Source organism: Falco rusticolus, chromosome 13, assembly GCF_015220075.1.
Source record: "Falco rusticolus isolate bFalRus1 chromosome 13, bFalRus1.pri, whole genome shotgun sequence".
In the NCBI taxonomy this organism is placed as follows: Eukaryota; Metazoa; Chordata; class Aves; order Falconiformes; family Falconidae; genus Falco; species Falco rusticolus.
In genome coordinates this window covers 25,675,255-25,732,359 of record NC_051199.1, presented here as the reverse complement: position 1 = coordinate 25,732,359, position 57,105 = coordinate 25,675,255, and the positions used below count along the sequence as shown (strand labels likewise).

The following is a 57,105-nucleotide window of genomic DNA, read 5'->3' as shown; positions in this document are numbered from 1 at the left end:
AAACGTGAGCAATATCCAATCAAGAGACAGATTCCATAAATGAACAGAGAGAAAACAAGATTTTTCATTTGATCTATTTATTATGATCCTAGGAATTCCAGAGCAGGGTTTAAAAAATCTGTATTATAGTACCTGGATGATGGAAGCAAAGAAAGTTGTAACAGAAGAGAAAACTACTGATGAGCATTTCAAAGACCATTTGCTCATATACACACTAACCTTGTAGAACATGAAGCACAAACACCCTATGTTCATAGTGGTCCAAATTATTTAAAGCACTCTGGAAATAAGGACTTTGAGCCAATATCCTTCTCTAGGACCATACATTGCAGCAGCACCAGTATTAGCTGTGAATACAGTGAAGAAGCAAGCAGTGGCTTTCATTGCAACAATGTCTTCTTTCAGTTCCTTACGCTGAGCTTGAGAGGCTGAGAGAGCACGTCAGAGGCAAACACAGAGTTAAGACTGTAAATGCAAATGCTCACATCCCAAGTTATACACCTATAGGGAATAAATAAGTTGTCAGTGATTCCCTAGAGTTTAGCCTGGCAGTGCTGGAGCACAGAACGGTTACAAGGACATCACAAGTGACGTCCTGAGGTCCTTGTCAAGTCCCATGTCACTGTGTCTGTAAAAAATTTGCCTGGCACGTACTTTGAAATATGCTGTGGGAAAGGATGTGGGTGCCGTGGTAGGTCATGGTGCTCGCTGTGTCATCGTAAAGCAGGAAAGAGCTGGCACAGAGCGCTGTGCTCTGGCAGGTTGCTGATGTCTCACTGCACGGCCAGGCTGCTTTGGCTGCTGCTGAAGGCGGTCTGGCTCTTCCTCCATGGACCAGCGTGCATGTGTGTGTGGCTGGGAAGGGGGTTAGTTTTCTTTCGTCTGCCCTGGCTTCTGTTCATGGTATTTGTGTATTAGTGATGCCAGGACCACGGTGCTTTCAGTGCTTGCTTATTCCCACACCGAACACAAGTGACTGTTGAAGTCCATCCCACGTTAAGTTCAACAGCAAAACTTCCAGTGACTTCAAAGCTGCAGAAGCACAACTTTATTCTTCTGTGTGGAAGGAGGGAAGGAAACTACTCACAAATCGGGGATCGGGTTACCAAAAAGGGCACGATGAGGCTGTTAACCTTTAAGAGGCAGAACACTCTCCCCTTTCCCTGGAGAACCTCTTTTTGAAGATCAGAGTTTACCATTTCCTTCCTGACTGATTAAAATCAAATACCTTCTGGTCTATGCGAGGCAGCTTTCAATCACTGCCGCTTAAGTTTTGCCATTCAATAAAGAAGCTTCAGCATCTTTGATGATTCCCCTGCTATCAGCACTGAAAGAAAAAATTAATTTAGTGAATATACTGACTGATGTTGTGATCTATTTGGATACATGTATGAGACATGCAGAGGCACATTGGTGGGAAACATGTGTGGAAATAAGCTATTAAGATGTCCCAGAGCATTCAGTTTTCATTTGTAATCTATCAGCCAAGATACATGTACTTTGGAACTGTCAGGTACCGTGTTACGTTAGGTAACTGAAAGCACTGAAGATAAGGAAAGAAGGCCATTGACAACATATGCTTTGGATAAAAGCAGCTAGAAAAATCAACGGAATGACCATAACAGGGACAAGAGAAGCATGGGCAGTAACAAATTGGGAATGACCAGAAAGTTCATGAATAGTCAAGGTACAGGAAACAGCGCAGTCAGCCCTGGGGAGTGAAATCCAAGCCAATTTTTTTTTTCCCCCTGTTTCATACTGATCGTTTTATTTTTACTATGTGTTAACATATTTCCCATTCCTACTCTACATACAGTCTGTTTTCTTTCTCATAGATTGTTATAATTACTCTTTATGACCTGAGCACTGAACCGGTTTAAGGATGCTCCTATTAAGAGGCATGGATGATGAAGTCAGCTGTTTCTTTGATGCAGTTTTAATTTTCTGTGTAAAATGTACAAAGTTCCATTTTTCTGAACTCAAGGAATATCAAACGAGAGACAGTATGTGTGCTCAGGGCTCCAAGCCCTTTTTCAGCAGTACTTAGCTTTCACCTTTTCTTAGCATTGCATATCTTTGAGCTTTACTCACCTAGGTTTTATCTTGCTTCTGGTTTTTTTGTTAGCTCCATCACACTCTCGTGACCACAAAGACCTTCACCACGTTGGGCTAATGCTTCCTGTGAGCCTGAGATGCTCACCCAGGGTGTCTCCATTTGCTTGGGCTGCTGCAAGCCTTTCATTGCTTCCCAGACCTAGCTGTTCTCTCCTTGCTCGTGCCTCTGGTCCTGCCCTGCAGCTTCACCCAGTTCCACCTTCAGGTCCACCACTGCAGTTGATATGTTTCGTATCGTGTAGGCAAAACAAAATTGTTGGTGGAGCAAGAAGTGCTGTGGGTGTAAATAAGTCAGTCAAACGACATCCATTCTGTACAAGATATCCCTATTTATCTTTAAAAGGCAGAATCCTTCATGAGGACAGATGTCTAAACCAGGGTACACTATAGAGAAATGTGTTCAGCTTGGGGGACATTTGAAATCAGCAGTGTCAAAAAGACAAAGAATAAGGAGTTTAGACCTGCTGCATTTCTTCACTTAGCTTAATGTTTTACCACTGGATCTAACTTGAAGTATTGGCCATCTGTTTTCTTCTGCCTTTTTTTTTTTTTTTTTATTGTCTTCCTTTAAACATTACAACAAATACAACTATAAAATCACAGCTTAAGCTCAAAAGGGTAGATGTCTGCCTGGAGAGAAAATGGAACATAGTGTTAATTCTATAGAGGGAAGTGCTTAAAGTGCTTATCATGGCCCATGCCACGAAGATTAGGTAAAAACATCCCAAGTTTTTTACTGTGACACCATGACAGTCAAGTACTCTGAGCCAAAAACCTCACAGTAACAGAGTGCCTATTATTGTATTCAGCCCCTAATATTTGCCAGCTTGAAGTGCTAGAATAAGTTCAGGACAAATTTCTCGGCAGATATAATCCCATTTATTCTAGTTGAGTTTATTTACATCACAGACGTCTGCCAGTTATTGAAAAGGCCATAATTAAATGTACCCTGAATGTGCCTTTAAGTTCTGGACCTTCACATCCCGTTCAGTGCGGTATCTGGGTGCCTGCAGTCATTTGGGTGCTGGATGCAGAATACTGTTAGCACTGCACACCCGAGCACGGGCAGGGCTGCAAGGCAGCAGTTTATATGATGAAAGGTGTCCAAGTTTGAGCATAATTGTGTGGCACTGCAAGGTCCTGCACAGCGTTCTCTGGGGGCTATAACAGCATGTACAGGTCTCTATATCCTTGCCGTAATGAGTATTTCAAGAGAAGAAAAAGGAGCTTTTTAAGCCAGCTCTGCTGGAGACTTGATATAAATTACTACAGCTCCAAACCTGCGCTGCTGTGAAGCAGTGCTAGTCCTCCAAGAGCAGATATTTGGGAACTGCAGTCTCAAGAGGGGAGACAGGCCAGTGCCGTGGCAGGTTTTGTGCCTGGGGAGCCTGGTCGGGAAAGGGCTGGTGGGGAGATTTGTGCTGGAGAGAAACCAGCTGGGCTGTGGGGATGCACTGGGGGGCAGATGGCCGAGGACTGCATAGGTTGGGAAGGGAGGACCGAGCCTGGGCAAGGGCTGGAAATGCAATGTTGAACCAAAGCTAAAGAGGCACATTTCAGCAGGGGCTTGACAGAATAATGCCTCGGTGGTCTAGAAGATGTATTGTGGTGCATTCGTTGTGACTGATGCACTCACTGCAGTTATCTTCACGTTTAGAACTATAAACATGACTGGAAAGGCAATGTCTTCTGGTGTATTTACCAGAGGAAAAAGTCCAGATGAGTAATAAAAGCCCCAGATATCTAAAACATCTACATTCACAGCAAAATATAACGCGACATAATAAATGTATGTGTGCATTTAATGCCAAGAGCCTTCAAAGCAGGTGCAAGCTAGACGGGGCAGTTCATAGTGCACAAGAAGGACCAGGGTTTGGGGATGGTGGGGTTGTTTGCTTTGTAAATGTATGTGAATAGTCACCTCTGGAAGAAGCTAGGTATTTTTAAAATAACTAAAGCGAAAGGTATTACATACGGTATTAGAAGAAAACCAAAATATCTATTTCTGTTTCTAATTACAAACATCTGTGTATAAATGAAAGCCAGTTCTCCCTCTATAGGCATATCTCCTCCATGTGCCTGATTCCTGTGAAGGACGTGAATCCAGTATGGATGCTGTAAGGCCCATCGTTAACTGAGCTGGACTCCTGATGTGCTCATATTCCAGTTGCTACTGGTCTTCCTGTTCCTCCCTCTCCTCCTTCCCCTGCCTGTAAATTAAAAAATACGCTGCCTTCCAGGCCTGGGGCCCATGCAGCTATCTCCAGATATAAGGCAGCCCTCCTACCATGGGACGGGTGTCTGCCAGGCTCTCTGGGAAGCTGAAGACAGAGATCCACAGTCTCATACAAGCAGAACGGATGAAACGTGTATAAATTAAGCCCTGATAAGAAGCATCACCAGCTACAGCCAGAGGACCCAGACATCTGCGAGCTCTGCCTAACAAGGTAAAACTTGGTGAACTGAACTTTGGAGTCTCCAAAGAAAGAAAAGATGAAGGGCTACGGTGTGCGTGGGGTGGCTGGGAAGGGGGATCACTGAGGCTGAATTTGCTTTGTGTAAGTGCTTGCCCCACAGGACTTGCTGTGATTTGCTCCTCCAGCCTCAGCAGATTTGCTGCAGCCTCAGTTCCAACAGCCTGAGGACAACTAACAGCCTGTGAGTGGAAACAAATAAGGAGGCAACATGGGGCTAAACAAGGTAAGCTAATTATTGCACACTTTTTCGTAGGCCGTAAAGCTTGGGTTATTAATTACTGAATGTGACTTTGCTGGAGAAAAGCAGCTGGTAAACAAGTTTCTTGAAAGATGTATATATTGCTGAAGTTAATACTCTCCTTGCATTTATCTACTTGCTAAGAGTACTGTTGGCTTTACAACATGGGACAGCATGCTGGAACACCCTCTGACTGCTGCGCCGTAACTTACAGCTGCATTTCATGCTATGCAGGTGGCACGTCTTTTGTTCTGTCTGCTGTGACTTTAAATCTTTCAGAAGCAGACTGCTGCTGTGTTCCCATTCAATCTCCATGCTTTTTTGTTTCCAAATAGGAAATTACTTTGGAGTGAGTGATTTCTGTGCTTGGGAGGTATGCTGTGGTAAAGAGGTGTGTTTGTGAAGCCATCTACCTGAGGAGACTTGTGCCTCCTGGGAATAACTAATGGAAATCCTTAATGTATGGTACCCAAATGTCTTCTTTCAAAGTGCTGTGAGGACTGGAGTTCCCTTAGGACTGGTCTGAATTCATCCTTCCTTTGCCAGCCTCCTTACGTCATTTTAATTAAGTTGTAATTCATCTCTTCCTTTAAAACAAACTGTTTTGCTAATTCACTTGGAGACGCATCCTTTAATTTGAGATAAGGCAATATGGATGGCGTGCTAATTTCTGTAGAGCCAAGGTGAAGGCTTTCAAAGAAAACGAATAGGGTTTCTCAGATACTTTTAGCTCTTGTCCTTTTCTAGACATAGGTGAAGGGCAAATCTGGCTGTCGCCATCCGGCATGTGGTTCATTCCTGAAGCATGGGGCTTTGTGACTCCCTTAGTACTAATTTTAGCTACTCGCTATAGAATCTCTTTTTATTCATTTCAGTGTATAATCTTGTTTCAACAGAGCCCATTGACTGGGAGAGAAGGTATTCACAGAATTAGGGGCTTATCTGTTAGATAGAAATCTGTATGAGCACTGAGAATTGTCACAGCAATTAATATTGTCTTGGGTGAAATAATATGACCTGAACTATCCAACAATAAGTACTGTAGAGAGCAGAGCAGCCACCAAACCCTGGCCAATAAACTGCAGTGCAACTGCCAAGAAGTAAAATGAATTAGAAATTTATTTTTTTTCCAGTGGCATGAACTACAGCCAAAAGAGACACAGATTTCACAGGGAAACACTGAACTTTTTGACAATAATAATCAGCTGCGTTCTGCTGCTCTCTCTTCTTTAAGCCATTCTGGGTCTCTTGGTTGCTGAGCTTTTGCTAAAAGTGTAGTCTCTTGTGTCCAGCATGCCTGAAAGAGCCTACCTGAGGTAGCTGGCTTTAGGCCTTAGGCTTAAAGTGCTTTTTTTCCCTCTTTGTGCTAACTTTTTGGGTTGTGCAAATTATTCTTCAAGGCTTCCTGCAGGCCTCAAAGAATCCTGTTTCATAGGATTCTCAAAAGAATAAAATCCCTTTATGACAGTGATAGTGCTTCTTAAAATTAACTAAATGTTAATTTTAAAGAGCTCTCTTTAGACTCACTAGATGCCGTTTCTGTGCAGAAATATTCAGCTCCCAACAAATACTGTAGAGCTGAGCACATTCAGCTCCTCAAAACACCCCGTGTATCTATTACAAACTGTTTCTGTTGTGCATTGTTTAACCATTTCTTCCTACAAAATTTAAGTTTTCTACCCTAATTTCCACTTCAAATGAAGTCATATCAATATTTCCATTCCTCAGGTTGGGTGTGTGTTAGCAAACAACCCCTGTTGCTGCATGTTTGCACTCATCCTGTAACCAAGCATCTATTTCCCTTGCCAAAGGCAGCTGGATTTGATTGTCTGCTCACAGGTGTATCTTGTTGCTGAAACACATTGTAGTGGTCAGAACAAGGCAACTCGGCGTTCATGCTTGGGATAGAAAGTCTGGGAGGAACATCACATCCCAGGAGAGTTCAGGTTGGAATGGAATCTTCTGGAGGTTGTCTGGTCCAGCCTCACCCAGGTAAGGGAAGATCCTGTACCCAAAAGGCTTCTTGGCCCATATTGGTAGCACAGGCTGCTGGGTCTTACAAATAAATGTTAGAGATTCGGTGCCGGTTACATCAGGGATTTCTGTTTTCATATAATCTCGGTTTTGATGAGTGCATCGGAAATAAACTGTACAGAGTGCAGCAGTAAGCTGTGATTGGAGAGCAGTATTTAAGTGGTAATGTCAAAGTAATGATATACTCTATTTTGCTTGGCTGTCAGTTGGCAAGCTGAAGGGGACTGTAGACAACAGGCATTTACCTAGTGTTTTTCCTAGATGTAATAATGTCCAGTATAGCTTTTTCATCTACTCGGCTACCAGTGGGGATCACAATGTGATATGCAGGGAAAAATAGCGCTTGTAATCTGTTTTTGAGGGCTTTTGTCATTAAGTTTTTATTGTATAATGGAGAGTCCAGGCTGCTTTGATATTATGCAATGTCTTAGCTAATTCAGCTATCCATATTTCCTAATCCTTTCACAATGAAGCAAATATTTTTACCTTTCTTTAAAGTAGGATTTCTGATATCTTTCAACACAAAGCAAAGCTAAACCAAAAATATTTCTTGTAAAATTAAATTGAATGAGGTAATACTGAGAAGGCATTTCAAAGACAGTGAAGCCTATACAGAAAGGTAACTCTAGCCAGCAACTGCTGCCTGCAAGAATGGTTTTAAAGTATTTCCACGTTTTTCATGCTCTTCTCTTTGACCTTTAGTTCAAGGCCATCTGTACTGAGCAGCTGACTTTTCTCAGTCCCATGAGTAGCTATTGAAGATAGGCTTCAGGATACATAATGAGGAATAAAACCTATTGGAAGGTGTTTTTTTGTTTTTTAAACTTTCCTCCTTCCAAGTAAAGTTTGATAAAGCTAATTTAGCCCTTGAAGGAATGAGTCTATTAGCCCTTTGATAGCTAATTTAATTCCTGATAATTTATTGTGCTGTATGATTTGGGGAAAACAGATTCAGAATGCCTTTTGGAGGGTAACAAGAAATCATTATCAGGAGAAAAAAAACAACTGTGGAAAAGGAAAATAGTTGAACGATTAGGCAGAGAGAGATGGAAGTGCTAGCCTGACAGGGGTTGTGTAAGGCGGTTAGCAGCTTGGAGGGGGGAGCTGAAGGCAAGTGCAGTATCTGGGGAGAGAATAAGGTGAAGAACTTGGCTTGAGGGGAAAACACATTCTGGTTTTAGGCTGGTTTCTCATCTCAAGGTTTCAGGAATTCATGCTTTTCACTTTCAGATAAAAAAACCCCAAATGTTATAATGACCTTATGTGAATAAGTAAGGGGCAATGGTTAAATCTGTTTGTTGTTTTGGGTTTTTTTTTTTTCAGAACCTCAGGGATTTCTGTAATATTTTTGATTTTGTCTATTGTTTCCATAGACCTTTACCTCTAGAAATGGCCGCGAAGTGCTGATTTGTGTAGATCCCCTGTTGGCTTTTATTGTTGAATCTGGAGCGTGGCACCGTGCTCCCTAAGTGAACAGCCAGCAACAAAACAAGTTATTTCTATGGTAATCCAAAAAGAGATAATTTATTGGCACATGTTAGGTTTCTGGCATACAAGGCTAGGTAAACATTCTGCCAGCAAGCTAAGGGAGCAGCAAAGCCACTCGTGTTTGCAGGACATCTTGCGTATTAACGTGCATTTTCCCCAAATTCATCCATCCTACCAGTTCAGTGAGCACAGCGCAGTCACCAAGGTCCGTGTCTCTGAAATATGCATCTTTCCCTCTTGTAATGTATTTTGTTGCACCACAGTTGCTGCCAATCCTGTTGTTTGACTGCCATGTGTTAACAATTTTCCTAACACAAAACCAGCTAGCTAACACTGCATCTTTCTGCTTTGGTTAGGCCCTGGACTAGGACACAAATTTTGAGGCACAGGGGAGCCCTGCTCCCATTTCAGTTTGTAGCCTTGTTGTAGATTTTTCTGTTTGTTTTCAGGCAGGCTGCTATCTCTCTCAGTGCCTCCTTCTTTAAACTGGAGCGATAACATTATTAGTGACTAACTTGTTTGTTTGAAGCATAAGGTCTCTTTGGCAGAGAGCAGAACACGTAAAAATAGACCCCACAGTTTGAAGAGGTGTTTGCGCAGCTCGACTGGCTGGTGCTGCGTTCACTGCAGTGTCTTCCTCGCTGCAGCATTCGGTGGGCTCAGCCCTGGGAGGCTTGGGAGGCTCTCTGCCATCTCACGGTATTTAGGGGACCCGGCACCATATGGGCAGACGCTGCCTCTGGAACGCTCCAGCCCGTGGTTCCCTGTGGAGGGACGGGGCTGGCCCTGCACGGGGCAGCTGTGCCGGGAGACGAGCCGCTGCCCGCAGGCGCTGGGCCAGGGGCTGGAGGCGGCAGCACCCGAGAAGCCAGTTCTTTCCAGAGGCAGAGCTGTCAGGACTGACAGGTTGTTAAAGATTCACTTTCGCTTATGAGCCATGAAATAAAGCTCATCTCCCAGCAATTTACTACTATGCAGCCCCATTTTTATAGGACTTGCCCAGTGTTTCATAGCAGAATGTAATTCTGTTTTGTTCTTGGACACTTCTGATTTGCCTATCATTCACTTAATGGTTCAGTCAAGAGCCCACTGAGCTTTTTATAGTATTTAAATGGGAGACATTAGCATAGCATGGATGCTTTAATGCACTTACGTGTGAATCTTTAATACACTCTTATTGATCAGCTCCTTGTGTGATAACAAAGTCCTGTCCTCCCCATTTACGCAGAGGAGAAACTACTTGCAAACATCACATGCAGGCTTTAGCGGCAAAGACTCAATCCCACCAAAGTCCAAAATCTAGTGTCCTAACTCCTTAATCATCCAAATTCCTTTGAGGAAGGCTTTTTGCTGCTGTTTGTAGGTGCTGGAGCTGGTCACGCACAGGAGTCCTGTCTCTGTCTCTCAGCTGTTTGTTATGCACTGCTGTGTTTGGTTTGGTGAGGCTTAATCCTGCTCTGCGCCGAGTCTTGATTTATGATTGAGAGAATTGTTGCAAAGGAGCTAAAGCAGGTTCTAGGGTTTAAAAGGCCCTAAAGACAATTATTAATTGATGAGGGTAAATTGTTGGTAAGATTACGTGAGCCTGTGGGAACAACTCTTGGGGTCATTAAAAAACAAGAACAGATACATTGACTGATCAGATGTCAATAAGCTTCCCTTACAAGCGTGGACATTGCATCCTGTGAGGGAGTTAGAATACACAGGCAAGGTATCTGCTATTGCTAATACAATATTAAATAGAAATCCTCTCTACTTAATCCTCTTATTAGGTTTTGTATTCCTTTGGCTGTTAGTGTGCTTGCTACCTGTTGGGAAGAGCAAGCAATGAAGTGAGCGTTTTTTTTGAGAATACTATAAATGATTTGTGGGGAGAAAAAAAAAAAAAAAAAAGGATGATGCATCGGTGCTGTGCAAGAGATGGTACCCACGTGGCCCCAAATCTTGTGAGGGATGGGGAATGTTTACTAAAAGCTTACCGCTTTCTGTCTCTGACAGTTAGATGTACAACCTGTCTTGCAGAGGATGAAAGCCGTTTGCTCGCTGGTGGCTGAGTTCCTGAATGCGGGCCCGGTAATACAAAATGTGGAGGGTGTTTATCTCCCTAAGAAATCAGAAGGAACTGAACCAACGAAGCCCCTCCGGAGAGGGTTGAAGCCTTTTCTTTGTCCCTCTGTTTTCTTTGTGTGTGTGTGTTCATTGCGGTGAGGTCTGGGTTGCGGAGGCAGAGAGGCGGGGCTGGACTCTGTCGTGTCCAGGTCCCAGGGCTCGTGCCCGGCTTGCGGTGGTGAGGCACTGTGGCGTTGGGGGGCTGGTAACTGGTGGCTGAGTCATCAGTAAACAGGGGCAGAGAGTGAGCAGGGTCCCCTGAAAATCGAACCTGGCAGCTACTCTGGCTTCAGGGCACAACCGTCCCAGGAAAGCAGCATCAGAAGGAAAAATACCATTTCATGCAGGCAAGGAAACAAAACCTTCTGAAAACTGGAACCTGACTCTCTGCTTTTACTCCAGACCGATAATGCTTTCTACAGGAGCGATGTAGAGGCAATGTGAATGGAGCAAGAGATGGTGCAGGATGAGAAAATTGCGCAGACCAGGTTCTGTGTAAATGTGTATTTGGCTATAGAAAATGTTAATCACAAAAAGAATTAGAAATTTGTGTAATTGCAATTGATCTGTGTTCACATGAACCAACTGCACAAAGCATGGGATTGCTCTGTAGAAAGAACAACACTGATTGTATTTTTTAAATTTTTTTCCCCCTTTCCCCTGATGCTCAAAGATACAGTCAGCCCACACGGGATCTTAATCCGTGCATCTGTGATGCTGTGCCTGGTCTGAAAAAAATCCACATCTGTAATACACCAAAGAGAACCAAGGAACTTTGCTAGAAAGGCAGGGCTTTTTGAAATACTCATGAAACTTTAGCAGTTTCCTAAGATAGAGAGAAATTTCAAATAATTTCCTCTTCTTTTTTTGTACTCTAACATTTAATAGTTTGCGAGATGTGAAACTTTTGCTAGCCACCAAGATGAAAACACCCACTTCTTTCCTTCACTCCTTACAACATGGATTGTCATGTCTATAATGCAGATGGTCCACTTACAGCATGGATTAGACGTAGAGTTTGGGTTAATTTCATGGTGACATTATCTGCAAAGGGCTTAAATCCCTGAGGCTCTATAAATCAGTTTAGTGCGTAAGGGGGAGCCCTGGGGTAGCAGTGTCATTCACGCGGACTTATGGGAAGAAATGGAAGCCCAGTCCCCTGAAGAACAAGCATTAAAAGCAGGAAACCTAAACAGTATAAAGGAAAACTGGGTAAGAAAGGGTAGGAAAGTGGTGCTGTGTCACAGCCAGGTAGCGGCAGCCCAGCAGTCTCTCACGTTAACTGAAGCAATATGGCACGAAGGCTTGTCTGGGTGGGGAGTGTAGCAGGTTAAGGTAAATTGTGAATGTAATGATGTTCGCCGCGAGGATGGCCCCTAAGGGGAATGGCTGACTGTGGAACCACTGTACAGAATAACCTGGCGAACTACTAATTATATTACAGTCAAAATCAATATGGAAAATTGAAGCAGAACTAGAAGCTTTGACATTGTCTTTCTTCGTACTTGTGCTGAGTCACCTTGCTTTGTAACAGAGCCACCAAATACCCCACCTGATCTTTCAGGTTTTTGGGTTTTGGGCTAGCAGAGCTGGGTATGTTTCCTGGTAGGGATTACGTACCTATGTACACAAACACCAATGTGAAATTCCTTTCTAAATAATTTTTCTACCATTTTTAAACCGCAGAAGGGTACCAGGTTGTCCAATATTCTAATTATTAAAGAAACTTTCTCCAGGATAAATCTCAATGCCTTTTCAGGAATAACGTGGTTTGTGGCTTTGCACGTTTATCGCTGTGAATTATAACACTTCTACAAAGACTTTCTTCAATTACAGCATTACTTTCAATAAATTTAAAACCTATCAAAATATTGATCTTGAGATTGTAAACATCTCGGCATTTTTCATTATTGCACCGCATCCCCTAATTTTACAAGCAAATCGATCTGATAACATGGCCATCTGGCATAACTAAAACAAGAAGTGGAACCATTTCCATGTCTCCCACAGCATTTGGAAGCCCGGGGAGTGTAAAGGAGTGCCAGTTGTCTCTTCTGTGCCACATGATGTTGCTACTCCTCAGTGGAGGAGGCTGCTAGGATGTAGCTATTTGGAAAGGTCTGACTCTGATTGCAGGAGAAAGTAGCTGGAAACTCAGAACTGAGCTCATCTATAAAAGTCTTCTACCCCAGGTTCAGGTAGATACAATTTAGGACAAACTATTTCTTAATGTAATATATATTTCTGTACATTCTTTATACATGCCTATATAATTTCAAGGTAACACGAATTGCTCCATGGACACTAGAGCCAATGGAATCTGGTGTCATGTGGTTTGATGTCCCTCATCCCTGCGCCTTTTTCCGGCACAGTAACCCCAGCTATTCCCCCTCTGCCCACCTCCTCTGGTCCCTTCCCTGCCCCCTGTTCCCAGCCGTGCTCCAGCACCACAGCTGCTGCTGAATTAAGCTTGTCCTTTGTGGCTGATAAAACAACTGCGGTGCCCGATACTTGCCAGGAGGTCACACGAAAGCTTTCAAAGGTGTAGCTGCCGCGACAGGCATTTGCATAAGTCCATTTCTAAAACCTGTTGATTATTCCTGTGGTGAAATAGAGAACTCCTTTAATCTTCCTTTCATATCAGTCTGCTGGCACAGGCCCTGGTTAGCTGTGACTTAATTACAGCAGTTTTCATTGGCACTGCTGTTGCTTTTAATAGATCACTCTGAGGTGCGCCGAGGTGCCTGGCAGCGCTCCACCTCCCATTTGTGCCTTGCCCCAGCTCTTCGGCGAGGACTCTGTGTCTTCCCAGGTACTGATTTTATTCTTTGGCATTACAGTCTAGAACTACTAGTGAGGCTAAATGCAGGTGGGATTTGTTTGGGTGTGAGGACACTGTTTAGTCCAAACCATCTCAGCTTAATATATAGAAGCCATCGCATTTCTCACCTGTCACTATAAATGATCAGAAAATCGGCTCCCGGTAGCGCGGGAGGGCTGTTCACGTTCAGCTTGCGGTGTCTCCTGTACACAAGCAGCTCCTGCGATCAGGAGTATCTTGCACAGGGCTGACCTGGGTTGTTCGCCACAATTACTGCTTTCAGAAGGTACTTTGCAGCTCCTGCCAGGAAAGGCTGAGCTTGTCTTTTCCACAGGCCAGGGAGAAACTGCGGGTCTTGCCATTCTCTTTGACAGCAGTGGAATAATGTATCCCAAATAGTCTGTGAATTGATTTCATAATCTCATTTCTACACACTTTAGCTATTTTGTTCTGACGAACAGCTAACAATACCATTTGCTCATTAATTAAGGACGCTGTCTTTTCCAAAATGCCATCTAGGACTTTTTTGTTGTTGTTGTTCCCTTGGTATAAGGCAGTGTATAAAGTTCCCTGTGAAGTTTAACCTTTCATTAAAGATCACCTTTTTAATCTACTTCAATTCATAGTTAAGGTCTTAATTGCACCTTGTGGACAAATGTAAAATTGTTGCTTTGACGTGAATATAAGCTCTTTCAGGAGTGAAACTGTGCTAACTTCTTTGTGATGTAAACCACAGTCCTTGCCAAGGAGAGGGACATTGCCTTTGGATGCTCTGTAAATTCATGGTAAAAACTGGTGGCCTTTAGAGAGATACTGATGGGAACACAGACCCTCCATTTGTTTGACCTCTGATGCATGAGAGCCCCCAGTCCTGCCTTGGTGGCAGCGGGTTAGATGGTAGATATTTTTACTTGTTTGAGAAAAGAGAGGTGGCAGAGCCAGGGGTGGCTGTGGAGCCCCAGCAGGAGGTACTGCTGGGCTGGCCCTGGCCATCTGCTGCCGGTTCTTGACTCCATCCTCTGTGTGAGGATGCATGATGAGTTCCGTGAGCCTCCTGCATAATGCTGAAGATTTGAGGAGCCCCTATGAATGTTTAGGAATTGTTAATCAATTTATCACAGTGCTTGTGGTTTGCTTGACAGCTAGGCTCGGACCTGTGGCACACCAAGAGCTCAGCCCTGATCCTTCCCCATGAAATTTTTCTTTACACGGAAGGGTTTTTTTTTTTTTCAGTAAGCACATCCCTACAGTTGCCTTCTCCCTCATGGAAAAGGACAAACATCAAGAAATCCTGGAACAGCTTGTTGCGTACCTCTGATCAGAGAGAGTCAACATTTTGGGGATTCTCTAGTATCAGATGCAGGGAGATGTTCACCTCTTCCTGCAACCTGGAGCAGGAGAGCACCGTTCCTAAAACGCCCCGTTCCAGCACATCCTAACTAACTGTGACCGGGGAGCCGCAAAGGCTGTGACCAGACAGGGACACAGCGCTGCCTGTGCTTGGCGCAGCCCGTGATGAACGAGTGCCTTGCCTGCAGAACTGCAAAATGAGCGTGCTCATTGCTCAGGGTGACTGATGGCTGTTCTGGAGGCCCTTCTCAAACAGCAACGAATGAACCGAGAGGTTAGGTGGCAGGGGAGAAATCTCCCGTAGGCGCTAAGGGCTGAGCCGTTCCTGCTGTAGTCAGTCTGGGTTTTACCCCCAGAGCTCTACCGGTGCCTGCGACTCATGTGTTTGTAGAAATCAAAGTTGCTTCGGTTCACTCAAGCGCCAGCCGGGGTGTGTCAATGGGCAGCAGGAATGGAACTGGCTGAGTTATTCTGCAGGAAGCAATAGTGTGGTTTATGAAATAAGGATGGGGAGAAAGGACGGTGTTTCCCGGCTGCTGCGTGTGAAGCGGCACCCAGATGCGGAGCGGCTCGTGCCGGCGGACGCAGAAGGCAGCGTTCCTGTGTCGGCATGGCTGGCTGGGAAGGGGACTCCTACTCAACCGCAGGCAGCAAAGCTGTTTGAGGGCATCCTGTGAAAGTCTGTAGGGCTGTGAAAATACTGCAATTAATCACTGAAGGCAAGTCTATGAAATGAGGGCTTTCCTAGCCAGTTAGCTCTGTGATGGGCGTTCGCTGGGGGCTCCGCTCCTGTGGCTTCGAGGGCACCAGGAGTGTTTCCAAGGCACCGCGTGATGCTGTGATCACGTACGTGGCTGACATACACAGCCCTTACGACGAAAAATGTCCTGATAGTTTTGCCACCTCTGAAACTTTCACGGAGCATTAATTCATGCAGCTCAAATGTCGGAATGGAACTTAGGGAAAGCATAGCCCCTAGCTGGCATCGGGGTGATGCAAGGGGGGGCAGCAACTCGTACAAGTGAGGGCTGTGAGACTAGAATAGTGAGAGATCAGCCAGAGGTCAAAAGCCTGTTGCAAAACATTTTTTTGAACTGGTAAGACCGTTTTGCTCTGTGGTTGAGACACACGGAAGATGCAGTATAATATTGATTATTGTGGTCAGAGGGTATGGCAGGACCCTGGGGCCGAACTGGGGCCGAACTGGGGCCCAGCCTGATCTGTCTTCTCAGGGTTCTTCTTGACAATCTTTCCCAAATCACTTGTGTGGCCTTGCCTCTCTGCCTCTCCCTAAGATACAGTTTAGCAGGTTTTTTTTTCATAATGATTTGAGGTTTGCAGGCAGAAGAAGCTTTGAGAACAAAATATACATTGCAGTGCAGTGCTTGTGTTTCAAGGCATCGTAGGTTATTGCTCTCAACATGCCTGTGAATTTTCTGTTGTGTATGTCAGCATGTCGGAACAAGTAAAGGCATTGCTAATTTTGTCAGTTGAATCCCTGACTATAATAGAGCTGATAAATACCTTTAATATGCTGAACTTCTAACAAAATTTTAAAAATCCTTCGTTAATAGATATGGCAAAGTTGTTTGGGTTTTTTCTATCCCCTTTTAAAAGCGATGAGGAGAAAATAACGAATAATTTTGCATTTGAACCAGCAAGAACTATTAAAGCAAGAACTGTGGAAGTGAAAGGAAATGTGTTTGAAAGCTGGTGATGTCAGGTGCACTGAAGGCAACTTTTTATCTTGCTCTGGATACACAGCTTTGGGTTTCTTATTCCCTTCACCCTGAAAATATTTTGGCTGGAAGAGTACAAATTTTTCCTGCGTGTAGCAGAGTAAGAAGTTCTGTGCACGCAGCAAACACGCTGTACGTGCTCAGACTTGAGCAGCTGAGTGAAGGCTGGTTTTAGCAATAACCGCTCTACGGCTCCTTTGTCATGAAAACCTGTAGCAAAAGTGGATTAAACTTGTCAGAAACTAGCTTGTGCTTCGATGGCAAGTGCATCTGTGTTTCATTCCTCACCACAGTGACTTTATATATATTTCCCCCCCTAATGTGTGCTTTAAAGGAGAGCTACCTAACTCACTTTTCAGCTGGGGTTAGATCAAGCCTTAGGTTAGCGTGGTGGCATTTAATAGACGTGGACAAAACCCAGACTGGGTGCTGCTTGCCTGCTGGTGCCGAGAGGCTCCCTGACGGCGCGTGGTGGCTTTCTGCCTGCAAGTGGTTCCCAGCTCCCCAACACACTGAGCTGTGACAGGCCGTGTGGCAAGGAGCAGTTGTTTTACTGAGATGAGTTGTGGAGCCATAATATTGTATCTGATCCACTGGAGGATTTCCTGACCTACAGAATGAATTCCCCTGGGTTTGATTTTTTGCAGTGAGTGTTATTGTTTCATGTATTTTATGGCTAGAGCATGCTGTTGTGATCCTCTTGACTGACCTTTCAATTTATCGTAGGCAGTAGGGCTTATCTTGTGATGCCCCAGCTGGGGCTGAACGAGAAAGACTTTGCAAAGATGTCTAGTGATCAAGAATTCATCACAGCCTCTAAAAAAATTGCTGCCATGACTAACTAACTCCACTGCTAAACATTTACTCTGTATTTCTGGCCTAAATTTTATTGTGGGATTTACTTTTGGGTTATACTGGGAGGCTGAGGACTCCCGTCTCACCGGCTGGCTGCCCCTGTGAGTTCTCCTAGCCCACAAATCAAGTCACCCTGACATTTCTTTCCTGAGCTGACTGTAGCACAAACTTTCTTTCTATACGCCAAGTTTTCCTGTCACTCTCACCCTGTTCCCTGAACAGTCTCCAGTATTTTGATATGAGCGGAGGCTAGACCTGGTCACAGCACGCCAATAGCAGTTGTCTTGCTGCCAAAGCCAGAAGTGATGTAACTTTTCCTTTTGAGTTTGTACTTTCACACCGTTGGCACAGGACTCTCGTTAGTCCTCTTTGCCACAACATTATGCTGGGAGTCGCGCTCTGTGAGCAGTAAAACTGGGAAAGAGCATTTCCCTCTGCCGTCTGCCCAGTATGCCCACAGCGCCAGAGCTGTGCGCTGTCTCCGGTTTATTTTTTAGGTCACAAACATCACTTTCTTGATTTAGCAGAGCATTCAGCACTCCCTGTGCCCCAGAAGACATCCTAGGGCAATGAGGACCTGCCATGTGGGTCCCCCTTCCCACCACCAGCTCATCTACCGGGTGGGACCGCGGGGCCTGGCACTAAGTGACGTGTGTCAGGTAAAGAGGTCGGGATCATTTTAGGGCGAGCAGCAACTGAGCAGGCAGCAGTGCAAGGTCTCGTGCGGTTTGCCTTGGCTTTTGCCAAATTACTGGAACCAAGGAATTGTGTTTTGAGTTGGAGCCGCTGGCAGGGAGCGGCGCTGGCCAGGGAGTCGTGGGAAAGCAGCGGCAGCCGCTGCCGGAGCAGTGGCCGAGGCGCTGCAGAGGTTACACAGCGCTACCGTCAGCCAGGCCTCGAGTCTTTCCCGGAAAGTTGGTCTTCAGTCAAGTAACTCTTGCCCGAAGTGAATAGGCCCTTGATTAAGGACAGAAGAGGCTTTCATTAAGACCTTTCTTGGCCTGTCTGTGTTAGCTGTGAGTTCGTTATGCTTACTGAAGTAAACACTGCACCCGCTGCCAGTGCTGCCTTGCTCCCGCACAATAGGAGCCCTTGTTCTGCAGCTTCTCATTCTGGGCAGAGTTCTGTTGTCTCCCTGGGCTCTGGCCGGAGCCACAAGTCACCCGAGTGAAACCCTGCAGCCTGAGAGTAGACAAAAGGACATCGCCAAAGCGGCGTTAACAGAGGGGCTGCATGCCAGCGCGACGAGCGTCGGCTGTAGGCAGCAAACTGCACTGCGGAGGCGATGGGGGAGGGGGGAGCAGCAGCTTATTTTGGTGCAGAGGTGCTGTGCCAGCAGGTAGTTTGTACCCACAGGTGACTTTGGAAGTGGCTTTTTCTGCACTGTGGCAGAAAGGGGCCCGTGTTCCCTGCAGGCCATGCTGTAGCCATTAACACGCGTACCTAAAGCGTCCGGCTTGTTGTAAGTGCTAGGTACGGTGAGAAGATGGAGCCCTTTGCATTGGGAGCCCTCCCTGCCCCCCGTGAGCCGTCCCCTCTGTGGGAAGGGCTCTGCTGGCCTGAGCGGCCCCACACAGACAGCGGGGGTGGCCCCTGCCCCGCGGGGTGGGCAGGAGCGAGGGCAGGCGGCCCGTCTGTGTGCCCCTGTCAGGGGGGCCAGAAGGCTGAGGTGCTCTGGTGCTCCAGCTGGAGAAGGGCCTCGGTCGCGGTAATGGTTTAGAGAGTGCACCTCCAGCCCGCCAGAAGCTGCCCCCGGTGCTGGTGCTGCCCCCGGTGCTGGTGCTGCCCCCGGTGCTGGTGCTGCCCCCGGTGCCCCTCACCGACACGCCACGGCGCTGCCAGCTCCCTCCCTCTGCCGCTCTCCGCTGCGCTCCGTTAACGCGGCATGAACGAAAACACCGGCACACTGGTGAAAGATCAGTAACGATACTCTAGTTTATTGACTGCAGTCAAGTTTTATTATGCCTCAAATAATTAAATACTGCAACCATGACATTAAAAATACAGGCCAATTTACCAAAATAATTGTATTCTGAAGATTATGTACATATTATACATTTTACAGTATCATGTAAACTTTTTTTTTTTATACATAAGGTAAATCTGATCTATGGTAACTAGAAAACCCAAAATACCTGCTGACAAAAATCTTCCTATGAAACATAAGCACTGTGTCTGGGACATTTAGGAAAATTGCAAAGAATGGAAACCAGCTATAAAACATAATATAATTGAGTTAGTAGAAAAATGAATTAAATTACATTCATATAAAAAGTTAAACTAAAAACATTGCTATGCATCATTATTAAAAAAGGGAAAAATCCCAAACCCTCTCCTTTTATATATTAACACACACTTTCATGGGGAGCTACTGTGCACCTCATTTCCAGCAATGGGGCGTAGCCTAGGAAATCCAGATTCCCGTTCTCCTTTTAACATATATTAAATAACTAGGGTCTGTACCAATACAAATATTGTATATATTCATGCACCGTGATTATGTTCATAGTAGCCTACACCAAGGCACAATTTTTTTTGTCATTCCCCCCCCCCCCGCCCCTTACATTTCAGCATGCAGTGCTAGAGATGTTGGCTGTTCAAAAAAACTTCTGTGGGACTTCTCCCTAGTCTGATTTTTCACACTAGGGGACACAGAAATCCTTCCAGCATAGACTTAAATATAAATAAGTAAAAGAAGGTAAAGGCCTTAGTTCAACATCTTGCACCAAGCGTATCAACGCAGTTAATACGCCTTAACCCTCTCTACGGACTCCAGAAAGCATGTCACTGAGGCAATGTCATTTTATTTCTCCGGTCAAATATTTTAATATATATTAACTAGGAGAAAAAAAGTGTTCCTTCTATAAATCTTCATTCACATGACAGCTGTAGTGTTTTGGTTTGGCATAATGGATCTTCAAGTCTAAATTGGTTCGTAGCTCACATCTCATCTCAGCATACCACTATTTGCATTATCTGCTATGTAGTGCATGTAATTGAAGTACCTAGGCATGCTCATTAAAATAAATGCATAATTTAACTGTATATAAACAGCTGCCAAAATTAACAGCTGTTAACCTGGCTGTATTTTGAAGGCTTGTAAAACTTGCATATTTTATATGTTAGTTCTGCACCTATAAAAGGCCTGGTCCTGCAAATAGCTAGGCATGTGCTTGTCCGCAAGGATTTGAAGAATCTCAAGAGATTATAAGGAATGAAACTACCCCTGGGCCTCTCCGAGCAGCGCAGATCCTGCCCGGGGCAGGCAGCGGCCAGCCGTTAGTCAGCAAAGCTGCCAGGGAAGACCACGAGAGCTGGGGTGACTAACGTCGACGGCCTTTAGGCACTAGGTATGTTCCCTCAGATGGTGAACGTGTCCAAATTCAGACCAAACATCTGTCGGACCTGGACAAGGTAAGAGTGTATTCCAAAATGGCCTTTATAAAACATGCCCAGAATTACAAAAAATTAAACCTATAGGATGTCTGTTTATGTACAGCTGTAATAGAAAAGAAATCCTAATCTAGAGTATCAAAATACCGTATTCATATAAACATAGGAGACCATCTAATAGAAAAGTAAAAAGTCTAAAACACAAACTTTTTTGGGAAATTAAATATCCTAAAAAAGTTGTTGGGCTTTTTGGAAAAAAAAAAAAAAAAAAAGAACAAACACACACAGGAATCTTTGTGCTGGAAAAAAAAAAAAGAGGACTACATCTCCCCTCGTCTACGAGTTTTTGCTGCAACAGCTCTGCCTTCCTCCTCCTCGTCCTCCTCCTCGTAATTTTCTTCATGAACTTCTTTTTGGTTGTTCTCTTCTTGCATTTCTTGCTCTTGATCTGCTCCTCTGTTATTCTTTTCATCTGCCTGATTGGGGGGGAGGGAAACCCAACAAACAAACCCAGAACAGCAGAGTCAGTGCATCTGCCAGTTTCCTTACAGTTTATTTTTGATGAGATGAAGCTAAGGGAAAGGAAGAATGACTGTCAGCTGGAGTTGTTAAAGCCGATGGACAGAAACAGGAAAGATTTTCAAAGGCCTCCAGGCAGCAGGAACTGATGTGGGGGTGGAAGGATGAGCAAAAGCATGTTGGGACAGCATGAAATTTTAAGGTCTGTGCTCTAAAGCAAGCTACAACAATTATTATATAATGGCACTGTGACATGATCGCAGTTATGTTAAGTGTTTAATCATGTCACCGAGTTTGTGGGTTTATACACTACTTACATTTTCATCATTTTCACCATATGGCTCTTCAGCATTGCGTTCCAGTTCTCGTTTCTTCTCTTCAGTCAAATCTTCCTGGATCTACAAAGTACAGAAACATTCTGTATATTTCAATTTCCTTTAAAAAAGTAGCCTGTGGCATAAATGTATGCATTTTCACAGCGACACTTTTACAGCACGAAGATTGAAAGAGAGGGAGAAGAGGGCACGGAGAGGTTAGAGGGGGGGTGGAAACCAACCGCCCAACAATGGGGAAGCTCACTTCCTCTGAGAGCATGTTTCACTTTTAAGTACCATTTTCACAGACCTTCCCATCATCAGCTAACACTTCCAGATTTCCATTCCATGTTTTAACTTCAGATATATATTATTTTCTCCTTGTTCTTCAGAGTAAGAGTCATGATGCAGCAAAGAGACAATACCGATCCTTCCACCCCACCCTGGGCTCCTACAACTGTTTCAGCTCCGATGTGCAGTGCACGTATTTAATGGTAACTTTGTCCACGTTTTCCCAGCAGTTGAGTGCTCCTTCTGCCAACTGCTCTTGGAAAGCCACAAAAGAGCAAGGGAGGACTGGGAGCGAAGAAGAATCTCTCCCAACTCTACCCTTGGAAAGAGCAGGCCATGCTGAATCTGTGTTCCAGATGTTCAGGTCCTGAGCTATCGCTTCGACATGGTTTAGTGGTGGACTTGGCAGTCCTGGGTTAACGGTTCGACTTGATGATCTCAAAGGTCTTTTTTAACCTCAATGATTTTCTGGTTCAGCCCTCTCCCTCGCTTCCACGTCCCTTCAGGTGCAGCTTTGAAAGAGCTATGCTTTTCAAAGTAAACTTGTCTTTCGGAGAATGCTGTTCTGCGTTCTGCTCCAAAGGGTGTCCTGCGAGCCGTGTCATATGCTCCTCCTGTAAGGCTGTACAGCCCTCCCGTGGGAAAAAGCTCCTTCACCTGGCTGGGAAACATTCGCCACTCAGTGCTGCCACCTCCCCTGCCGCAGAGCGAGGACCAGACTGCTGCTAGCAGCTGCTGTCATTCTCCGCAGCAGCAACAGCAACAGCCTTCCCAACACCACCGCTAGCAGGAGAGTGCGTTCAGCAGCTGCTTCCAACAGGAGGCAAAGCTGCTGGTGAACAAGCTCTCTGGGGTTAGGAAGTGCTGCCAGCAGAAGGGCAGCCACCGAACCTGCATCGCTTTGAGGGATATGAGGGCAAGATCTGAACAGCAGCAAGGTACAATACTTGAGCCCACCTACTACAGAATCTGTTCCCGATTACAGCATCTGAATTCTTTCTTGATTGCTTGTTCGATGACTGCTCACTCTTTGACCAGTATGCTTACCGGAAGTATTATAGTCCTTTATCAAGAACATATTAAATGATTTCCTGTAAGCCAAAGAGCAGTTGCCAAGACTACCCCCAGTTCCTCACGACCTTGTTTGATTTAAGTAACCTTCTTCTGAACTAGTGGATCCCAAGTGCACACCAGCTAATCTAGACAAAGTGTTCCCCACAAGGGAGTAATGAGTAGCTGTTCCTGTTGCTTTTTGTAAATCATTATGTAGGAAGTAGAAAACGGCAATTGATTGGGTACGTATCGGAGAACTGCAGGGCAGCTTATGCTAGCGCATGCATAACGAGCGTGCCATTCAGCGTAGGGAGGAAAAAGGCCCTTCCCCTCGTTTTCCCCTCCAGTTCAAAGCGATGTGCTAACAGCTCCTGACTGACTCCACCAATAGGAGGGGCTTACAGACCGTGCATTGCTTGGGAGGAGCACAGATAAATCAAAGTCAGAGCTAAGGAATAAGTAGCTGGCCAAGGAAGCCAGTTTGCCTGGAACAGCAGCATGTGATTAGAGATGCAAAGTTAACGAGGTTTTCAGTGACCTTCAGAAGGCTTGAGGTTTTCAGGAATTCTTCCTTGCGTTGTCAAAGGCTTAATCTTTTCAGTTACTGCACAATTAATACCCTGTTGCATGAACTGCAGCACATAAGCACGAGTAACACCAACAGTGTCCAGGAGTGGACAGCAGAGTAATGGCAAAGACATCCTATGTTTCTTAGAGTCAAAGTGACTTGGGTTCATCTGGCACTTATAAAAGATACCAACGGTGAATGTTAACGGTGATGTGCTGTGCTACCCGAGTCCATGTATGCTTATGTCTGTTTTCTTACCTCCTCTTCTCCCTCTTCCTGGTATTGTTCATCCACATTATCTTCCTGCTGGTCAGGATTTCCCGCCATCTGCAGAAAGATCATATAAAAATTCAGTTCCACGTTCATGTCTATTAACTTTAGAAGACGGAAGGTTAAAGCTTCTTGTTCTGGAACTAAAACTTCGTGTAAAGCCAAAGTAACAATAATAGCATAAGAAGTTATAGTGCATTCATTAGTATTAATGATAGCCTGGCTACATGATTTAGAACTGCCCTAAATTAAAAAATAGACAGCAGAATAATTATAATAAAAATCACTTCGCAGAATAAAGCAAGACTTTCCATACTAAGCAGGAAGACAATGAAATATTCACACCATTAAAGACCAATGCCATAAAAATACCGATTATCTCTGCCTAGAGGAGTTTACAGTTTAAACACGGTTGAAATGCGCAGCATCCCCTGGAACGGCCACAGAGGGAGAATGACGCTGCTGCTTACAGCTGGCTGAGCGCTGATGGCACGGAAGGGATTTGTGCAAAGACACGAGGACTGATGAACAGGTGCTCTTTTTATGAACGGGTGCTCTTGCAGGGGCTTGTGCGACGGTAAATACAGGGGCCCTGAACGACGGGACTACAGAGCCTCGCTGGGTGGAGCCGGTGATGAAAGGCATACCAGCCCATCACCAGGAAGGACTCCACACTTTTACCTGCACTGTCATGTATGGCTTAAGAGATCTTAAAAACAACCCAAACAACCCAAGTTCAGCATTCTCTCACCAAGCTGTGTTATACTATCCTTAAAGAGGGCCTATAGGTGCTTCCTTTCCTTTTACTGACCACTAGGTGCTCTTCCATTCCTGGGTGTCCTTGTTTCTGACTGGCTTCCTTGTGCTTTTCGTTTTCATCAGGTAGATTTTCTTCTCTCTCTTGCTCAGCTTCCTCGAATTCATCTTCTCCCTGATTGTTGGGGTCATCAGCAGGATTCAAATCTTCCACAGCTGCCTTCTGTAATTTTCAGAAGTGAATGTTAAATACATATTTTTATCTCACAGTCAGAGTCCGTTTCCCTTGAAAGCTACCCTAGCATGAGCTATGTTAGAGCCAGCTCCGGACCTGCTGAAACCAGCTGGAATCTCTCCACAGGCATCAGGGGTCACTAGATCAAGCCCTACCCAATACACAAGTGTCAGTTCCTGAAAGAAAAAGTACTGCAGCACTGAGCACAGGCAGCACTGCGTAGGGGTACCTGGCTGCTTGAAACAGATTGAATCTGATGACTTTTTCACATCGGCTGTAGAACTCCTTTTGTGTACTGACTATCTGACAACTGACAATGCCTGATAAGGCCAGGTGAGAAAAGATAAGAGTTTAAATGCTCATGGCTCCAAAGAGCTGATGTGGTCTTTTAGTACCAGTCTGTCCTGCAATATTGACCTTGTCTACTCCTATAATAAAACAAAAGAAAACAACACTCACTTGTCATCGTACTTTGCGGTTCAGAAAATGAGCATTTTCTTTCTGCTTATCGTTCAGTAAAAACATTCTTTATAGCTGAGAAGTTAAAGATCCTTTAGAAATATCTGCTATACAGCTTAATTTGCTGAGGGGAAAGGAAGTAAAGACAATATGCTTGGTGTTCCACAACCCCAAGTAAGATGGAGCTTGGGGGAAGGCGCAGGACTGAATATTCTGCATCCAGATCTCCGGGTAATCGACATCATGGCTGTGTTAGTGCCGAGGTATGACCTCTTTCAAGATCTCATGCTTCTTCTGTAGACTCCAGCTGGCTCCAGTGGCTATTGAGTTAGCTCATAACCTCTTAACTAAACTCAGCGTGAAAAATAGCATCACCGCTCTTTTTGACTGACCGCTCCTGTTACTTTTTTGAATCCAAGTTGACCTGTTCAGGTTCCAGCTAAGTCCAAATCCTTTATTCCACCTAAAGTACAAATCAAAGGAATGTAGAAAAAAACCCAACTTGCTTCCAACAAGGAAGCTTTTTCTGACTTCTTCCCAAATCAGTAAGGACAACTTTAAATAGATCTTAGATGTAGTTTTAAACTGTCAAACTTGTCTTCCTAGCAGACCTCTGGTTCATCTTATTTCTGTAACATGCAATTATACTAGATGAGACTTTTGGGTTTTCACTTCAGTAACAACTGCAATCCATAGCATCCTAATTCATACTCACTGATTCATCAGCCTGCTGATTTTCTACTTGATGCTCTGGTTCTTGCTGTTCATTTGCATTATTTTGATCATCATCTTCACCTTCATCCTGGTGGTGGTTGTCGCGTTCATAAGCTGACAAATATTTTATATTGTTATTGTATTACAGCGGTTTCTAGTTAGCCTTTTAAAGAGTCCCCCACATACTAGCTTGCATACGTGCTTTTAGCAGTAGGCAGCCTTTACCTAAAGAGCTTACCTAAACAAAAGGCGCTAACAAAATTGTTTTACTGCTAGCAGGAAAGTGACACAGAAAGATTATATAATTTGAAGAGATCAAACAAAATAGCAGGCAGAGCCAGGAACGTAACCAAGATACACAAAGCCCTATCCTAGTAGCTCAATCAAAAGGACACTTTTACTGTCAAGAACGTGGATATGATCTTTAGTAATTCCTGTATGTCACTCAGTTCAGCCAGTATTATTTGAGTTTCTGGTTTTAAATTGTGAGTTTGTATTTTACTTGAATCCAAACTGGATATGAAATTAATATTAAAATCTTGCATGAAAGGCAGTACACCGGGAACCTGTGAATATGGTAAAGACATAAATTGTATCTTACCTCCTTCCTCTTCGTGAATACCTTGCTCTTCTTCCCCTTGTACGATATCATGGTCCATGTTATCATAATGGGCCTGTTGGCTGAGGAAATTAAATGCCAATACATCATTTTAGTTTCAAAAAAACATGTTTCTGCTTTAATAAACAAACCATCCTACATCTTTGCCTCTCCCAGCTCCTGCCAGAATGGGTTCCAGTTTAGCTTTCTATTACCTAATGTTTTCTCGCATCCTCTTTTGTGAAATATACTTTATAGAACAAAGACTTTCTTGTCCTACTGTGCTAACTTCTCTGCTTGTATTTCTCCATGCATTTCTGTCATACTGGTGGAATTTGCAGTCCTGAGGGATATGGGTCAGGCAAAGAGTAAAGTCAGGACCTGGAATTTCAGGAAAGCAAATTTCCAGCTGTTCAAAGAATTAGTCAATAGGACCCCTGGGAAACTGCCCTCAGGGACAAGGGAGCAGAACACAGCTGGCAGATCTTTAAGGATGCTTCCCAGAGAGCACAAGAGCTCTTGATCCCCAGGTATAAGAAATCAGGCAAGGAGGGCAAGAGATCAGCATGGCTGAGTCGAGACCTGCTGGTCAAACTAAACGGCAAGAAGGAAATGCACAGGGAGTGGAAGCAGGGCCAGGTATCCTGGGAAAAGTATAGAGATGCCAGCCAGTTGTGCAGGGATGGGGTCGGGAAGGCCAAGGCGTGGACAGAACTGAAGTTGGCAAGGAAAGCAAAGAATAATAGGAAGGGCTTCTACAGGCATGTCAGCCGGAAAAGGAAGGTCAGAGATAGTATACCGCCCCGATGAGACAGACTGGCAAACTGGTAACAACAGACAAGGAGAAGGCCAAGGTACTCAGCAACATGTTTGCCTCAGTCTTCACTGGCAAACGCTGGAGCGGGTGGACCACAAGGCAGGGACTGGGGGAGCAAAGTCCCTCCCCTGTAAGAGGAGATCAGGTTTGTGACCACCTGAGGAACCTGTACAGACGTAAGTCTATGGGACCCTACAAGATGCATCCCAGAGTCCTGAGGGAATTAGCTGATGCAGTTGCCCAGCCACTCTCCATGATATTTGAAAAATCGTGGCAGTCAGGTGAAGTCCCAGCAGACCGGAAAAAGGGAAACGTTCACCTGTTTTTAAAAAGGGCAGAAAGGAGGGCCCTGGGAACTATGACCTGCCAGCCTCCCCGCTGTGCCTGGGAAGATCACGGAGCACATCCTCCTAGAAGCTATGCTAAGGCATGTGGAGGACAGGGAGGTGATTCAGGACAGCCAGCAGGACTTCACCAAGGGCAAGTCCCGGGGCCACAGTCAATCAGAGGGCTGGAGCACCGCTCCCATGAAGACAGGCTGAGAGATTTGGGGTTGTTCAGCCCAGAGAAAAGAAGGCTCCAGGGAGACCTTACTGCAGCCTTTCAGTATTTAAAAGGGAGCCTACACGAAAGATGGAGACAAACTTTTTAGCGGAGCCAGCTGCAATAGGACAAGAGGTAATGGTTTTAAACTAGAAAAGGGTAGATTTAGACTAATTTTAAACTAAGCAGAAGCATAAGGAAACACGACAGGCAGGGTGAAAGGCATGTAGAAGCTCCAATATCATGAACGTAACTGCATTCACAATAACACTATGATGCTGTCAGGATGCTGGTTTCTCCTGTAATCATGATTTTATCTCTACAACGCAAATAATACTAGCTGCTCTTGTCCAGAAAGTCCTTGTGGAATTACTTAAAAACAGTATCTCACATTTAAGAGAAACTTTAGCGTAGGTGCCCTCATATATATCTGATACTGGAGCTCCTCAGTACTCCAAGATCGTAACTGCTGCTTAGTGGAAAATAATTACTAATTTAAAGCAAGCTTTAAGACAAGGGGCATTGTATTCCAGAAGCCCCTAACCTCTCTCAAGGATGCACATGGCAATGTGCACTCATTACTCCAGGCTTCAGAGGCTTCCATAGTAAAAGGGGAAAAAAAAAGAAGGAAAAAATCCCCTTAAAATAGCAGTAAGATTTATCCTTGAAAAGAAGATGAGGCTCACTGAGTTTAGTTTCTGGGCAGTCAAGGCTTATAGCATTAAACCACCTTCTTTTCAAAGATGGTACGGTGGAAGCCATAAAACCTAGAGCACAGACCATGACAAACTCATGTAAAAGAATTTAACCTGAGCCGGTTTTTATAGAGTTTTTCTCCTTGTTCTGCCTGCTTCTGCAGCTGAAGCTCTTTTTCTTGAAGCTGTTGCTGCCGTAATAGCTGTCCTCGCAGCCTTTGCTGGTGCAGTGATTCCTGATGTTCCCGTAGCTGACTGGCTTCCTCTGCTCTCTGGGCTGCAAGATGTTGCTGCTCTAGCTGTTGTTCATAAGCTGGCTTATGTCTTTTTGTTACAGCTTTTGTTGATGTTATCTGTCAAAGAAATGTGTTAGTCATAGATTAATCATAATTTCAATCATCAGAAACAAGCATGCAGAACCCTATCAAGAAGGAAGAATATGCAGATGCTACATGCAATAGGCAAAATTACAGCAAAGTTATTTTAAGTTTTCTTGTCTCTGCTTAAAGTTTAATTATCGTTTTTAATGTTGGGGTGTTTGTGGAGGACATGAGGAAGGAAGAGGAGATAATGGGCTGGAGGAATGCATGCTTTTCTCACATGTCGATAATGATAAACCCACCAAGATATTACCAGTAAAGGAAGTTTTGATGGCTGGCAATTAAGTCAGAAAATACGTTTCCATTGATTTACCTGGTAATTTCAATCGGGGTTGCTTTGAGCCTTAAGTGAGACTCTGCACACTGTTACAGTCAGCAGTACTCTAACTGCAGTTTCACAGCTCAACCTATTGCTGCTGTTCTAACCCGCTGCACCTCTTCAACAACGGCTTCGCATCGCAGCGGAGTCATACAATTAATCTGCTAGGAGACTAAGTATTTACAAAGCCTGAGGTGAGATCAGTAAAATATATTCTCCACTGGAGATCCAATCTAGAATGTAAATCCAGGATTTGCAGGTTTTATTTAGAGCTGCATAGAGCAAGACTTGCCATTGCTATGCACTGATTTCCCCTGGCTATTTTAGTCACGTTCATCTTGCAGTTAAAAACCTCCTGTCAAACGACAGAGAACATTTAGATGGAAATGTGTTTACAGAAGGGAGGTACATCTGACAAGGAAACACACTGCAATTTGCTGAGATGCATCGAATTAGTAAGGCAGGACAGCTCTCCATCAGTGATGAAGATAAGTCTCATTCTCATCTTCTTCCCATCAGCCACCACAGGCCTCAAATTTAAAGCAGGAGATGAGATTCAATCTGACTGCTCTTTTTTTCCATCTGTTGCTTTTTATCAGCAGAATTAATGTTCATTAAGCTGCACTTGGCCAGCACTGTGGTACATGTGTGCTGACGGTGAGTCTGAAACCTGTGCATCCAAGTGCTTGGAGTCCCAAATTTTCTATGATGGTAATTTTTTTCTAAAAACCAGCGAGTGGTCCAGATCCCAAACTTTCTGTAAGTATGACACTGATTTTACCTAGAAGCAGGCGAGTGCAATACACTGCCAGCAATCGCAAGAGATGCCTCATTTAAACAGCAAATCTAATCAATTAGTAGAAAAGAGCTCCATACCTCTGAATGAAGATGATCGCCCAACATGTTGGTTTCCTCTTCCTTCTGTTCCTGTTTTTTCCAGTCATGCTCTTCTGGTACTTGATCTTGTTCCTCCTCCAAGTGCTCAGGCTGACCTGCCTGCTCCATTTCTTCCTCTTCAAGTTCTTTTTTGCGTTCCTCTTCGACTTGATCAACACGTTGCTCGTCATCCTCTCCAGCTTCTTGCTGCTCCTGGATATTCAGTTCTTTGGTATGCTGGCCTTCATTAGCCCTTCTTTGCAAATGAAAAGGCTCAGCTCCATCTTCTTTTTCCTGGGTATTTATTTCTTCTCTCTCTTTTAGCTTCTCGTTCTGCAAAAATCACACAAGATTACGTGTGCACAAGATATTACGGATTACTTATTTTCAAGAGAGCCAAGGACCAGATACGGATGCCTTTACTCCAGCCTGCAGTAGCGAAGCTGTTATCAGGAGAGCCAAATGCCTGCTTTGGAACAAGCTAAGCCTCCCGCCAGACGGTATCAATAGCTGATTCTTGGCGCTGCGCAGCTAGGCAAGGTGCTGTACAACTGCATCATAAAGTCGGTTAAGCTTCATTTTATCTGAAGTGGAACAAAAAACTCCTACAATCCTGTATCTACAAAGCTTTGTATTTTTATTTCCTGTAGGTTCTGCTGGCCAAGAACTCTTGTCAAACAAAACCACAACTGATTTCGTACCTTCTAGATTTTAACCACAACATTGCTTTTTTCTTTTTGAACATCAGATAGCGTTAATTTTAAAGATACTAAACTTAAGTGAAACTGGAACTTTATAAAACACATGAAAAGACAATTTCTTCAGAAGTTGTTAAAGCTTGTTCTGTAACACAGGAGATATCTAAAGTTATAGAGACCACTTACTATTCAAAAAATTAAGATCTTTAGCAACTTCTTAAAGCAGCTTACATAAACCAGTTTAAAGTGGTAATGAGAAAAGGTCTTCGTGAATGTATTTTTCTACTACTCAATAAGATTAAACTGTTCCTTACCACTTTATTCAATAATTGACAAACGTGTACAATTAAACATACGCTTCTAATAGACATTAAGCACAGAGCTAGTATTTTGCTGAATAAGAACCATTTCCTATAGCATCTGTAGCCAGTCAGTACTTTATACCTCCTCGTGCTCTTCAGCCACGGTTTCATGGTGCATTGGGAGGTCACTGCGGGGAGACGCCACTCGCACCTCTGGTTGCTCATCTGGTCGTTCTAACTTCTCAGGTTGTCGGAAACTTGGCATTTTGTTGAGTGTGTCCTTCAACTGTTTGTATTCCTCCACCTGGGACTAAAGTCAACACATTAATTATAGTATGTTCAAACCAATTTCTCAATAAAACGTAGTCACCTTGGAGTAGGCTTGCTGGCAAGACACATGGTAGAAAGACTCAATATTCATATTAGAGCAAATACCGGGGAGAAGAAGGGATGGGAGCTTTTAAAATGGGTTATTTCCACACACTAGATAATAACGACTCATCACGATCTTTTCAGCCAAAGTGCACATGCATATAAAGTATATTGGAAAAATCTCTGTGGGACAAAGAGAAAGATTTGTCTTATTCATGCCAAGCGGGAGAATTGTCAAAAGGGGATGATGCAGTTTTCCTGGCAGACTAAAGCTAGGGAAATCGAGCGCACCACAACTTCTCCTTTACTGGTAGAAAGAAGTGCAGTTCTTTCAGAAACAGTAGTTTTAAAGTATATATACACGTCATGAAAATGCCAAATCCTCAACATTTAGACAGGTGTTACACGAGACAACAGCCAACATACAGTACTGAGGCAAATAAAGTCATAGTACACCATTGGTGAGGAGCAAGGAAAAAAGAAGAAGAGCAAAAAAAGAAAAAGGAGAAGAGAGAAAATGTCAATGTCTAAAGTCTTCCTGAAACGAAACGGTAAAATGTTGTAATTTGATTTGCTGTTTAACTTTGTTCAAGATTAGGATACTTTCAAAAAGCTCTGAAGTCCACCATGAGAATCCAGACCGGTTGGTACACCGGTCCCTGTCTATACAGCAGACATACAAGGAAGAGTATGTTATAAAGTAAAATTTTTGAGATAGACAGGATTTATAAAAGCCAATCAGCTGCATATACAAAAAGTGGTGACCCACAAAAGGGTTTCTCTGTTGCTCCAGTGGAGGTGGTGGGTGTGTTTACTACCCATTTTAAAGTCAGAGGTGCGTTTCATAATCCTTTTAAAAATTCAGTTTAAAAACTGGCTACAGGTTCCACTTGGTGACTGTGTACGTCATTTTGTGTGTTATGTGGTATCATAGCAATCAATAGTACAGCAGACACGCATGATGCATTGATGTACAATGCATAATACTCATACAGAACAATATCCACAGTGCTACAGATTGACATGATGCAATGCGTACCAGCTCTGAAGCTAGACGCACCTCGAAGCATCTTCAAAAGACTATGGCATCCATTAAAACAGACGGGCCTAAAAGCAAAGCAGAATGCACAGTAATTACTCTTGTCATTCCAGAGGGATACTTCTGCTTCCTGATTAACTGCTGGAGAGTCCAATAAGAAATTTTAGAGGAAAAAATAGTATTTACTTCACATAAGACTAAAATGCAGGCCTCTTGATTTTTATTTTTCCCCCCCCTTCCACTCACTGACCATGCAGAAAGACTAATACACCGGTATATTTAAACAGTGCACGTCCAGATCAGAATCAGGTACTCCATGCCACTTGCACGAGTCACTAAGCTGAACATCGTGATTCAAGGCCATAGCTTAAAAGGTATTAATACTGGCAGAAAGACAGGGTTTATAAAAATATATAATGAATCTGTCTGGCTGCTTGAGCTATGGAAAAGTACAAAGATTGCAATGCCTTAAAGATTCAGGTCACAGATTCATTATTGCAGTATTGACTACTAGTATTTAATGTCTAGAATACACTTCGAAATAGAGGGGTCATTTATTGACCTGTGTTTCTAAGCAATAATCCCTTGTGAACTTTCTGTAGCTGGTTTGCAGGAGAAACTAGGCAACTGTGCTAAATACCTTCTGTTCTGAAAGAATGTGCGAGACCTTCCTTCTCTTGAAGGAAAGGTTCTCCCTTTGATAAATGCCACGTTCTGGCTGCAGATAGAAAGGCTCTGTGCGCCACAGGTTTTCTAATTAAAGAACTGAATCAAAGCCAGGAGAACTAAATGGAGGTTCCCTTTGGATTTGGTGAACCTTAAATCAGACCCTGTATCTGCCCTTGTGGAATTTCAGATATTAGCAAATACATACCAAGTACCTAACGTGGCCAGTGGGAAAAGAGCTTAAAATTAGCTGCCAGCATATTTTAGTGCTGGAAATTCAGATCCTTCATATATTTAGTCTATGAGGGGCTTTCCTGGTCTTTCACTGTTTTTGAGTATCTACACATATTGACATGCCCAACAAACAGAACTGGGGAAAAAAAGGAGACCCAATGCTTTTAATGCTGCTAATGATTTTGTGGACTGTAAAAACACTTAGATTAAGAAAATTAGTCAGGAATAAAAATAACTTTACACTGCCTCATTGCCTTGCCCTCTGATCTTTCACCAATAGTCCTCCTCTGCTCCAACATTACTTCTACTTTCAGATTCCCAGTGGCCTACACAGCTTGTACTGGCACAGCTGACTGAATCTGCAACACTCTAGCAAAGTCTGCGCTTCACGGAGGGTTCACTTGAAAATCCCATTTAAGAAAGGTAATGCTTCTGCTTCTTTTAAACTTATTTACATTCCACCTGCAGTTTACGTTCCTCCATACATACTATATACTCTACGTCGGTTGCCGTGATGTATATAGCCTTATAAACCTTCCATACACATAAAGAGACTTTATAGCGCACCAGCGTCCAGGTCTTTCTAAGTGATACATGTGAATGTCAGTGTGGGATGTTAAACTAACAGACGTTCTATCAGAGAAGACAGAGAAAGAAAGGTATTTGACAGCTCTCATGGAAGCAGAGATACTCTTCTTATCAGTAAGACATGCATTCTTGGGCCTATAATATAGCTTTTTATTTTCCGACAGCCCTACGATTTGTTGCAGCTTCTTCTTAAAAGCAACCCTTTAACTCATGCATTTCCCTGCAGTGTGCAGCATGGTGCTGACTGCAAACTCCCCATGCGAAAGGCTACATGCACAGCGCTGCAGTCGGCTGGACTCGGAGAAACAAGGGTTAGAAGGTTAGGGCTCGCAGGAGCGGCTCGCCTCGCTGACCTGTGCGGCGGCTAGCGCACTCTTGTGGTCTTCCAGAGTCACTACAAGCTGGTTGTGTTGGGAGAGTAAGTTCTTATGCTGTTGCTACACAAAAAGAAGAACATGACACGTTTCACATCAAGTTCATTCTCCACGTAAATTAGGTAGCCTGGGGGATTTTGAACTAGGAAGATCATTCGATTTATTTCGAAAAGAAAATCCCGAGTTGGAATGACAGCATTTATTTATTTAACACGGAATGTACTTTAAAAAGGGAAAGCGTGCATGCCAGGGAAAAAAACTTGGAGGCCAGGATCTGCGTAACTATAAAATAAAGTTAGAAGTTGGAGTAGATGTTGATGAACACTTTTTTAAAAAACAGAGCTGGAAAACATTAATTTCAGCAAACTTAGATTGCCAAAACCCAATTCTTAACTTGCAAAATCAAATTTCCAATTTCTATACTAAATACATGTCTTCCTTTTTTTTTTTCTTTTTTTTTTCTTTTTTTTTCAAATGAGCATGTACCTAAAGTGCAGGTGGCAAAAGAAAAGAAATCCAGTTCAGCCATATTCTTCTCCTTTCTGCCACATATCAGAAACTCTAAGTCTCCAGCATAGCCCATTTCTGGCTTGTTAAAACTTGGGAAAATGTTTCATTTTCCTAAAGGTCTTTAAAGTTCTCCCCAAAGTAAAGCCTACCTTGACATCTTGTAGCTGGGTGTGAATGTCTTGGTGAGCTTTTCTCAACTGCCTGTTCTCCTCCCGTAAGTTATATAAGGATTCTGTTTAAAAGAAACGATATAGAGAATTTAAACCCAGTCAGATCTATAATACCAGATTAAACACCAAAATTAAGGCTATAACACAAACCACCTAAAATCCCACAGAACTGCTACAATAAAAATGGATTAGAGTAATTGCATGGTTTGTTTATGTTAATCTCTCCCCAGCCCTATAAAAACCTTACATTTTCAAGCAGAAAGTTGTAAAATTTGGTTAAAATCTATATTAGTGCACCCAGTCTGCAACTGGAATTATGCATTGCTCTTCACACTGGGGCCTGCAGACAGCAAAATTCATTATGGTAATCTGAATCTTTAAAAGGCAGAGAGGAAGCCACCCTCCCCTCTTCTCCCACATCGCATCTGGTGAGTGAGAATTTTGTGGTGGGACTAAGCCATTCTTTTGGAAGAAGCAGCCAGATGGCCGGCATACGTAAAAAGCTTTACGTTCTGGGACCAGGGAGAGGGGCTCCTCTTCCCACTTCTTACATTATGTTGATGTGGAATATTGCAAGCAGACACAGGCAGGCTCTTCCCACACTCCAAGCTGCTAGGCTGCAATCCAGCTCAGTCCAAGAGCTAGCTGTATGACTTCGCTGGTGCGGTGCCAAAGCAGAGCTAATAAACACAGCCTCTGCCTGCAAAATACTGTGCAGACAAAACTGCAGACAGCTCCAAAACTAACTCATGTGTTAGTGACACATGGCAGAAAGTGGCTGAAGGCCCTTGATGGGGAGAGCCCCATCCTTTTGTTCTGTGCAATTGTGTAATTAGGACCAAATAGGTCTGCCAACTGCAAAGAATCTCTTTAATAGGAAACTGGATGCCAAGAGTAAATAACGAATACTTCATCGTCCAGGTGTACAGGTGCGACATGTTTCAGACAAGGTATACATGTAGAGCAAATGAGGTCTAAAATGTATGTAAAGTCACTTCATAAAAAAGCACAATTAAATCGCTGAGAGAAATAACAAATTCTTAGATTGCCTTTCAATTGAAAAAAAAAAAAAAAAAAAGAGTAGAGGCAAACCGATTTTTCCAGTTTTATACAAGTCTTAGAACTAAAAATGAAAACCTGGATAAGTCAGCCTCTGGCACTTGATGGGCTTTTAAGTGCCGTGTTTCTTACTGTTTCTCTAATACAGATAGAAACACCAAGCACACATACGAACAGATTTCAGAAAGAGGCCACAGAAGGTCACAGAAGACTAAACTGTAACTTATCAGGAGGAAGGTACATGAATGACCTGTTAGCAAGAACAGAGAAAATGCCTTTCTGTCTCACATCACACAAAACACGATGACAACTACACATTTTAATACGGGCAGCCAGATGCAGGTTACATATACCCTTCAGCTTGGAGATCTCCTGCTCTTTTTCCTGCTGCAGTTGTAAGTATCGCTCCTTGTGATCGCTGAAGGTTCTGCTAAACTCTTCTCCTTGTTTTCGGTGATCCTCCTCAAGGTCGGCATGCTGTTTCTTCAGTTCTTCGTGTTGACTCTGCAAATACCAAGAACAGTTCTGTATCTGCATATCTGGTTAATATTGTCTTTGGCAGTTTGTTAAATAAGTCCAGATGAATAGGAAGCATTCATAACAAGAAGTTTATTATTCAAAGCATGCATATTGCAGCTCCTTTCAAGCACAAAATGATCTCTGTGATGAGTAGCCGCCTGTTCTAGGGCTACGTCACCTCACCCTGCAGTTGCACTGTCCCATTGGGAGCTGCTGAATGTGTCTAAGAAAATCCTTACATGCCAAACTACATAAAGTCTGATAAGTCAGCATTCCACACAAGTAATTGCATTTGATAAGATTAAATTACCCACTGGAAAGCCTGACTAGGAAAAACTTCAGTAAATCATCGTTTAACGGTACTGCGGTAAGAGGAAGGCGCCATCGATGGACGGACATTCTGGAGAGAACCACCAGAAGCCAGCGAGGCCGTATCTCCCCGACACAGCAGAAAGCCCATTTCACAGGACACTGGCAACCTCGGTGACCTACCTTCAACATCTGGTGTTGTACACTCAGTGCACTGTATCGGCTGTTTGAGTCTTGCTGTAAAACAAGAACACCGGTGTGTTAAACAGAACAATGCTGTCACTCCTCTGAGCCCTGGACATGCAGTCACCCAGGAGCCACAAGCCAAGGGACACAGCTCCCCAGGAAACAAATTAATCTCTCTACCTGGTTTGGAACTTAGCAAGCAGATATATACTTTGCACTTACTGCAGCAACAATGTATTTTAACTTAGTTTACTCAGCTCAGAAACCGCTCCCCTGTTTCGACACTAAGTAGCCGTAAAATCCTAATTCACCGGCTTTATGAAGAGTTCCTTACAGGTCTCTGGGTCCTTTGCCAGATACAGCTTTCCTTCTGGCACTTGGTATATAAAACAAAGTTTCTTGATGTTTTCACACTTTCCAGTTCAAAGACCAGGTGCTACAAAGTTGTCTCTGTCCTTTTCCCTGTGGACTAAGCTACAAAAAGATTTCTAATGCTTTCTTATTCCCCCTTCCCCTTAAAAATAGCAACATTATGTTTGAACTACTGTAATATAAACAGGAAGATGCTTTCTAAATTAATTTTTCTGGAAAGATATTAGCATCTCCTACTACAGCTCAAATAAATGGGATTTGCAGAGCACTTATGCACGCAGAGTAGAAATGGGATAAATGAGAGCTCTTTCAATTAGTATTTTGTAAGACCTCTTCCTCTGAACGTTATAATTGCACAGCATTTCCTGTTTCTTGCAACCCAAATAGCATCAACTATTAAAAACTTGTACTAGGAATGATGACTTACCCTTCCTTTATTTAGCGTTTCCTGTGCTTCTAGTTTATAAACAAGAAAATCTACAACATAAAAGGGAAAAAAACTGATGAAAAAAGCCAGGAAGATTAGAATCTGTACTTAAATAACATCACTGTTGCGTACATAAATTCTCTTAAGAGCTGAATACTTATGCAGTTACAATTTTCCAAAAGATCTTAAAAAGAAACCGACTATGGAGAATTTAACAAAATGCTCAAATTTTGACAAAATATTTTCATTTAAGAGTTTCATACCTTAGTGTGAGAGATAAGGGGTACAGACTACAGGTGGGTAATTAAATCTGCTACACGAACTCTCTCAGTAGAGACCGAGTAACATCATTCAAAAGGAAAAGGACATTTATAAATCCTGTATTATTGTATTAGGATTAAAAAAAAAAAAAATAAATAGTATGTTTTAAGAAGTATGAAAGTCTAGGCTAAGTTTAAATAAAATTAAAAAAATTTCCCCTTTTATTCCTTGATCCTCTTTAGGATTTGAAAATGCCGACTCGCCTTTGCACAGCAACGGGACAGCTGTACACTAGATGGCCCCAGAAAGCTGCTGAGGACTGCACAGTAAAGAACAATTTCTTACAGGTTCTTTATCTTTGCTGAAGTACTTGCTTTAATTCAGCAGCTGAGTCCTCAGTCTTAGGAAGAATACAGTCTTACTTTGAAAATTCTAGTGCATTTAGAACAACCAAAGACTTGGAGAAAACTCTGAGGATTGCATTCTGCTGAAGTTTCATAGAAGGCAGATGTGTAAGAAACACAGCGTGTGCCAACCTTTCCCCCTCACACGCACCTAGAACTTAGTTTTAATCAGAAAAAGGTACGTAAGCATGTGTTTACCCTTAAGCATGTGTAAAAATACTGATTCAGAGTCTAATTTCACATTGATGGAATGCAGAAAAAGATCCCTTGAATTTGGTACGAGTGTAAAATTTGCAGCATGCCAGAACAGGATTTACACACGTCCATACTCCACATACAAGTTAGGTTTATGTACATCGATATAGACGCATTCTCAGTGTGGATTATGCCATGTTGTGGTGATCTGTAAACAGTACTAAAAAGATCAGACAAAATATATATGTAATTAGAAAGACGTACTAAAAAGACCACCACAGATCTGCCAGGGTGGTCCTGCTAACGTGTTACACACTGGTAACTAGTTTAAAATTGAACAAAATACATCTGAAGTTACGTTCTAAAATAATCAAGTTATCTTAAATGTCAAAGTGAAAAGCACATTTTTACCTTCTTTTGCTTTCTTATGTTCAAGCCTTTCCTTTTGTAATGACTTTTCTAATCTTGACCTGTGCTCATATACAACTGAAAAGAGAAATTTTGTACACAATGCATTTTAAAAGTAAAATATACAAAACCCACCACCCACCCCCAGCACACCCAGACAGCATTGGCACAGAACGTACCAGGAAAATACAAGTGAAATGAGGTTATAGGATAAAGGACTGTTTGTATTTCTTGGGACAGTAACTATTTTTATTTTTTGCATGCTTTATTGATCCTGGATTCTGGCTTATTTCCATTGCATAAACATAGAATGTGATAACCGTGTGATTTGTTTATGGTGACAGTCAGCTAAGGCGGACCGACATGAAAGCTACCAAATCCTCTTTCCTTCTTCGGCATGCAGGTATGTATTTTCCATGCTTTCATTCTCTCCTGCCTTATTTGTAAAAAGACAAAGACATAAGACGGGACAACCTTACTGCCAGAGTAAATCCTTGCAGCAAAGAAACTGTCACAAGGAGGGAAGAGAGATGCACAAGAGCAGGACGACTTTGAAAGGTGCAGTAGTACCCTAGGCAGGCTGCTTAGGCTAAGACACGGAGAGCCTGAGATCCGTTCCTAAATTGACCCCAAACCTTGGACAACTCCGTTTTCTGCAGCCTTCTGTTTTGTAGAGGCCAGATAGCAGTATCCTTTCACAGCACAGCGCTGTTGAAGACCCATCAAATGCACAATGAAATGCTCAGGGAGACCTTAGAGCAGCCTCCCCGCACCTAGGGGGGGTTGAAAGAAAGTGGGGACAGACTTGCTAGTAGGGCCTGAACAACAGGGCAAGGGGGAATGGTTTTAAACGAAAAGAGGCTAGATTTAGATTAGATATTATTTACTGTGGGGGTGGGAGGCGCTGGCCCAGGCTGCCCAGAGCAGCTGTGGGTGCCCCGTCCCTGGCAGGGCTCAAGGCCAGGCTGGACGGGGCTGGGGGCAACCTGGGCTGGGGGGAGGTGGCCCTGCCCGGGGCAGGGGGCTGGGGCTAGGTGGGCTTTAAGGGCCCTGCCAACCCAGACCAGTCTATGGTTCTGTGATTCTATGAATGCCCTGCATTTCTTAGTAAGCATGTGCTGACAGCAAGTATACATACGCTAAAGCACCTTGTCCTCGCAATATCCGTACAATCTAAGAAGGATTTGGCATTTTCTGAGGCTTTTTTTCATCCCCCAATTAAGGAGATAAGGCAGGAAGAACAAAAGAAATCATCTGAAGGGCTAGGGTAGCTAAAGTATAAAGCTAAGCTGGATGCTTCTCTGTAAGGCTAGGGTATCAGAGAGTGCTCGTCAGCAAATCATTTCAGTTTGAGAGCAAAATTTAATCTTCACTGATTTAAAATCTATTTATGCATTTTCTTTAATTGAGTCACAATATCCACATGAGGCTAGGAGATGAATGAAGATGCGGTCTGTGTACAGTGCTTCAGCCAAAAAGCGACAAGCTGAGGTTTTAGGAGCACCACTGATAGCACAACGCCCAACACCCTCAGCAGAGCAGCTAACAGCAGTCATGCAGTGTGTCATGCAGCGTGTTGTGGTCCCCTCCAGCCGGGTCACTGCCTACAACAATACCCATGTGTTTTTTTGAAAAGATGCTCCAGCATCTTTGCCAACCTCTAGAAGCCATTTGAGCCGACACTGCTATGAGAAGAGGTGGCTCTGCTGCTTGTTCTCCTACAGTTCCTTCTTTTGCTCTCACTGCTATGGGTGATGGCCCAGCAGGACCTAGCAGTTGGGGCCAGGGTGTGTAACAATTTCTTCTGGTGGTGGTGCCAGCTTGCACAGTTTTTCAGAGAGCAGCAGTGACAACTGGCAGAGCCCTGCAGTGCTGGGCAGCATGGCAGAAGATGGACTGCCCTGGGTCTGATCACAGAAAGCAGACAACCTTAGTTCTAGATACTTACAGTATGACAACCACTCCTGGTCATATCAGAGGTCCAACAGACCAACTGTGCCATTTCTCAAGACCTGACAAGGGCAGATCCCCAATACAGAATACACACAATGAGATTACAGTATTTCTTTGGCACCGTCTCCCAGCAATTTATGGCTCCTGAAGACTATCCAAGGCGCCTGCAGGTCTTTTGTGTAAACTACTCCAAAATGGATTTTACATTTATGAATTTGTCTAATTGTTTGTTGTACCCATGCGTATTTAGGACATCCAACATCCTCTGGCAGAAAGTCTCCGCATTTAACTGCCTCTAAAGAAGCATTTCTTTTAGCTTGTGCTTTGAACATCTAGTTTCGGATGTCTCTCGCTAGCAATGGGGCACATCGGTCCCCATTTACCCTTTCCTCATTGTGCTAAACTGAAGGATCGTTATCTGAAATAGCCTACCAAGTCTGCAGCAAAGGAAAGATATTAATTAAAACTCCTGCAAGCGTACAATTGTATTTGTTCAAGCTGTTTTACACAAGTACCTCTCACTATCCAAATTATAATTTGCACACTTTTTTAGAGTTATTAATTTATGTTAATGGAATGTGTGATTTTTTCCTTCAAAACTAGGAAACTACTTTTCTGAGAAGTAAACCATTGGTGAACATAAACCTTCAGCAGGAAGCATCAGACAAAGATTTGTATCTTGACAGACACAGAAAACTCTTCTTGCACCTTAAAACGTGTTCTTAATTCCACCAAGGTGCATTCTGCAGGTTCTTTAGCTACTGGCTTATCTAAAAGTGTTTACGTTTTGGCTTAGAAGCTGCATTGCTAATCAATCCTTGTCACCTATCTCTACTTCCCTATTTATCTTCTAAAGTCAAGGGCATCAGTCAAGATGAACTAATGTATCAACATCTTCTGCAACAAAACAAGCATGTAATGAATATTCAAAAAGTTACCAGCAAGTAAGCTTTCAGAGAAGCAGAGAGAGGAAAAAAAAAAAAAAAAAAAAAAGGCAGCACTACAGCAATGGTTTTATCTATGCACCAAAGATCATGAATGCCAAATAATGTTGCAAAAAGGCAAAAAGAACAGTGGTTGTAGCATAGCAACTCAGGAGAGAAATGAAAATCCACAATGGGTTTCCCCTCCTCTGCAGTCTGGGGTGGAAATAGGCGTTTTGGCAAACAGACCAAACCACAAATGGATTCAGAGGTAACAGTTTCCATTTCACTTTGTCTTTGCAAGCGTACTTTCCTCAGCTCCTCCTAGTGTTTTAAGAAGTGGGGGGGAGACCCAGCACAACAATCCCATAAGGGCAGGAAGAAAGGAGAAAGAGAAGGCAATAGTTTGGGGTTTAGGTGCTCTGTACCCTTCGCAGCTCACTGCACCTCTGCCGAGCACTGGCTTTCCTGTCTTCACCCTGCTTTTTCAAGCAATGTCTCTCCACCTCTCCCAGGCAGCGCGTCCCCACTGCTACCTCCTGTGTGCTACCCTTTGAAATACTGGAACAAAGCTGGCGATGTCTTAAAATAGCCCTTCTGATGGCCAAAATGGCTAAGAAAACCTTCCTCCTACACCTTTCCCCTTCTACTTCATTTACTGATTGGTTCAGGATGTTTTTCTCTGATAGAAGTCCCATAACATGCAATGTAATTAAGATGTTGATTGAAAGTAATTATTGAGAAAGCATAGCTTCCATATTTTCTCACTTGCTCTTTTGGGGAGTAGGTTGCAGGTCAGATTTTGTAAGTACCTGTAAGAGTTTATCTCCCATAAACGTAAATTATTCCCACCAGTCAGGAACTTCCTCGGCAAGAAGAGTCCAAATTACAAGGCTCTTGTACTACAGCAGGGGATTTCTCCTCCTTCACCACCAGCCTGGACATAAGAAGTCTGAGCAAGAATCTTAAAGCAACAATACATTGAAAAACATTTTCCCTATTATAGGTTTCCCATGTGGGAGGTGGAACCTATTATATAAGGAATTTGACAAATTCCTACTGGTATGATGCACCGATGGGGCACTTCACAAATAATTTTTTCCTAGGGCAAGTTCTTAATTTTGTACTTGTCTTTGCACAAATACTTGAACCTTGTTTCTATGTTCCATTTAACAGAATGGGACGGGGGAAAAAAAAAAAAAAAGAGGGAAAACACTGTCATCTAATAGCTAATATGCACTATTCCAAGGCTGGAATAACTGCAGGTATCAGGAATAACTGCAGGTATCAGTTTAATTGTTTAAGTTACGTATATAATGTAACCTACATGAATGAACAAAGAACAACAAACTCACAGAGAGGTGAGCCAGCCTCTAAAAGCACAGCCCAGATTCATAACTGAACACATCACAGCTAATTAAAACACTTTTTGCCTTCAACAAGGAAATATTTTACAGTTCTTGAATTGATCCCAATTAAATCAAGTACTTGAGATTTTTCTCATTCAGAAAATAAAGTGGAGGAGAAGCGTGTGTGTGCTGCTTTATAGGTCCTCAGAAGATTACATCACTTCAACCACTGCTTAACGTTAATTGCAACACAGGAGTCAATGTGATGAAAGCAAGCCTATTTAACAATCACGGTTATTTCTTTTATCTTTGCTTTGCACCTCTAAGCAGTAAAACTATTATTAAGCAAAATAAGCCATTACTGTATATTTAAAAGAAAGTATTTCCTATTGCACATTATCAGCGATTTTATAACTGCGTTACTTTGGTATTTTGGCCTGTCAGAAGCATGACTCCAGTCTAAAATGCCCCAGGTCCCACTATCTTACATATTAGAAAATAAAAATTACATTGGGATTTAAATATACACGATGCAAGAAATTTTATTAGTTTCAATGTTATTATTTCTTACGCAATTCTGCAACCTTTCTCTGAGCTTACAGTAATACTTCTATTTTGAAACCGGCAGATTTCAGTAGTCTTGGCAACATTCAATGTTATTTTCTCTCAGACTGTGGCAGAGTTGAACCGAACCAGCAGCGTGTGGTAAGCCACACTGGCACTTTTCTAGTAACACTATGAAGGCCTGTAGAACATAAACTTGTTATAAAAATACAGTTAATTTCCAATTCTTGTCACTGCAAATAGAACCATTTAAAATGTGAACCCAAGCAAATAGCTTTTCTGCTGAGAGTAAAACACTTCCATGAGCCAATGAAGAATCCCTTCAATATGGGATGTAGGATAGATTTTCTAGTCCAATGACAATAATTAAAAATTTGATCTCGGAAGATTATTTCTTGACTCATCTGATGCTAACATTTCATGCTAGGAGAACATGTTATTAATATAGCAAGACCTGCTCCCCAAGCTTCCAGCTCTGCGTTTGATTAAGTCAGGGAATCAGGCTACAAACAAGGAGATCCACTACTTCACTACTGATAATCTTATCAGAAACTGATCATCAGACTGTGGGTAGCTCCTGGACAAGTATCAGGACTCCCCAGCACAGTACGATCCATACCGGTCACCGTATACACTCCATCTATTTCAAAAGAATCTCAATTGGGAGTTTAGCAATAAATGGATACTCCAGCGACACTGCAAACATCTAAGAAACAAAGGAATCGTTCCCACAGTAAAGACCAGGAACCCTGTATTTTAAGTATAGCACAAAAAACCAGCATTACAGAAACCATATATTTGCAATATATTGAACAAAATATTGAAGCTATTTCATATTTTATGCCCTTAAAGTTTTCTGTTTTGAATTTATACAAAAAGGACAGAAATAGAAGCCAGCATAAGATGAAACTGATCATGTGTGAAAAACAAGCATATTTCTGGCTTAATTATGAAACAGTTTTGCATACAGGCAGGGATGGACTGTTCTCATTTTGCTCACTGAAAACCATAACTAGCACTGCATGCAGTATAACAATTATGTTTAATTTAAAACAAACTCCTACACTTTTTCAATTTACTCACGTGAAGAACAATCAAGCAACAGTTTTGTCAAATTACAGCCAGTCACTGCAAAAGAGCAGAACTCCTCCTAGCAAATTAAACCATGCATCAGCAGTTGTGCTTAAAAATAACCACTGCTTTGACTTAATTCTCTAGCCATTTATGTTGTTCAGAGTATTAATAATTTTAAGAGAGAAGTTTGTAGTTAATATCTGGGTCTTCATATCCAGGGCTTTCATGTCATAGACCTACCACTGATTTTAGCTGCATGAGGAGAAAGTGTAACATCTGCTTTCAAAGAGTCTGCACAAAAAACAACCTATCAATTAAAATAAGCCTGCTCCTCTAACAGTAACAAACTAGAACTGGAGAATGTGACTTGAGCAAATTATGGATATTTGGGTCTGGCTAGCTTGAGTGCAGAGGGACATCCCGCTGCACTGAGCTCCCAGTGCAGAGCCGTTCTACACGAACGAGATGGACCAACGCCACTAACACGGCTCCACACAGAGCTGTGGATGGAGATGACCAAGTGCTTCACCTGGGTCAAAATTTAGTCATAAACCACAAGATATCTACCCAAAGATAAGAGAGAAATGACTACATGCATTTTTGTACAACATTTTCAATCTTGGAACACTGGAATTTTTTTCTGGCTAAGTTGGAATATATCTGAAAAACCAAAGAACGGTTTGGGAATTACCTGTATCCTGATAGTTGACATGTCACTGGGTGCTGGGAATCCATTAGAGCTCACAGCTGACTCAACTAAAGCTGTGAGACTCCTGCTTTTGGCTCTACAAACTCCAAGTCGGTCCCTGGTGTCTTGCCCAGGACAAGAATTATCACTGATGCTCTCTATAAAACTTGCCTTCTATCAAGCAGTTTTTCCCCACACTAACATTGCAGAGCTTGGTAACAGATTAGACAAGGTATCAGAATTAATCATGACAGATTAGTTCTGATACTTCAAAAAGCTCTGGAATGTGTGGAGAGTTCAGATAAGCATATAAGAAAATTCACATGCCTATCAAACCTTCAGCTTTGCATCCTCAAAAAGGAATGAGGAAATCTGAAACGCAACGTGGAGAAGCGTTGCAGATCATAAAAGTTTTGCTTTGACTGCAGTTCTGGAAATGGGGGAATGCTGGGGAATTTGGCACACTAACGCGGTTTGCCCCAGAAACACGTTTATATTTCTAATAGTTGTGGCCTCTATTCATTTATAAGGATGACAGGAAAATTAATTTCTAAACCAAAGTAAACATGTACATTTAATAGAATCCTTTTACTCCACCCTGCCTCATGTACTCCCTTTCTTGGAAGTCAATAACACACCTAGGAAACAGCAGATTTAAAAACAAATTGCAAGATATGTTGGGATGCAGGAAGGTATTTATCATGTTGAAGCAGTAAACTGTAATAGCAGCCGTCAAAAATAAAAGTTTGAGAAAAGGTATTAAATGCGATTAGATATTTAATCCCTAACAGTTAGGCTTCCGACATGACTTTTATTAAGAAAGAGATCATGTTTTCCATCTCAGAAAAGATTTCCTGCAAACTCCACAAAAGATTTTTTCCAGCCTTCGGTGCCACCCACAGTTAGGACATGCTGGGTCAGATTATGCTGTTTTCTATACACCCATCTATGCTAAAGGTTTGGGGGGTTTAAGTGATGATTAAATGCAAGCAGTTCAAACAAAACCTATGCAGTGATTTTAGACTTACATCCTTAAGGTTAGCAGATTTACTTCTAAAAAAAAAATTCCATTCCCTTTTTATGATTTTCTTCTCTCTGTTATTCTGCCATGTTTGTCATGACACACCAGATGATTTTGAAGAAAACCCATAAACATTCAGAAGAGCCACAGAGACAACAGCTTCCTCCTCACATCATCTCTGAATGTCTGGGTCGACTCAGCTCTCAGCTCCAGGAATCAAGGGCCTGTTCTTTCTCTCAGAAACTGGTTTAGACCTTTTTCAATTTCATGCAGCAGTCCAGTAATTCTATCTACATGGTGTTAGGATCTATAGAAATATATATATATATTTTCAAAAACTAGCACAAAATTGACATTGAAGAAAACCAATGTAATCTGTATATATACACACATGTTGTTTTAACAGTCTCTCCTAACTGAAACATACATTTGCATTTTTATTGTAATGGAATACGGCAAACACTGGTGTAATAGCTACAGTTATCACCTTACAAAACTGCTAAACTGCTTCCTTAAATTACTTCTCCAGAGCTTTAACACAAGGGACTTGGAGTCAGCTCCAGTTGTGTGTTTCAAAAGCTGCATACAGAAATCAATAGTTTGAGTTAGTGGTTCATTCTTTATTTTTCTGGTAACAGAAGATCGCTGTCAAACCTCAAAATATGCATCCAAGTATGACAGATTAACTGAAACACTGAAAATGGCATTGTTCAGCATGGTGGCATGGAGAGGAACAGACTTCTTCCTATGCCCTCCAGGGGCACTTCTCTCAACATCTCTGTAATTAAGCCCTGGAAATGACTGCCAAACTCGGGGATCTGAGTCACCTCAGAAAAATAAGATACTAGGCTAAATTCAGATACGTTAGGGGGGAGAAAAAAAAATGTAGAGGAAGAGGTGGAGTAATTGCAGTTTCATTTATTTCCTAATTAATGATACATACTAGAAAATCTTGGGAAGTTTGGTTTATGCTAGATTACCAGAAAAAGATCAGAATTGTACCCATCTCAAAAGACCCTTCTCTTTAAACAAAGAGCAGCATCCAAACATGCTGAATTCCTTAAGTCCTTACCTCAGGCTCCAACATGAGTAGAAATTCATGCCCCTGCATCCTAAATATCCCAAGAAAAAACCCACCCGAAAAAAGATTCTTCCTTAATTAGTTGTTCTGTATGGCTCATTTTTTCAGTAATCTAAATTACCATTAAACCTCAAAACAGCACCTGACTTTCAGCAGGAGAGATTTAATTACTTTTTCTATGTAAGGATCCTATTCCAAAATGAGTGAAGTGAACTATATTAGCCACAAACGGCTGGCAATATCCTCACCACTAGACAAGAGATGCTACAATGCACGCTCAAGCCTCAGAGTGGGTGGAAGTCTTACTCATACGGCTGCCCCACCCAGATACACAGGCTGACAAGCCCAGCAAAACAGCCAGCCCAATGAGACAATGTGTTTGAACCATCATATTCAAGACTTAAGAATTCCATCAGTTTTACTCATGTAGGAAGCAAGGAAGTAGTTGCACTCTGTTGTTTAGGCTTTGGTTTTTACAGTAAAGCAATAACCCCAGGAACGCGTAACTCTCAGGTATTAACTTTAAAGTTTTGTCAATACACTGCAAAGTCACAACCCTCCCAGGACTCTTCCCACGGTGTGTGCTTAGCACAGCCAGATACCGCTTAAACTGCACTGTTGACTACAGGATTTCTGGCTCAGTTTGCAGTTCAATTGTCAGATCATGACCGTGGCTGCTTCATCCCCTGCTTCTCTACTCGTCTCCCTCCAACAAAGCTGATTATGTTTTAGGTGATGCAGAAGCTTCTGTCAAACCTTTGCCTGCTAGAGATACGTGACAGAAGATGACTGTCAAAGAAGCTGGAAGGAAAACTCACCAAAGCATCCACCCATCTCGCCTCCCTCCTCCTCCCTCAGCTCTGAAGTGTTCATAAACCCAAACAGATCACTCGCTCACAAGATTTGAAAGGATTAAATCATCATCAGTAACAAATAGTTTCAGGATATTGGCTCTATCTTACATCATACTGTTAGCTACGAGGCCCAGTGTTAAATCAGGCAGGGGAACAGCAAAACCCAGGGGACAAAATCACTCTATTACCTCATGCTGCTTAATATTCCTTCAGACTAGATGCTCTCTGATCTCCAGCCCAGATTCCAACTTGGGCGCAGATGTAACATTGCAGCACAGGTAGAAATTTATCCTAGAAGCATTACGTCCACAAGGAAAAGTGATTGTAAGGGCATCTGGGCACAAATTACAGGAATGAAAAAGAATATAAACACAGGCATTTGCTTGATTTATCTTTCAGGTCATAGAATTCAGCTGCTGGGACTCTTAATCCCTATGGACCTAGAAGCAACAAACCAGCTCTCTGAGTTAACTGAACTAAACAAAGCTGTAGCACCTTTTCTGTACTTGGATTATGAAGAAATCTTTATCATTCCAGATAACCCAAAGTCTTCAAGTTGAGCTGCAGAACAGACATATATCTATCTAAGTATACACTTCCCACATACATATAGGTACATACAAATGCATATATATGCATTCACAGCATATAGATCTTCCATACTAAAATTTTGCATAAATTATTTAAAACATTTAACGTGCTTGAAGTATTTAGAACATTAAATACCCAGTGGAAAATGTGAATGGAAGTACAAAAGACAGGTTCTTAGATGAGGTTACAAACCAAAGCACACCATGTCAGGAAGCCAGGTAACAGAATTAGAGATGCTGTGTTTGCCATTTCACACAGTACTGTACTGGGTGTTGAAGTACACCCACGTGCCAATGGTACACAGAGAACTAACCTCTACTATTACAGTGTTATCACAGATCATTCAGATCTCAGATAGCAATAAAACACAACCAGAATAAGCACCATAGTGTGACATGCAATCTGAAACTAATAGGAATGACAGGAATTTAGGCTGCTGTTACGGAGTACAATCAAACCATGCAGGAGCTGCATTGATGTAGCTCTACTTGTATGATGTACGTGAAAAATAAGCCATCAAAAGTACTGTTAGTTCTTCCTAGTTCTGCCAACTTACGGTACAAGCTTAAACAGAGTACTATAAAAGAGGGTTACATGCACATCTGTATGTACTTCACTAAGAACAGCTTTGGTACCTACATAGTTAGCATGCAGACTTATTACATATTAACCGCTAAAGTTACGCAGAACTGTGATCTAATATTCTGATGCATTATGCGAATCCCTATACCTAGAGTTGCTATAGATATGATCAACTTCTAGCAGGTCACCTCCAAGGAGGAGCCTCAATATAGGACAAATGGCACAAAAGGCACAGAGGAATTCTACATTTCCTTCTCAGCTGGTGCTTTCTAGTGCTGGATCAGACCGCTCTGAGGAAATCCACACCTCATCTACAGCAGGACAAACTCTGAACTCTCAAGTTCAGAGTCCCTGCTGGGTTGGCTCCCAGGATTACAGTATGGTCTCAGACTGCACTGCGATTGCCTGAAGCCATCAGGTACGTTCAGGCCTCAAGAGACAGAGCAGGAAAATTAAGGTAGTAAAAGGCACTAAATGTAGGCTGTTGTTAGGATTAGGGATTAAAACAAATTAAAAAGATTAAAATAGTACACAAGGGGTTACTTGGTACCCAGAAGATGAGAAGACAAGCTCTAAGGGCTAAAAAGACATTTGTAGGTGCTTTCAATCTTGAAGCAGTCAAAAACATAATCAGGTTCATCTACAGCTGTCAACGTGTTTCTGTTCCAGCAACTGAAGTCCGTCCCTATAAAGCAAATAGTTTGAAACTTAGTTTGACAGCAGGCAAAGAGCATCAAGTTTTGTTTCCATCATTTTAAGAAATACTAAATAAGATTATCTTCATGTTTTGAACATATAATGCTCAGAGAATGAGATTTAAAAATAATCAGCTTAGCAGCAAGATCCACTTCTCTATTAAAGACCTTATAGGTAACAATGACTTTAGGTTTTCTTAGCAGCCAAGAAATTTTGCGTCACCTCTAAATTTTGCCTCCAGTATTCCCTTTGTGGGTTACAAAAGCAGCCCTACTTTCTCCATGTCTATCAGAATTTTGTTAAAGAGATGAAGATGCCAAAGTTTGACTTTCTTTTTTTTTGAGAAATTCAGCTTTCAAATAGAAAAATCTTCTACAACGTGATCTGTCTAAAGGGGGTGAGCTTAAGATCCCAGACTCTCCAAACCTGTTATCCTTATCATGTTGTTGCCAAGTCTGCCATCCTTCCAGTTGCACCCTGGTCTTGAAATTTCAAGAAGCACAAATATTTTGCAGCTGAAGCTGCAAACACCAGAAGAAGCAGAACTCCCCGCAAAGTCACAGATGCATGGGTTAAAGATTTTGAGACCTCTTCCTGCACCATTTTTCATGATCTGTGCATTCTGTCTTGGTAGATCAAAGGGCTATTTCCCCATGCATACAGAAGATTTAGCCTGCTTCACGTGCTGCATTTGAGCAAAACAAGGCAATGAAAAAGATAAAAATCTAAGATGACTGGCTTTTCAAGCAAAAACAGAAAGCTCTGCTCATTCAGGCATGAAGAGCTGGCAAGTACCAAAAAGAAGGTTCTTGTTACCTGCATAGGTGAAAAACCTAAAAAACTGTGCAGAGAGAAAAGAAAACAGTAGAGGGGACAGTCGGAAGCGAAGGGAGGCTGTACTTTGACCTGCATCTGAGGATCCTTCTTAATACTGTGGGCAGACCAAAGGCATTCAGGTTGAAAACTGCAACCTTAACACCTAAAGCTGAGGAGTTGCCTATGATCCCTAAGCATTTCACAAACCGACTCAAATTTCACCCAGAAGCCCAAACAGTGCTCCTCTGTGTACAATCAGAAAAGCAACTGTCTTGACAGGCACCAGCAGTCATAACAAAACCCAATGAAAATTCAGAAGACAGGCAATATTTCACTGTCATCCAAGCGTTTCAATCCAGTTGGCCTTCCAGGAGCACAGCCAGCCCGGCACAATACAGCCTCAGGATCCTCAAAAGGACAACTTCAAGAAGTTGCCTTTTATTTTATTTCATTTTTTATTTAAAACAATAATAGCGTATTGATGAAATGGTTGCTCTGGAAGTAAAAATCCAAGGTTCAGTTCTCTCCTCAGCTTGTAATGAGATTTAGAGTCTTATTTAATCACATAGAAGAGAGCTGCAAACACTAAGAAATCAATTACTGTTGATACAGCACCCTCTTTTCTTCCTGGCAATGCTATGTCAATGACTTTGCCCTTTTAACTGGTTCCTGTTTAAAAAAAAATTCAGAGTGCTCCCATCATACTTCAGGCCCCAAAGTTATCTCTAGACCACTATCTATAGAGAACCTGACTACACAGCATGGAAAAGTTAAATTGCACTGCTTTCATAGCAATTATACTTTTAGAGAACAATAAAATGTAATTCAAATAATAATCTCTCGTGTTGTTAAGGACAGCAAAGAGATGTAGCCTAGATACCCTCAGAGGTCTTTTTTTCTTGGCAACAGAAACATTGTTGATTTAAAATCCAGGCCATTTAAAATCAAAAGTTCAAAGTGCAGTCAGATACTGCACCTGCAAGCACAGGATTTTGTTAGCATTTTATGTTGTTTCAAAGTCTTTGTTTACAGAAAATTCCTTCCTGTTGTTCCATATCAAAGAGTTACATAGGCAAAGTTCAGAAATGGTTTTGGTGTTGTATATTACCAGCTAGCATGGTGCTTGTATATCTCCAGGTGAGCTGGGCACAGGCACAGCTCCTGAATTCTCTATGTTCTCCTCACTAATAAACTCCTACTGCAAAAATCCAAGTGATTATACAGGGCAGGCCATCCCAGAGCCATTAAACGTACAGGGAAACACAAGGAGGAAAAGTTTATTTCTAGCTTACTAGGCCCAAATCCTCTGAAGTCCTTAGGCATATAGCTTCCATTTACTTTGGTGGGAAATGAGGCATCTAATGCTTGCTACTGCATTTAGTATGTCTCTGGGCTCTCAGCCTCACCCTCCTTTAGGTATGTTAGCTATTGCCGTAACGCAGAAAAATCTAAGGAACCAATTTTATTGTTATATTACATTCTTCCTTGTATTCTGTGACTTAATTGCCAGTAATTTATTTTTTTTAAACAAGGTTTACTTCTACCATACTAGGCACAGATAACATCTCCTGCTTAATAGGGTTGATACATTGGCATGGGTCCCAGAACCACATGAAATTATTGAAATGATAATCAAATCCAAGTGTCTAGATGAGGTCACAAAAATGATTACAGGACTGGAGCACCTCTCCTGTGAAGACAGGCTGAGTTGGGGTTGTTCAGCCTAGAGAAGAGAAGGCTCCGGGGAGACCTTATAGCAACCTCCCAGTACCTGAAGGGGACCTATAAGACAGATGGGGACAGACCTTTTAGTAGGGTCTGTAGCAACAGGACAAGGGGGAAAGGTTTTAAACTACAAGACGGTAGATATAGGTCAGATATGAGGAAGAAATTCTTCGCTGTGGGGGTGGGAGGCGCTGGCCCAGGCTGCCCAGAGCAGCTGTGGGTGCCCCGTCCCTGGCAGGGCTCAAGGCCAGGCTGGACGGGGCTGGGGGCAACCTGGGCTGGGGGGAGGTGGCCCTGCCCAGGGCAGGGGGCTGGAGCTAGGTGGGCTTTAAGGGCCCTGCCAACCCAAACCAGTCTATTGTTCTGCGACTCTAAATGTATTAACGTTTTCAGATCCTGGTCTGTATTTTACATTTCTCATTGATACACTGAAACAAGCAAGAGAATACTCAACGCAAAATGCAGCATTGTCACCACGTTTATCAGCTACTAGTTGCCTGCTGCTTCCATGCACTTACTACTCAATATAACATTTTGGACACAGAAAGTTTAAACTAACAGTCCAGACCCAACATATGTGATCAAGATAATCTCTCCTCTGTGTTAGGATAAAGTTTATTGCATGCTCCTCTTTTGGTATAGCCAGAGCAACAGAAAAAGCTGACTTGTTGAATTTTAGCTCGAGAACAAGATGTTCCTGTGTCCTCTTCAAATACTGTTGGCAAATATACAGACTAGCAAAAGTAGCCCTTTAGCCATCTGCCACATACCCATCTCCCAGCCAAACACTTGCACCTTTTTTGTGACTAAAATGAAGGTTTCTGTCAAATTTTTCCATGGCATTACCTGGAAATGGCTTGAAATCAAAACACTAAGTAACGATGGTCTCAGATCACAGCTAAACATATTCAAGTAACAATTCACTGCAAGAATCTAACAGAACAAGCCCAGTTCTATGCTCTCTGCATAAAAACTGTATGCTTCTAAGCAAGGTTTTTTTGTATGCTTCCTCAGTGAAAAGTATGGCTGAAGATCACCCTGAAGTTAAGTACTGTTACAGCTGCTAGAGCAGACCACTCTTGTTCTTGTTTTATACAGTTTTGAGAAATAAAACTCCGAAGAGTTTTGAAAGTTGGCTCTGGACTTTGTATATGCCAAACTGATAACCTTGGACTTGACACTTAGAGAGGCGCTGAGGTCTTGCACTTCCTAGAGTATGGCTGTTTCACGTATATATCTGCTGCTTTGCATCCAATTTCTAAACACGCAGATGTCAGACATCAGCATCTTTTCATCTTCAAGTACAGGATGCCCACAACTGCTGCATCCTCAAACCAAGATACACAAGGATCTGTATTCACGTGGCAGCTTTAAGCCAAGTAATTAAAAGTTATTCCAAAAGTAACAGAATAGCGTCATCCAAATAACCAATTAGAACTTGACTTTCAAAATACCCTTTACGAAACGTTTTATGAGAATAGTCCTCTCTACCCTCCTGGAGCTATTTAAGGTTTATGCTGCCCAGGAACTGCAGCTTTGCATTTTTGCAGCTGAACGTTCTCTCAGCAGCATAAAGTTAAGACTGCTAAGACAACACAGAAGCACGCCAAAGTCCCAAAGCTGGATGTGGTCTGTACTGTTAGATGAGCGGCAGAGCAGTATGCCTGCCTTTCCCATTCATACCAGGAATTGCCAAGGGACGTGCAGTCCTTTGGGAGTAAGAGTCGCTCTATGAAATGTGTGGGAGTGAGGGGGAAGGAGAGCTCTCTGGAGGTCCGTGACAAAAGCTCCCACTGAATTCAGTGGGGGTAGGATCCTACCGAAACCCCACAGGCTGGAGGGGGAGATGGAGGAGAAGCGCATAAGCAGCAAAACTTCGGGGGGGGATGGACAGCTGGAGCCCAGAGGACGAGGAGGAGGAAGAGGAGGGGGGCATTCTGCAAGCCTTAGGAAAGGGCAGCAGAGGCTGCTGCCGAGGTAGGTACCTTGTAACTGAGCCGAGAGGGACTCTTGATGCTGCTGGTACTTGAGCGCTGTGGCCTCAGCCTTCCTCAGCTGGCCCTGCAGCTCGTAGTAGAGCATCGCCCCGTAGAGGAAGCCGAACACCACCGTCAAGAGCAGGAGGGTCTGGAAAATCCGCTTCTGTTTTCGGGAGCACATCCCGTTGCCCATGTCCCCGGCGGGGTCCCGAGGGCCCCCGCCCCTCACGGCTTAGCAGCGGGCGGCTGGAGGCGGCGGACGACGAGGCGGCGACATCGGAGGCCCCGGGCCCGCGCCGGGAGGACGAGGAGGGAGGGACGGAGGGAGGGAGGGGCCGGCCGAGCGCCTCAGCCCCTGGGCACCGCCGCGGCCGCGACGCCCCGGGCGGCTTCCCCCTGCCTGCGGGCCCTGCGCGCCGCAGCGCGGCCGGCGGGACTCTGCGCGGCGCGGGGCGGGCGCCCCAGACGCATGCTGCGGCCGCGACGCTGCCCGGTGCCCGCCCGGCCCTGCGGCGGCGGGAGGGGGCGGCCGCCGGGTCCCCGCGGCAGGCGGCGGGCAGCGGCGCCGAGCTACCGCGGCCTGCGGGAGCGGGGCTGCGGGGCGGGGGCGGCTCCCTGCTCGCCTCAGGCGGCGCCTTCGGCCCGGCCCCGCCGCGGGGACCCGCCCGGCCGGTGGCTCGGCCGCCACCTGAGAGGAACAAAGGCAACTTCCCCGGCCCCGCACTTACGTGTCACCACCGCTCCGCCGCGGCTCCCCGCCGCGGGATCCCCGAAGGAAGTCCCGCTCCGGGCGCGGCCTCATTGGGCCCGGCCGCGGGTCTCTCCCCTCCCTTCGGGGCGGCAGCGCCTGAGCGCATTGGGTGCCCGCCGCGTCCGTCCGGGCCGCCGGGCGCTTCGCTTCCCTCCGCCCGCCCCTCGCCTCACGCCCGGCCCAGGCCAGGCCGACCCGACCCGCGGCTGCGGGCGGCGGGGCGGGCTCCTGCGGGGCGGCCGGGGCCTGCGCGCTGCCCGGCCCCCGTGAGGGAGCGGGCTGCGGGTCGCGGGTCGCCGTGCGGTGCCTGGCGGCCGGGGCAGCCGTGGGGCAGCGCCGGGGCAGCCGTGGGGCAGCGCCGGGGCAGAGGGTGGCGCGGCCTGGGGCGGGCGGAGGGTACCCGCCCCCCGCAGCCGCCGCGGGGTCTCGGGCTGTGAAAGCTCCAAAGAGCCAGTTTTTCTAACTAAACGCCTCGGGTTTTGACACCCTTCTGCAGGTTAGTTTATGTTTCCCATAGCTGGTTGGCTGCGCCTTCCTTCGGGGTGCCAGCCAGCCGCGCCCCAGAGGTGCGGTGCGTCGCCCTTGGCCCAGAGCCGAGCTCAGGCCGCTGGTGAACCCTGACTGGGGTTGGGGCATGTCTGTGGTAACGCAGGGCTCCTAAATGCTCCTAAATTCCGTTCTCCTGCCTGGGCAGGTGAGACAGGTCTTCAGGCATTTATGCTCAGCCAGCATGAGTTCAGAACCAGCGTAGCTAGCATTCTCTCTACTAGTGTGTTTTGTTACAGGGAAGAAACAAAACAAACAAACAAAACAAACAACCAAGACTCAGGCTAAACCAGAAGTAATAATAAACAAACAAAAAAAAAATCCAAGACATACTCCAAAGTTATTTTTTCTAGATATATCCAGCTCATTGTTCTGTGTTTTTCACAGGCATTATTCAGGCCTTAAAAGAAAAACTGCATTAAAGAAGCTTAAACATTCATTATTCGAATACTCTACATATACCAGTAATTAGTAGCAGTCAGTACCACAAGCTGGTATGACTTCTCTCTAAATGTATTTCAAATTTATATCGGTTGTCCTGTAACAGAATGCCTTGCTCTCTGTTCAAGGACTGTTGGAAATCAGGTGGTAGGCACCCAGGAAACAACTGTAATTGCTTTGAAAAAGTGATACTTTTAAAAAAGAGCAACAACATATTCTTTTCCCTTGCTTTAAGAAGATTCCTGAAGTTACGTTTAAAGGCTGTTGTTCAAAACCATGAGTGTTTCAAATTGACTAGATAAGTTTTATAGTATCCATTTCTTTCACGAAGTAGTCCCAGTAGGTTTCTTAG

The 57,105-nt window shown here is 43.5% G+C and overlaps 1 protein-coding gene and 1 long non-coding RNA gene across 5 annotated transcripts; both read right to left on the bottom strand.

Moving 5' to 3' along the window:
* Positions 1–19,136: 19,136 nt before the first annotated feature.
* Positions 19,137–55,795, bottom strand: GOLIM4 (golgi integral membrane protein 4). 4 transcript variants are annotated; one of them, XM_037406577.1, is made up of 16 exons: positions 55,022–55,532; positions 39,123–39,197; positions 37,852–37,901; positions 37,050–37,103; positions 36,392–36,542; positions 34,959–35,041; positions 34,279–34,362; positions 31,169–31,336; positions 30,027–30,359; positions 28,566–28,804; positions 26,400–26,479; positions 25,800–25,912; positions 24,446–24,613; positions 23,623–23,691; positions 21,456–21,536; positions 19,137–21,095 (listed from the first exon to the last, which is right to left on the bottom strand). In XM_037406577.1, the coding sequence occupies exons 1-16, from the start codon at positions 55,206–55,208 to the stop codon at positions 20,940–20,942; spliced, it is 2,091 nt and encodes a 696-aa protein (XP_037262474.1). In that variant the 5' UTR covers positions 55,209–55,532; the 3' UTR covers positions 19,137–20,939. The 4 variants fall into 4 exon arrangements, with proteins under 4 accessions (XP_037262474.1, XP_037262478.1, XP_037262476.1 ...); XM_037406580.1 differs by having other exon boundaries at positions 21,083–21,191; positions 55,022–55,793; XM_037406581.1 differs by lacking the exon at positions 24,446–24,613 and having other exon boundaries at positions 55,022–55,795.
* Positions 43,871–51,039, bottom strand: LOC119156601. Its single transcript, XR_005107230.1, has 2 exons — positions 50,922–51,039; positions 43,871–50,484 (listed from the first exon to the last, which is right to left on the bottom strand). It is a non-coding gene; the product is annotated as an uncharacterized LOC119156601 (long non-coding RNA).
* Positions 55,796–57,105: the final 1,310 nt, after the last annotated feature.

Coding starts and splice junctions, on each gene's coding strand:
- GOLIM4 (XM_037406577.1), bottom strand. CDS start 55,208: ATGGGCAACGGGATGTGCTCCCGAAAACAGAAGCGGATTTTCCAGACC. Junction 35,042..36,391: donor GGAGATCTCCAAGCTGAAGG/GTATATGTAACC, acceptor TCTTTTAAACAG/AATCCTTATATAACTTACGG. Junction 23,692..24,445: donor GAATGGAAGAGCACCTAGTG/GTCAGTAAAAGG, acceptor ATCTTTCTGCAG/ATGGCGGGAAATCCTGACCA.